The 67004-nt window shown below is 56.9% G+C and overlaps 5 protein-coding genes, 1 long non-coding RNA gene and 1 gene segment (V, D, J or C); 4 read left to right on the top strand and 3 right to left on the bottom strand.

Moving 5' to 3' along the window:
* The first annotated feature begins 10145 nt into the window (after positions 1 to 10145).
* LOC144274183 (Ig kappa chain V region S211-like) lies at positions 10146 to 11509 on the top strand. The segment is given in 3 exon segments: positions 10146 to 10509; positions 10984 to 11021; positions 11399 to 11509. Coding segments are annotated over 3 exon segments (513 nt in total).
* Positions 11510 to 26597: 15088 nt separating this feature from the next.
* On the bottom strand, positions 26598 to 30655 carry LOC144274182 (uncharacterized). The gene is made up of 6 exons (XM_077832815.1): positions 30544 to 30655; positions 28838 to 29167; positions 28479 to 28550; positions 27754 to 28101; positions 27535 to 27657; positions 26598 to 27216 (listed from the first exon to the last, which is right to left on the bottom strand). The coding sequence occupies exons 1-5, from the start codon at positions 30653 to 30655 to the stop codon at positions 27539 to 27541; spliced, it is 981 nt and encodes a 326-aa protein (XP_077688941.1). The 3' UTR covers positions 26598 to 27216; positions 27535 to 27538.
* Positions 30656 to 31674: 1019 nt separating this feature from the next.
* Positions 31675 to 37401, top strand: LOC144274684 (uncharacterized). Of its 3 annotated transcripts, XM_077833699.1 has the most exons (6): positions 31675 to 32116; positions 32845 to 32907; positions 33376 to 33723; positions 35000 to 35122; positions 35313 to 35338; positions 36291 to 37401. In XM_077833699.1, the coding sequence occupies exons 1-6, from the start codon at positions 32050 to 32052 to the stop codon at positions 36399 to 36401; spliced, it is 738 nt and encodes a 245-aa protein (XP_077689825.1). In that variant the 5' UTR covers positions 31675 to 32049; the 3' UTR covers positions 36402 to 37401. The 3 variants fall into 3 exon arrangements, with proteins under 3 accessions (XP_077689825.1, XP_077689824.1, XP_077689822.1); XM_077833698.1 differs by having other exon boundaries at positions 35000 to 35338; positions 36291 to 36407; XM_077833696.1 differs by lacking the exon at positions 36291 to 37401 and having other exon boundaries at positions 35000 to 35390.
* A 199-nt stretch (positions 37402 to 37600) lies between these two features.
* GPANK1 (G-patch domain and ankyrin repeats 1) lies at positions 37601 to 40858 on the bottom strand. Of its 2 annotated transcripts, none has more exons than XM_077833694.1 (3): positions 40561 to 40858; positions 39233 to 39809; positions 37601 to 38973 (listed from the first exon to the last, which is right to left on the bottom strand). In XM_077833694.1, the coding sequence occupies exons 1-3, from the start codon at positions 40739 to 40741 to the stop codon at positions 38514 to 38516; spliced, it is 1218 nt and encodes a 405-aa protein (XP_077689820.1). In that variant the 5' UTR covers positions 40742 to 40858; the 3' UTR covers positions 37601 to 38513. The 2 variants fall into 2 exon arrangements, with proteins under 2 accessions (XP_077689820.1, XP_077689821.1); XM_077833695.1 differs by having other exon boundaries at positions 39233 to 39857; positions 40561 to 40699.
* Positions 40859 to 42558: 1700 nt separating this feature from the next.
* On the top strand, positions 42559 to 49881 carry CSNK2B (casein kinase 2 beta). The gene is made up of 7 exons (XM_077833903.1): positions 42559 to 42712; positions 44116 to 44198; positions 44675 to 44777; positions 47529 to 47644; positions 47949 to 48024; positions 48613 to 48802; positions 49554 to 49881. The coding sequence occupies exons 2-7, from the start codon at positions 44127 to 44129 to the stop codon at positions 49642 to 49644; spliced, it is 648 nt and encodes a 215-aa protein (XP_077690029.1). The 5' UTR covers positions 42559 to 42712; positions 44116 to 44126; the 3' UTR covers positions 49645 to 49881.
* Positions 49882 to 51798: 1917 nt separating this feature from the next.
* On the bottom strand, positions 51799 to 54836 carry LOC144274681 (uncharacterized). Its single transcript, XR_013347912.1, has 2 exons — positions 54724 to 54836; positions 51799 to 52958 (listed from the first exon to the last, which is right to left on the bottom strand). It is a non-coding gene; the product is annotated as an uncharacterized LOC144274681 (long non-coding RNA).
* A 272-nt stretch (positions 54837 to 55108) lies between these two features.
* LOC144274512 (16 kDa beta-galactoside-binding lectin-like) lies at positions 55109 to 57794 on the top strand. Its single transcript, XM_077833373.1, has 4 exons — positions 55109 to 55242; positions 55884 to 55963; positions 56892 to 57063; positions 57573 to 57794. Exons 1-4 carry the CDS (start codon positions 55165 to 55167, stop codon positions 57717 to 57719), a joined length of 477 nt encoding a protein of 158 aa, XP_077689499.1. The 5' UTR covers positions 55109 to 55164; the 3' UTR covers positions 57720 to 57794.
* Positions 57795 to 67004: the final 9210 nt, after the last annotated feature.

Below are 67004 nucleotides of genomic sequence, written 5' to 3'. Positions count from 1 at the left end.
AGCCGAAGGTGAGACAATGCAGGCTGGGCCCTGTCCCATACAGTGCTTGGGTCTGGTCTCCGGGTGCCAATAAGGACTGGTACAATACAGTGAGGGGAGAGAACCCAGGAGTCCTTGCTCCCATCTCCCCTGCTCTAACCCCACAGTCCCCTCCCAGAGCTGGGGATAGAACCCAGGAGTCCTGGCTCCCAACCCCTCCAATCTGGGGTAACACTGTGGAATTTGCTCCCTGGGAGCTGCCTAAATTGGCCAGAATTAAGAGACCAGATCTGGGGTGACGGCGTCCTCACAGTGTGTCTGTCCAACACAGGGCCACGGCAGCCGGGGGGCCGAGGAGAGCGAGAGCGTGCAGTACGCAGAGATTAAATTCCAGACGCCAGGATGCAGGGAACACACCTCCAACCACGCCCAGCGGCGCTGAGTCCCTCCGCACCCAGCACCACCTGAGTCCCTCACACTCACAGCCACGCTGCCAGCAGGGAATTCCCCACAGGAGGAGACCCTCACAGGGTTTGAGGGAGAGCAGAAGAAAATTATGGGTGTGAAGGTCCCTGTGAACCCCAACAAAACCCAACTAGCCCTGTCTACGGCAGGGAATAATCTTCTAGGGCATGGATCTACCCTCAGGAAATGCCTTCTCCAGGGCCTCCTGGATATAACTATATCACTTCCCTGTGTGTTATTTCCCTGTCCTCTCTGGAGTGAATGCAACGCCTCCCTGTGGAGCGTGACCAGCTGGGGGTAATTAACACAGCGTCTGGTCCCTCTTCCTAACTGAGCACGAAGAGAAACGCTCGCCCAGCTCAGCATGGTGTGGGCGGTGGAACTGGTGTGAGTGACCAGCATGACTGCTCCAGCCAGTGGACTTGCTCAAAGAAAGTGATTTTTTTTGGTCTAAAAATAAAATAATTTCTTTGTGTGAAAAATTGTTTGTTTTCAGAGTTTTTTGAAAAAATGTGTTTGGGTAAAAACTTTTGCTTTTTCTCCCTCACTTCCCTCTTCTCTTCAGTCCCCTTGTCGTGGTCCAAAATCTTACAATCATTTCCGAAAATTTGCTTTTCAGAAAATCAACCTTTTTCCGTATAAAAAAAATGATATTTTCCTGAAAATATGATATTTTGTTCTGGAACATCATCCCCCCCCAGTGAAAATGTTTCATTTTATCCCTGAAAATTGGGACATTTCCCTCCCCCCCCACCAAAACAATACTTTTTTTCATGAAAAACTTTTCTCCCCTGTAAATTGGAATTTTGCCCCCCCTACAAATGTTATTTTTTTAAATGATGAGTGGGGGAAGAAGGAAAAAAGAGAGAAAAAGAAGGAACTTAATACAAATCACTGGGGAAAATTAACCAACAATGTTGAGAAGTAATTGCAAAAAGAAAAGGAGGAGTTGTGGCTCCTTAGAGACTAACCAATTTATTTGAGCATACGCTTTTAGGAGCTATGCATCCGAGATGCATCCGATGAAGTGAGCTGTAGCTCACGAAAAGCTTATGCTCAAATAAATTGGTTAATCTCTAAGGTGCCACAAGTCCTCCTGTTCTTTTTGCGAACACAGACTTACACGGCTGCTACTCTGAAACCTGAGAAGTAATTGAAACACCAGGGGGGAAATTGGTCTCTGATTTTTTTCCCCTTTGGGTATTTACCATTTTTGTGGGATTTTTGTCCCTCAACCACTTTTCTCTCCTCCCCACCTATCACCTCCCCATTGTCCCTGACCTGGGGAAGGGGACTCACTCCCTTTCTGATACCCCGCCCCAAATACATCCCGGAACCTTCCAACGCGGCTCCTGTTTCCCACCCGGACCCCATGAGGAACTATGGGCAAGTCCTTCGTTGAGGTTAGAGGGGTCGATGCCACTTCCGTTTTTTTTTCCGCCCTCACTGAGATCCACTTCCACTGTCTTCCCCTCCCTTTGAAGCATTAATACCAGTTTCACCCGCCCCCCCCGCTTTAAATCCTGGGGGATCCACCACACCGCGGAACCCTCCCCCTCATCTTTCCCACCCGGATCATTGAGAGCGTGGCACCCAACTGTGGGCAAGTCGTCTATGGCTATAGTCCTGATGCCACATCCGGTCCACTCCCGCACTGTCTTGGGCCCACTTCTTGGACCGTCTTCTGTCCCCCTCCCCCACCACCTGCTCTCCTTGGGGCCATTTAACCGCTGCAGAACCAAACACACCAAGAAACTTTCCCTTGAGGCCTCCTGTTTCCCACCCGGACCCTGTCGGGCTTTGCAACAAGGCTGTGGGCAAACGCCCCATCGTGGCAGGCGGCGTGACACCGCTTCCGCGTCACTTCCGCCCTCGTTGTGGCTTCCTGGCCTCCTGGCCTCCCCTCCACTTCTCCTCTCCTGGAACATCAGGTTGTTACGGACACAGTTGAAGTGTTCGCAACTCAGTCAGTTCCTCTCTAGTTATGAAACAAACACACGTCCCCTTTGAAAAATATGGATACGAAACTCACTTGAGTAACGCACCAGAAACTGATGAACTCTTGACCCCGAATTTTGAGATTTCTTTATGCTACCCCCTGAGCTGCTTCCCTTTTTGCCTAAACATGAGAAACAAGGTGCAATAACTTGCAGGTCGAACACCTGCGTGGAGGATGCTGATGTCAGAGAAATTCCCCGGGCTCCATGGTGTATCCCTGGCTTTCATTGTAAACGAGCAAGAGTCAGGCCCACACGCGGAGCGGCAGATCCCACAGCGCTAACAGGTAGAATTGGCGGGAAAAGCGAAGTGGGGCAAAGGTCAGCCGATCCGAACGCTGAGGGAAACAACGGCTGCGGGCTAAAAACAGAACAGACCGTCTGGAACGCGGGCAGTTGGGCAGCAGAGGTGCCAACCGCGGCAGGCGGGTGCTCGACCCCCGTCTGCCCCCGGTCCCGCCCCGACTCCGCCCTTGCCCCGCCCCCATTCCAACCCCTTTCCCAAAGGCCCCGCCCCAACTCCGCCCCCTCCCTGCCCACATTCCAACCTCCTTCCCCAAATCCCCGCCCCTGCCCTGCCTCTTCTCTGCCTCCTCTCCTGAGTGCGCTGAGTCCCCGCTCCTCCCCCCTCCCTCTCGGAGCTTGTTCCGCCACGAAACAGCGGTTTTGCGGCAGCAAGTGCCGGGAGGTAGGCAGAGAAGGAGGGACGCGGCACGCTCAGGGGATGAGGCGGAGGTTCGGTGACGTGAGGTGAGGTGGGGTGGGGAGGGGAACTTGGTTGCTGCTGTGTGCAGAGCACCCACTAATTTTCCCCCATGGGTGCTACAGCCCCACAGCACCCACGGAACGGCGCCTGTGCCTGACAGGGCGGTATAAAAGTCAGTGAGTCAGCAGACAGCCAAGGAGTAGGTGGAGAGCGAGTGGACGGTGAGGAGAAGGAGAGAAAAGCAGAGAGAAGCTTGCTGAGCCGTCCATCTGTCCGACAGCCGAATGGAGAGCTGACGGAGCAGCAGGACATTGACCCGTCCTGTCCAGCAGCAGAGGGAGGAGACGCAGAAACCCAAAAACTGTGTGTGTGCATTTGTGTATATCTCTGTGTGTGTTTACATCTATATATAATAGCTGACACAATATTCTCCACCCCACTGCAAGCTGCATTTATTGAACATATTTGCTTCTTCTTACGTAAATATCAACGTTATTGAAACAAACACGTTTGCACTCGGAAATATATATGTCTTGGGAATGGACGACACACCTTGCTGAGAGGAAAGTTCTAGCAGAACGAACGGAGTGAGTTTCTGACTTTTCCCCAGTGCAAATGTTTGTTTTGAAAACACCATACGTCCCGACTCGGTGTAGGAGGAGAGATTGAAACAGAGAAGAGGAGGTGATAGAAGGCTCGAAAATAAGGCTGTTCACCCCGTCTCAGACTACATGAGGAAGGGGTGTTGGGTGGGATTTCAAGCGCTCCCAGGTCAGATGTTCAGAAAACAGATTTTCCATCTATATTTTAATGCTTGTTTTTCTCCTGAATAGGGACAAAAAGGTGAGATATTGGAAATTTGGGTGGAAAGTAAAATTCTAGCAGGAGAGACCCACCCTGAGCCAGCCCACTCCCATCACTGCCTGGATCACATTTGGGGCAGCTCCCCCCATTCAGAGCGATCGGCTCAGGCTCTCTGCAGACTCAGGCATGGGTCCCCCCCGCCCCTGGTTAGAGAGATTTCTTTGCACCTGTGAGGGCTGGAAGCATTTTTGGCTCTGCAAGCTGAGCGCCTGGAGATTGACTCCAGCTCACGGGACGGAAACCGTGGTCAGTTATTTGTGCTTCGCACCCGTCCCTGACTCCGACACTTCTGTAGCTGATTGTAACTCACCCCTGGTCCCCCCTTCCCCCAGCCCCCCGCCAGCTGCCACCTTTGCAGAAGCTGCAGCCGTGCAAGAGGCTGCAAATCCTGTTTCTCACCGCGATGTGCAGGTGTGAAAGTGAAGACAGAGCCCCGAGCAACTCGGTACGTTTCAGCCCACCACAGAAACTGCAGAAAGTACCAGTAGCAAATGGACCCTCCCTCATGGTGCTGAGTGCTGCACAGACCCCTTCCCCTCTGAGAAAGATCGGGACCACTGTCATGCCAGGCTCTGCACAGACCTGAACTGAAGGATGACAAAGGGTCTGGACTCCTGGGTTCTCTCCCAGCTCTGTGGTGGGAGTGGGGACTAGTGGGTTAGAGTCAGGGGGGCATGGGAGTCTTTTTCTGCTAGACCACACTGAACCAGAACTTAGGATAGAACCCAGGAGTCCTGACTCCCAGCCCTCCCCCTGGCTCCACCTCTCCTCACTCTCTCCCCACAGCTGCAGTGTGAGGATGGTGCCCGCGGGAGCCAGCTGAGGTCACTCAATCAGGGTGAACGGCAAACAGAAGCGGGAACACAAACCCCAACAGCTGGTGGATATTCCAATATTTAGATTTACCCAGCCAGCCCCAAACAGCCTCTGTACGACCTCCTTGGTTACTCAGAAGTCCAAAGAACACAGTTCCCTTAAACTGCCCGGTCTCGTTGCATTTCAAAGCTCTATTCATTTACAGATCTTTCTAACCAGCCTCTAAAGTTTGGCCTTGGATCAGGTCAGTCTGGGAGTTCATTGACTCTTTCTGCCCCTGTCACCTTTCAATGAGATATATTACAGTCATAACGTCACACCCCCAACGCAAAATTGATGCAGGAAGGGATGACAAAACATCGCTGAGTGCATCCCAAGAGCTCCCCACCCTTGGTTCTGATTTACTACAGCAAGTATAGGGTTAGAGGCCGTACCAGTGTAGAACAGAAATGGTTTATCCAAGTCATGGTCCATGACGTGATTGAATCTCTTTATAAACTCAAGGTAAAACTTGGTTCGAACAATAGTGGATTGGAACTGCTGTTGCAGCAGGATTCCCGAATGTCTCACGTGAGAAAAGAAAAGAGCTACTGGATCCATACAGGAAAGAATTTTCTGTAGTATCTGGCTGGTGAATCTTGCCCATATGCTCAGGGTTCAGCTGATTGCCATATTTGGAGTCGGGAAGGAATTTTCCCCCAGGCCAGATTGGAAGAGGCCCTGGGGGTTTTTCGCCTTCCTCTGCAGCATGGGGCACGGGTCACTTGCTGGAGGATTCTCTGCTCCCTGAAGTCTTTAAACCAGGATTTGAGGACTTCAATAGCTCAGACTCAGGTGAGAGGTTTATCGCAGGAGTGGGTGGGTGAAATTCTGTGGCCTGCGTTGTGCAGGAGGTCAGACTAGATGATCATAATGGTCCCTTCCGACCTAAATATCTGTCAGCTCCGGCAAATGTTTGGAACCCAATTAACATCAACTTAAGGTAGATATTACTGTTGTTTATAGTACAGGAATCTTGGCATTTAGCCATGAAAGCAATATGGTCGTGTGCCTGTTTCCCTTCTCATACAAGAAGAACAGGAGGACTTGTGGCATCTGAGAGACTAACCAATTTATTTGAGCATAAGCTTTCGTGAGCTACAGGTCACTTCATCAGAAAACATTTCTGTACTAAACATTTCTGTATAACGCAGATAAAGACTGTCCGGAGCATGTTTGGTTTTTTAGAAGGAATACGCCGATGGCAAGAGATATGTGTTGCAAAAAATAAACATACCTCAGGATGTGAAAATAAAAGATTTTAAGCAAAAATTCCTTTCTGTAAAACAATGTTATTCCTCATGACAAAATATCCCAGAGAGGGTAAGGAGCATGACCCAAAGATGAGAGAAAGAACTGAGGACTGAACCCAGGAGTCCTGGCTCTCAGCCCCCCAACTCCGCTTGCTCTAAGCACTAGATCCCACTCCCCTCCCAGCAGGGGCCAGAGGAATGCACAGCTGCCCCCCGTCCAGCCCTCGTCCCCAGCCTCTTGCTGCAGCCATCTCAGAAGCTCAGGCCACAAAACTTTCCACCGGCCCCCCCCCCCCGAGGTGACATTTCCGGAGGATGCTGGGGCTGAGCTGAGCTGGGCTGCGGAGCTCCCCAGAGAGCAGGGACCATGGAGCAGCTGCCAGCCCTGAGCACCGTCCTCTGCGCCGTCCTCCTCATCCCCAACTGGGGAGCAGGTACTAATTTCACGTGTCCATCCATCCACCTACCGTACCCCTAGATCCATCTCTGTGTGTCCATCCATCCACCTACCCCACCCCTAGATCCATCTCTGTGTGTCCATCCATCGACCTACCCTATCCCTAGATCCATCTCTGTCTGTCCATCCATCCACCTACCCGAACCCTAGATCCATATCTGTCTGTCCATCCATCCATCCACCTACCCCATCCCTAGATCCATCTCTGTGTGTCCATTCATCCACCTACCCAATCCCAAGATCCATCTCTGTCTGTCCATCTGTCCTTCTACCCCACTCCACTATATTCAGCACCATCTGTCCATATACCCTATCCCTAGATCCATCTCTGTCTGTCCATCCATCCACCTACCCCATCCTTAGATCCATCTCTGTCTTTCCTTCTGTCCATCTGCCCGACCCCAGATCCATCTCTGTGTGTCCATCCATCGACGTACCCCTCCCTAAATCTACCTCTGTCTGTCCATCTGTCCTTCCACCCCACTCCACTATATTCAGTACCATCTGTCCATATACCCTATCCCTAGATCCATCTCTGCCTACCCATTCACCCTACCCCTACATCTCATCTATCTTTTTATCTATGTACCCATTCATCCCACCCCAAAAAGAATATCTATATCTATCTATGTATCTATCTATCTAGATCTAGGGGTGCAGGATGTGTGCATGGATGCATAGATAGATATGGATATGTCCCATCAGGTCAATGAGAAGTATTCTGTTTCCATAAAACAAATATTTCATTTCAGTATTGACTCCTCTTCATAATATCAAATCAAACCAGTCTGGAAATGCAAAATCAAATCATTCCCTCTTGACCCTATCCAAAACGCTTTCTCTGCCCCAGTTTTAAACCACTTGTCACCCTGTCGATGAGATGGCATTTCCCAAGAGGAAAACGTTCTGTCAGGATGAATTCTGACCCCCTCTGGTTTGAAGCACAAATTGTATAACGTGGAGGCATGTGTTTGTGGTGTATTTAATAGGGTTAAAATGACAAGCTGCCAATTTAATTTGTAAGGGGGTTTCCTGGTCCTTGTAAGGGGGAAACCGTTCCATACCCCTCATGGTTTTGGTTGCCCTTCTCTGTACCTTTTGCAATTCTAATGTATCTTTTTTTGATTTGAGGCGACCAAAACTGCACGCAGTGTCCAAGGTGCAGGCGTACCATGGATTTATATAGAGGCGATAGGATATTTTCTGTCTTTTTAAATCTCCCCTTCCTAATGGATGCTCACAGTCGGGTGACTTTTTTAACTGCCGCTGCACATTGAGTGGATGTTTGCAGAGAACTATCCACAACGACTCCAAGATCTCTCTTGAGCGGTAACAGCTAATTGAGACCCCATCAGTTTGTATGTACAGTTGGGATTCTGTTTTCCTATGTGCATGACTTTGCATTTTCCACCCTTGAGTTTCATCGGCCATTTTGTTGCCCCGTCACCCAGTTTAGTGAGATCCCTTTGTAATTCCTCGCAGTCTGCTTTGGATTTAGCTGTCCTGAGTGATTTGACGCCTAACGTCTCTGTGAGCATCTGCCGTGCACAGAGCAGTGTTGATGTCGGGTCTCTGTTGGGGTGGAAGTGAAAGCCCTGTGCAGTGTGTTATCGAGAGTGTTGTGAGCAATGGCAAGGTGGACAGGAATGAACAATTCTTTCCACTTAGCTTCTTCTCTCCGTGCTGCTAAGGTTTCGGGCGGCTGGGGAGTGTCTTGATACCACTCGTCGTCGTTTTCCTTTGCTGCTATAATGTTTTTTGCTGGTTCACGAAGGTCTCACAGTGCGTCAGAGCCCCATTGTCCGAGCGTACGTTGGCGAGACCGCGACACTCATCTGCTCCTTCGAGTATAGATGGGGCAGCGCAGTCAATGTGAAGTGGACTAGAGCACCCGGGGTTGCGCTGGAATCTCACCATCCCTTCTACAGCGGACGGCTCAATGTGTCCTTCCAGGATCTGCTCCGGAAAGGGGAGGCCACGCTGACCCTGTCAGAGCTGCAGAAGAGGGACTCTGGTCTCTATCAGTGCCACGTCAGCATCCATCACGAAGACAGCGGGACAGGAGCGGGCACTGAGCTGCGGGTGATGGAGAGAAACCAGAGTGACACAGGTGAGGTGGGGAATGGGGCATGGGGTCTTCCCCCTCAATGGGGTGCCAGCACCGATCCGGCCCCAGGGTGGGGGACTGACTGGCTCAGGAGGTGGGAATGGGTTACGGGGCTGTCCCCTCTATGGGGCGTTGGTCCAGGAATCTCCTAACCCCTCATTTCTATTATCTAGGGTTTCCAGGGGGACGTCCACATACCCCACCCCTAGATCCATCTCTGTGTGTCCATCCATCCACCTACCCCATCCCTAGATCCATCTCTGTCTGTTCATCTGCCCCACCCCTAGATCCATCTCTGTCTGTCCATCTGTCCTTCTACCCCAGTCCACTACATTCAGCCCTATCTGTCCATATACCCTATCCCTAGATCCATCTCTGTCTGTCCATCCATCGACGTAGCCCACTCCTAGATCCATCTCTGTGTGTCCATCCATCGACCTACCCCGTCCCTAGATCCATCTCTGTCTACTCATTCAGCCCTAAACCCTACATCTCATCTATCTGTTTATCTATGTACCCATCTATCCCATCCCAAAAAGAATATCATCTATCTATCTATCTATCAACATAGATCTAGGGGTGGAGGATGCATGCATGGATGCATAGATAGATGTGGATATGGCACATCAGGTCAATGAGAAGTATTCTATTTCCATAAAACAAACATTTCATTTCAGTATTGACTCCTCTTCATAATATCAAATCAAACCAGTCTGGAAATGCAAAATCAAATCATTCCCTTTTGACCCTATCAAAAACGCTTTCTCTGCCCCAGTTTTAAACCAATTGTCACCCTTTCGATGAGAAGACAATTCCCAAGAGGAAAACGTTCCATCAGGATGAATTCTGACCCCCTCTAGTTTGAAGCACAAATTGTATAACGTGGAGGCATGTGTTTGAGGTGTATTTAAAAGGGTTAAAATGACGAGCTGCCATTTTAATTTGTAAGGGGGTTTCCTGGTCCTTGTAAGGGGGAAGCCGTTCCATACCCCTCATGGTTTTGGTTGCCCTTCTCTGTACCTTTTGCAATTCTAATGTATCTTTTTTTGATTTGAGGCGACCGAAACTGCACGACTCCAAGATCTCTCTTGAGCGGTAACAGCTAATTGAGACCCCATCAGTTTGTATGTACAGTTGGGATTCTGTTTTCCAATGTGCCTGACTTTGTATTTTCCACCCTTGAGTTTCATCGGCCATTTTGTTGCCCAGTCACCAAGTCTAGTGAGATGCCTTTGTAATTTCTTGCAGTCTGCTTTGGACATAGCAGTGTTGATGTTGGGTCTCTGTTGGGGTAGAAGTGAAAGCCCTGTGCAGTGTATTATCGGGAGTGTTGTGAGCAATAGCAAGGTGGACAGGAATGCACAATTCTTTCCCCTTTGCTTCTTATCTCTGTGCTGCTAAGGTTTCGGGCAGCTGGGGCGTGTCTTGATATCAGTCGTTGTCGTTTTTCTTTGCTGCTATAATGTTTATTGCCCTGGTTCACGAAGGTCTCACAGTGCTTCAGAGCCCCGTTATCCTCCGAGCGTCACCCGGCGAGACGGTGAACCTCAGCTGCTCCTTCGAGAACAGACAGGGCAGCGTGGTCAAAGCGACGTGGACCATAGCACCCGGGGTTGTGCTGGAATCTCACCATCCCTTCTACAGCGGACGGCTCAATGTGTCCGACCTGGATCTGCTCCGGAAAGGGGAGGCCACGCTGACCCTGTCGGAGTTGGAGAAGAGGGACTCTGGTCTCTATCAGTGTCAGATCAGCATCCACCAGGGAGAGAGCGGGACAGGAGCGGGCACCGAGCTGCGGGTGATGGGGAGAAACCAGAGTGACACAGGTGAGGTGGGGAATGGGGGCATGGGGTCTTCCCCCTCTCCATCCCCAGGGCAGGGGACTGGCTGGCTCAAGGGGCTGAGAATCCCCTAAATCTCCTCTCCATCGCCCAGGTAAAGAACCTGCCCCCATAGGGTGCTGTGCCCGGGAGCTCCTGTACCAGGTCGCCATCGCCTTGGGGCTCCTTCTCATCCTTGGCCTGGTGGCCACCCTCCTCCTGAAGAGACGCCGAGGTACCAAACCGGAGCCTTCCCCCCGGTAACCTCCTGTCTCCCATGGGCCAGGGCCTCTGCTAGTGAATGCAGCCTAGCGGCCGTCTGTCCTCTGGGTCCATGCTGGGCTGTCTGTCCATATATCTAACCCCCCCACGTCCTTCCTTCTCCTCCCATCCCTAGATCTCTGCAGCTTCCCTCTTCACCCCAGACTCTCTCTCACACTCCTCCGTTTTAATGTTCCTTTCTTCTCCCTTCTTCCGCAGCGCCGCCCCCCTCGCAGCCCCGCCAGCGGCAGCCGAAGGTGAGACAATGCAGGCTGGGCCCTGTTCCGTACAGTGCTCGGGTCTGGTCTCTGGGTGCCAATAAGGACTGGTACAATACAGTGAGAGGAGAGAACCCAGGAGTCCTTGCTCCCATCCCCCCTGCTCTAAGCTCCCAGTCCCCTCCCAGAGCTGGGGATAGAATCCAGGAGCCCTGGCCCCCAGCTCCCCTGCTGTACCCAACTCGACCCCACTCCTCTCCCAGAGGTGGGGAGAGAACCCAGGAGTCCTGACTCCAAAGCCCTCCGATCTGGGGTAACACTGTGGGATTTGCTCCCTGGGAGCTGCCTAAATTGACCAGAATTAAGAGACCAGATCTGGGGTGACGGCGTCCTCACAGTGTGTCTGTCCAACACAGGGCCATGGCAGCCGGGGGGCCGAGGAGAGCGAGAGCGTGCAGTACGCAGAGATTAAATTCCAGACTCCAGGACGCAGGGAACACACCTCCAACCACGCCCAGCGGCGCTGAGTCCCTCCGCACCCAGCACCACCTGAGTGCCTCACACTCACAGCCACGCCGCCAGCAGGGAATTCCCCACAGGAGGAGACCCTCACAGGGTTTGAGGGAGAGCAGAAGAAAATTATGGGCGTGAAAGTCCATGTGAACCCCAACAAAACCCAACTAGCCCTCTCTATGGCAAGGAATAATCTACTAGGGCATGGTCTGACCCTCAGGAAATGCCTTCCCCGGGGCCTCCTGGATATAACTATATCACGTCCCTGTGTGTTATTTCCCTGTCCTCTCTGGAGTGAATGCAACACCTCCCTGTGGAGCGTGACCAGCTGGGGGTAATTAACGCAGCGTCTGGTCCCTCTTGCTAACTGAGCACGAAGAGAAACGCTCGCCCAGCTCAGCATCATGTGGGCGGTGGAACTGGTCTGAGCGACCAGCGTGACTGCTCCAGCCAGCTGGAATTGCTCAAAGAAAGTGATTTTTTTTTGGTCTAAAAATTAAATAATTTCTTTGTATGAAAAATTGTCTGTTTTCAGAGTTTTTTGAAAAAATGTGTTTGGGTATAAACTTTTGATTTTTCTCCCTCACTTCCCTCTTCTCTTCAGTCTCCTTGTCGTGGTCCAAAATCTTACCATCATTTCTGAAAATTTGCTTTTCAGCAAGTCAACTTTTTTCTCCTTATGAAAAAAAATGATACTTTCCTGAAAATTTGATATTTTGTTCTGGAACATCATTCCCTCCCCTCCCCCCCCCCCCCCCCCCCCCCCCCCGTGAAAATGTTTCATTTTATTCCTGAAAATGGGGACACTTCCCTCACCCCTCCCCCACAAAACAATATTTTTTTTTCATGAAAATCTTTTCTCCCCTGTAAATTGGAATTTTGCCCCCCCTGCAAATGTTGTTTTTTAAAATGATGAGTGAGGGAAGAAGGAAAAAAGAGAGAAAAAGAAGGAACTGAATATAAATCACTGGGGAAAATCAACCAGCAATGTCGAGAAGTAATTGAAACACCAGGGGGGAATTTGTGTCTGATTTTTTCCCTTTTGGGTATTTACCATTTTTGTGGGACTTTTGTCCCCCGTGCACTTTTCTCCCCTCCCCACCTATCACCTCCCCATTGTCCCTGACCTGGGGAAGGGGACTCACTCCCTTTCTGATACCCCCCAAATACATCCCGGAACCTTCCAACGCAGCTCCTGTTTCCCACCTGGACCCCATAAAGATCTACGGGCAAGTTGTTTGTTTATGTTAGAAGGGTCGATGCCACTTCCAGTTTCTTTCTGCCCTCACTGAGATCCACTTCCACTGTCTTCCCCTCTCTTTGAAGCGTTAATCCCAGTTTCACCCGCCCTCCTTTAAATCCTGCGGGACATGAAACAAATACACTTCCCCTAGCGTCCATTTTAAGTAAGCAAGAATCTCTCCTCAATTTGAAGCTGCAGGTCACAGAGCTCTAAAAACAGAATTGGCAGGAAAACCGAAGTAGGGGAAAGGTCAGCAGATCATAACTCTGAGGTACACAACGTCTGCAGGGTAAAAACAGAACGGACCGTTTGGAATGTGGGCAGTTGTCATGCGCAAGACAGTCCTGACAAGGCCGTATAAAAGTCAGTGAGTCAGCAGACAGCCAAGGGGTAGGTGGAGAGCGAGCGGACGGTGAGGAGAAGGAAAGAAAAGCAGAGAGAAGCTTCCCTGAGTGGTCCATCTGTCCGACAGCCGAATGGAGAGCTGATGGAGCTGCAGGACACTATCCTGTCCTGTCCAGCAGCAGAGGGAGAAGATGCAGAAACCCAAGGAGAACACAGCAGCGGAGGGAGGCAGAGAGAGAGCGCAGGAGAAACAGTCAGCAAGCGGGGTCAATCGGTTCTAGCTCCATCTAAGTCAATGGGGCCAGATCCCAGCTGGGGTCAGCTGGCCAGTGCTCCACTGGAAGCAATGGGACCAGAGCCCCAGTTTGTATCAATCAGCTGTAGCTCCATCGGAGTCCAAGGGGCCAGACCCCCAGTTGGTGTCAATCGTCTTTAGCTTTTCTGACTTCAATGGAACTGATTTACAGAGGCTTAGTACCTGGCCCCACTGAGGTCAGTGCACGTGTGGCTGCTTGACACCAGCTGGGATCTGGCCCCAACTTTTTGCCCCGATTCACCCTGTCAGGATACATGCAGTTGCTGAAATTAATGACTCTGTCTCCTTAACGCTCCCAGGCTACAGGGTCTCCCTGCTGCCCCTAACCCGCCTCCCTCTCCTCCTACACCCCCAGGAAGGGTCACTAGCCCAGCGTGGTGCTACCCAGGGCCATCCTTAGGATTTATGGGGCCCTACGCAGTATTATTAAACTAGTGCCCCTAGGCCTGACAGCAGCCCTGCGGGGGGAGGGACGAGGCAGCAAAGGACACCGAGGCGCCTGGCCTGCCTCACGGTGGCGGAGCGTCACGGTTCCCCGCAGAGACCCCCGGACCCTCTGCCTCATGCAGAATGCGCGGTGCCGGTTCATTCGGCTCTGTGAATACGGCCCCTGCCTAAGACACTGCAGCGCATACTGGGTGTGCGGGAGCCAACGCACTCTTACCTGCTGTCGTGGGTGGGGGTGAAGCTGCCACTTGGGGAGGCTCGTTCCCCAGCCCACCTGTGGCCCCGCCCATACTCCACGCCTGCTCTGCCCCAGGCCCCGCCCCCACTCTGCCCAGGCCCCGCCCTCTCCCCACTGTTTCCCTCCGCTCTTCCCTGCTCATCCCCTTCCAGCCAAACCCCTGAACTCAAATGAAGCAAATGACATTTGAAAAGACCACTCTTCTGCCATTTCTTTCTAAAGAAAATGGAGCATGTTTCCCACTGCAGGCCCGATGGTGAAGACTGGACATGCAGAAGGTACCTAATTAAAAGCACTACATTTGGGAATAAAAAATGTCAGTCACAGGGATTTTGATATACCCTGAAGTTTGTCAGAGATTTATTTGCAAAAGCTTTGTAGTAAGGGTGAGTCAGCTGCCCTGCTGAACACAGCGTTAAATATTATGGGATACATGAGGCAGCTCTTCTCTGTTTTACATTTTCTTATTCAGTATTTCTAAGCTGATTTTATATTCTAAATGTACTCTTAAGCCTTCAGAAAGTAATCATTCCAGATTACTACATATTTAACTCACTGACACAAAGACATTATTTTAAATTAATTAATCACAGAGGTTTCGTGTGTTCATAACAACGTTCACTCCTTTTAGAAAAAGGGAACACTAATTTACTTTGTGTGATCTCCATAACAATAGACGTGTTTATGAAATTTCACCAACTTTAAAAAACATGTTTCCAAAGATTTTAGGCATAACAAAGGATTTTATACCTTACTAAGGTACTGATTTTGCTGGAGCGTTCTCTTAAAACTAGTTCATCAGATAGTCAGAAGAAAGGGAAACTCGTTTGTCCAGCTATCTGGAAGGAAAGGGGTGTTAAGGGCGCTCTTCACCGGGGGGGGTGAAGGGAGAATGGGATGGACAGAAAGGACAGGAAGACTTTGGAAGCAAGTTTTTTGTCCTATAGTCATTAAAATGTGTATTTTAGAGAAGGGTGGTCTTTTGAAGGATTTATTTAAAAAACTATATGTCTGAAGATCCAAGCATTTAAGGCTAAAGATGAATACTCAGATGGTGCATCTATAAATCTATGCAAGGATTTTTTAGAGATGTGATTTTACAATCTTCAGCAACACACTAATTAAATATTTTTAAAGTAAATTTTAAAGTAAGGTCCTGTAGACTAACAAGTTCTGAGTAAATATTACAGTAATGCACAACTGTTTTGGTCAGTAAATTCAGAAACTAACCGTATATACCTGCGGATTGGCAAATGCCTGTCACATGGCTTCATTATCCCATGAATGGCTCTTTAACAGTTTCAATGTTGTGCTAATAGGTCTGGCAGGCTGGAGGCTTTTTCACTTTTATGTATTTGATCCCCTCTGGAGGAAGACTCACCAGGCTGCAGCAGCAGCCAGCTGTGGTGGGAGCCTACAGGAAGGGTCAAAAAGGGATAGGAAGAGGCAGGAGGGAGGACATTAAGACCCAGGGGTGCCCCAAATTTTTGGGTGCATATGCTGCATATGCCTAAGGATGGCCCTGGGAGGGATAGATCCTGTGGGGGGAAGGATGGAGGGACATATTGTCGAGGGAAGGCTGGATGGATAGATAGAGGGAAGGATGGGTGGATGGATACTGCACAGGGATGGATAGATAACCGAGGGGAGGGTGGATGGATTAGTTTAGATAGATGGGGATGTATGGGGATGGCTCAATATGGCTGTGGGGATGCGGAGGGATGGACAGATGGATCTGGGGGAGTAGACAGACCGACCCCCAGGCTAGCTAGCCAGGATTTGCCGACATACCTGCTGCCCAGGTGGGGATGAAGAGGAGGACGCAGAGGATGGGGCTCAGGGCTGCAGTTGCTCCATGGTCCCCGCTGTCTTGGGTGGCTTTGCAGAGGGCTTTCCCCTTCACCCCCTCCCCTGGTTCTTGTCATGCAGACAGGAAGCAGAAGACCAGAAGTCCTAAGCGCAGACAATGCAACGTTTATTGGGGTTCATTTCCAAGCAAGAATATTCCAAAGCCCTTTGCACCAGTCGGGCTTATCTCTGTATGTGATAATCTGTTCCCCAGTGTTCCCTTCCCGGCTCCAACGCCGCAGAGCGTTTACCCCGCGTCCCCCCTCCCCGGCTCCGACGCCGCAGAGCCTTTACCCCACGTGCCCCCTGCCCGGCTCCGACGCCGCAGAGCCTTTACCCCGCGTCCCCCCTGCCCGGCTCCGACGCCGCAGAGCCTTTACCCCGCACCCCCCCTCCCGGCTCTGACGCTGCAGAGCCTTTACCCCATGTGCCCCCTGCCCGGCTCTGACGCCGCAGAGCCTTTACCCGCACCCCCCCTCCCGGCTCCGACGCCGCAGAGCCTTTACCCCACGTGCCCCCCCTCCTGGCTCCGACGCCGCAGAGCCTTTACCCCGCACCCCCCCTCCCCGGCTCCGACGCCGCAGAGCCTTTACCCCGCGCCCCCCCTCCCGGCTCCGACGCCGCAGAGCCTTTACCCCGCGTCCCCCCTGCCCGGCTCCAACGCCGCAGAGCCTTTACCCCGCGTCCCCCCCACCCGGCTCCGACGCCGCAGAGCCTTTACCCCGCACCCCCCCCCCCGGCTCCGATGCCGCAGAGCCTTTACCCTGCGCATGAAGGGCCCTGAGTGGTGATCCTCACGGGGGGGGGTCACTAGCGTCCTGGGGGGGGCAGGGGCAGGTCTGGCTCTTGGGGGTGCAGAATTGGGGCCCTGGGGGGCTGGGGCCCAGGGGAGGGTTGGAGCAGGACTGTGTCTCTGGGGGGCAGGCAGCCCGGGGGGGGGGAGCTGGGGCCATGGCGGGGAGCTGAGCTGGGATCCCGGGGGGCAGGAGGCCCTAGGGGGTGGGGTTAAGTGTCCCAGGGGTGGGGGCGGGGCTATGTCCCTGGGAGGGCGGGGCTATGTCCCTGGGGACCGTTAAAAGGAGCCGGGCGCTGGAAGCGCATGCGCGTTAGACCCGCCGCAGCAGTGGCGCGAGAGGGCGGCCGCCGCTCGGAGAGCAGTGCGCAGCCGCGGGGTTCTGCTCCAGACATGCGCATTGGGGGCCGGGAAGCCGCGCGGGATTTGGATGCGCATGCTCAATCGGGAAGGAGGCTCGGAGGCGGCTTCCCGCGGGCTCGTTACTCTGGGCAAGGAAGAGCGGTCAGCGCGCACGCGTATTGAGCGCCCCCGGAATGGCGACTGCCCATGCGAATCTTGTGCAGTCAAGGGGCGGGAAAGCTGGTTTCACGCATGCGCACTCAGGAATAATCCCCGTGAGAGGGAGGGCTAGACGCATGCGCACTGGAACGCAGTGAAACCAAACGAGTCGGCGCACGTGCCGCCGACTCTGGAGGGAACCGAAACTGAAATCAGGCGCATGCGCACCCCGGTGGCCCACCGAGGGGTTAGCACAGCGCATGCGTACGTGTCCTGCCCCCAACTACCCTTCCCACGCCCCCTAACGGCCGCTGCCTGGCAGCGCGAGGCGCCTGTCCCCACAGCCTTCTGTCGTTGCGGCCGTTTAACTAATTTGCATATTTCCCAGCGTGCCGTTTCCCTCAAACCCCGTCCAATAGCGTCTTTTTTACCCATTTCAAGGAGAAAATTAAGAAAAAAAAATTAAAAATATTAACTGCTAAGAACTATGTGATGTTACCCAAATTTCACTTCATTAACTAACAATATTTTATCTCAGCCTAAGCTCGTTATGTAGTCGAAATACACCTAGGAATTAAGGTCTAATTAAAATATTCATAATGACTCTTTAGGGGACTAGTTAATTTACTAACCCGACCGGCTTGGTGCTAATTCACATTCCGGTGAGGGATGAGCAAAACGGGCCCCATGGCGCACAGCGGAGCCAGCAACCGGGGCTGCCCCCCCAGTGCAAAGGAGGGAGGAGGGAGTTGATCTTCCAGTGCAAATGCGGGGAAGGGGGCACAGGCCCTCCAGCGACGAATGATCTGCCCCTGTGCAAAGAGGGGAGGGGGCGGGGGGTGGTGGTGTCCTCACGGCTCTGTGGGTCGCAGCCCCCTCTCGCGGCCCTGGAACGATCCCCCGGTGGACCCCAGAGGAGGGCAGGTGTCCCAGGGGCAGCTGGCAGCGAGCTGGGAGCGGCAGGACCATCCAGGGCGAGCTGGAGATGATGGGGGTCAAAGGGAAAGCGGGGTGAAGACAGAGAGCGCGTAGTACGGGGGGGGGCGGGAGGGAGCTATAGGCTACACAGGCCCCTAGCGCCGCCCTGGGGCAATGGGGCCAGTCCTGCCTGGCAGGGGACAGCGCCCCCCGCTCAGGGCCAGATTCACCCGCAGACAAACCAGCCACGCACCTAGACCTCGAATTGGTGGGGGGTGGCCCCGAAAATTACAGGCCGGCGTCCTCCTCCTCACCCCACCCAGGGGCTCTGCCTCCCCACAGCTGCACCCTCCGACCGGGCACCGCACCCCGAACCTGGCCTGCCGCGGGGTGGGGGGGAGACGTGGGGTGGTGGTGGTGGAAAGCAACCCCGCCCCCACTCACCCCGCAGTGGGGGTCCGTCCCGTGGGGCTGGGCCTGGCTCCCCCCACAGGGGCTGCACCTGAGTGACGGGGGGAGATGGGGTGGGGGAAGGGGGGAAGAGACAGAACAGAATCGAGGGCAGAGCCCCCCCACAACTGTCCCCTCATCCCTGCACCCCAATGGCCCCGACCTGCCCCTTACTCTCCATTGGCCCTCCCCTCCCCCTCCAAATAGCCCCTCCCCCTCCATCCCAATGGCCCCTCCCTCTCCCAATGGCCCCTCCCCTCCCTGCCTGTCCATCGCAGTGGCTCCTCCCCTCCCTCTTCCCACGGCCCCTCCCCCTCCCTCCCGATAGCCCCGCCCCCTCCCTGCCTGCCCCTCCCTCTCCCATTAGTCCCTCCCCCACTGAATAGCTCCTCCCTACCCCTCCCCGCAAATAGCCCCTCCCCCTCCCTGCCCGCATTCCTATTAGCCCCACTCCCTGCCCCTCCCTCCTGCCGGCTCATTAGCCCCTCCCACTCAGTGGCCCCGCCTCCTTAGTCTCCTCCCCACCCAGAGCCATGCTGCTCCCGGGCTCCTCCCTTTCCCTCGCTCACTCAGGTGGGACAGCCAATCACAAGACGCTGCCGAGTGGGTCTTGTCACTAGTTGCCGGGGGGTGAGTGGGGCTGAAGCGGCAGAAAATGGGCGGGGGAGCAGCGCGAGGTGACAACGGCCGCTGAGAGCGTGAAGGGGGAGGGGCCAACTGTCCCTGAGGGAGCCGGGGGAGGGGCCAACTGTCCCTGAGGGAGCAGGGGGCGGGGCCAACTGTCCCTGAGGGAGCCGGGGGAGGGGCCAACTGTCACCTGAGGGAGCCGGGGGGAGGGGCCAACTGTCACCTGAGGGAGCTGGGGGAGGGGCCGACTGTCCCTGAGGGAGCAGGGGGCGGGGTCAGCTGTCCCCTGAGGGAGCGGGGGGCGGGGCCAGGTGTCAGGGTCGATTCACCCCCGGCCCCCAGCCCTGGGTTCCTGCTGCCGCCCGGCTCACCTGGGCTGTGGGTCTGAGCAGGGGCGGCAGGTGAGTGTGGGGTGGCTGCCGGCCCCCGGCTCCATCCTCCTTACCCCCCGCCTGACTGTGCCGGCTGCTGGGGCTGAGCTTATTCCTCTGGGTGACTCCCCTCAGGCCGGAGAACCCAGGAGTCCGGGCTCCCAGCCCCCCGGCTCTAACCACCAGTCCCCACACCCCTCCCAGAGCCAGGGAGAGAACCCAGGAGTCCTGGCTCCCAACCCCCCCCCCCGGCTCTAACCACCAGTCCCCACTCCTCTCCCAGAGCCAGGGAGAGAACCCAGGAGTCCTGGCTCTCAGCCCCCCCCCGGCTCTAACCCACCAGCCCCCACTCCCCTCCCAGAGCCAGGGAGAGAACCCAGGAGTCCTGGCTCCCAGCCCCCCTGCTCTAACCCACCAGCCCCCACTCCTCTCCTAGATTTGGGAGTCCAGAACCTTTTGTCATGATTCAGTTCAGGACTGTGCAGAGCCCGGCATGAAAGGGGCCCCGATTTTGGTTGTGGGGCGGCATCTGTGCAGCACCTGGCGCAACAGGGTCCCTGATCTTGGTCAGAGGGGCCTGTGCCGTGCCTGGTTCCGTGGGGCTGGGAGTGGGGCTCCATTTGCTACTGTGGTACTCGCTGCCGTTTCTGTGGCAGGCCGGAGCGCGCCGAGTGGCTCGGGGCTCTGTCTGCACTTGAGCTCCTGGGGGTCGTGGTGACAAACAGGAAATTCAGCATCGGGCGAGGCCGCCGCTTGTGCAAAGGCAGCTGCAGGCGGGGCGGGGGGTGATTTACAATCAGCGACAGATGTGTCGGAGCCAGGGCCGTGTGCGATGCACAAATAACTGACCACGGTTTCCGTCCTGCGAGACGACCTCCAGGCGCTCAGCTTGCAGAGCCAAAAATGCTTCTAGCAGGGCTGGGCGCTTGGGGGGAAGGAAGCTCCGGCCTTAGGTGGGAAGATGCTTGCTGCAGATTTCATCGTGATCTTCCCTCACCTTCCCACGTCGACCTGTTACAACGGCAGGAGCCAGCCCCTTGTGACACCGGCAGACACAGGGCTGCTCAGGCGGGGGCTGCTGCCCCCGGCACATTTCGGGGACCATTAGCCCCACAAACAGCCCAGCTTTGGAAGCTTCAGCCTGCAAGAGCAGCGCGGCAGAATGACCCCCTGAGATCATTCCCTGCTGTCAAGAAACAAGCGTGAGCTGCCTCCACCACAAATTGTGTTCAAATGACACTGACAACGTCCCCATTTCCCCCACTCTCTAATTCTGCAGTGAATGGCCGTGCCCCAGCGTGGTCATCTATCCATTTAGTCCCACGTCTCTGGGGGAGTCTTTCCTTTGCCCACAATGGGCTTTGGGTCAGGTCCACGGGCCGTGGCACAGAAACACCGATTCCTCTGTGAATGCCGGGATTTGACCAAATCTCCCCAGAGTGGGGCTGCAGTTTTCTAGGACCTTTTCTCAGATACCTTTTGAGGCGCTGCTGCCCTTGACTGCTGCCCTCAAGGAGACATTTTGCAGTTGTCTTCTACATCTCCTTCTCATCCGGCTGGTAAATATTCGTAGCTCCTGTGTGCTTTAATATTTCTGAGGGCACAGGAGAGTCTCACAGACTTGAGTAGCAACAGTGGATTTCATTGCGGTGCTCTTAACACACTGGAAACCTCCTTCCTACTGAGTCCTTTGTATTTATCATCACTATTTGTATAAACCTTCCGTGCACAGAAACCTGAGCCAATCTGAACAGTTTGTAAGATTTGGCTGCCAAAACTTGTTCGTTATAGGTCAATGCTGCTAACATCCAGCCTTTATTAATACCCTAGATAGTGATTCTTTCTAAAGGTACAGACCAATACGTTCATAAAAAAAAACTTTGTTTCAATGAACAGATTGGGCTACTGTGGCGCTAGCTTTTAAGTGACTTTGGGCTATTCATGCAGTAGAAATCCGGCAACCCAATTCTGCCCAGTCTGTTCCTACGAATCCCGTAACCCGCCACCTCATGGTGCTCTTCACTTTAGCAGGATATTCATTCGCTCGGGGTGCCAGTTTCCTGAGTTGAAAAGGGCCCGGGTGTGATACCCACACTGCTGCAGTTTGGAAGAATTTCAGACGTGGTTTCCTGTTCTGAAATTACACGTCATCTGAACATTACTTGGTGTTTCTTTTTTTTATATAGAAACTAGCTGACAGGAGCACTGTGTCTAATTTCTAAGTTATTATCTGCAAAAAACCCCTAGATTTTTCAGGTACGGGATCCATGGGCACACTTGGAAAACAGAACGAGAGCGTCACTGAACCTACTGGGGGGGGAAATGCTACGGGGAGCCCTATAAATACCAGAGAGAGAGAGAGAGAGGGAGAGAGATTCTGATTCCCCCAGGGAACGGGTCAAAAATGAATGACCCAACCACCGAGCAGCCCCGGGTTCGATGTTCCAATGTTCAGTCCAGTCTAGCTGATGCTGGCTCCACATTTCCTGTTTGTGATGCGTTAGAGGTGCATGAGGGGATCTTGAGGCGGGAGGGATGGACGGACAGACACTGTGGGTGGGAGGGATGGGTCGAGACCGCAGAGAAATGGGGAGATCCTGCAGAAGGAGGTGGGTTAGAGTGGATAGATGGGTGTACATGGGGCTAGGTAGACAGACACGGAGCTAGAGGTGGGGTCAGATGAAAGGATGGGTACAGATCTAGGGATGGAGCTGGCGGACAGATGTATAGATAGATCGGTATGGATGCTGTAGGGATGGAGGATGGACAGATGAACACATAAATGAAGTGGTGGGGTGAGATGAGTAGATAGATAAGGATCTAGACTTAGAGAACAGATGCAGCTGGATGTAGGGGTGGGGTAGATGGACGGATGGACAGAGATGGATCTAGGGATGGGGCAGGTGGACAGATTAAATTAGCCAGGATTTGCTGACATACCTGCTCCCAGGTGGGAGTGAGGAGGACAATCCAGAGGACAGGGCTCAGGGCTGGCAGCAGCTCCATGGTCCCTGCCCTTTGGGCGACTCGGTGGGGCTAGCTCATCTCAGCCTCAGCATCCTCCGGAAATGTCACCTCTGGGGGGTGGGGGGCGGTGGAAGGGTTTGTTTTGAGCACCTCTGAGACGGCTGCAGCGAGAGGCCGGGGACAAGGGATGGATGTGGGGTGGCGGGGGGTGCTATGCACAGTGTGAGGGGCTGGCTGGTGAGTGTGCATAGCTGCACCCCACTGGGAGGGAAGTGGGGTCTAATGGTTAGAGCACGGAGGGCACAGTCTGGGAGCCAGGACTCCTCGGTTCTCTCCCCGGCTCTGAGACAGGAGTGGGGCCTAGTGGGTATAGTGGTGCTGGGAGCCAGGACTCCTGGGTTCTGTCCTCAGTTCAGTGTCTTATCTTGGGCCATGTTCCTTCCCCTGAGGGAGCGGGGGGCAGGGCCAGCTGTCAGGGTTGACTCACCCCCGGCCCCCAGCCCTGGGTTCCTGCTGGCGCCCGGCTCACCTTGGCTGTGGGTCTGAGCAGGGGTGGCAGGTGAGCATGGGGTGGCTGCTGGCCCCCAGCTCCATCCTCCTTACCCCCCCGCCTGACTGTGCCCGCTGCTGGGGCTGAGCTTATTCCTCTGGGTGACTCCCCTCCGGCCGGAGGAGAACCCAGGAGTCCTGGCTCCCAGCCCCCCCCCACTCTAACCACTAGACCCCACTCCTCTCCCAGAGCCAGGAAGAGAACCCAGGAGTCCTGGCTCCCAGCCCCCCTGCTCTAACCTACCAGCCCCCACTCCCCTCCCAGAGCCAGGGAGAGAACCCAGGAGTCCTGGCTCCCAGGCCCCCCTGCTCTAACCCACCAGCCCCCACTCCTCTCCTAGATTTGGGAGTCCAGAACCTTTTGTCATGATTCAGTTCAGGTCTGTGCAGAGCCCGGCATGAAAGGGACCCCGATTTTGGTTGTGGGGCGGCATCTGTGCAGCACCTGGCGCAACAGGGTCCCTGATCTTGGTCAGAGGGGCCTGTGCCGTGCCTGGTTCCGTGGGGCTGGGAGTGGGGCTCCATTTGCTACTGTGGTACTCGCTGCCGTTTCTGTGGCAGGCCGGAGCGCGCCGAGTGGCTCGGGGCTCTGTCTGCACTTGAGCTCCTGGGGGTCGTGGTGACAAACAGGAAATTCAGCATCGGGCGAGGCCGCCGCTTGTGCAAAGGCAGCTGCAGGCGGGGCGGGGGGTGATTTACAATCAGCGACAGAAGTGTCAGAGCCAGGGCCGTGTGCGACGCACAAATAACTGACCACGGTTTCCGTCCCACGAGCTGGAGTCGACCTCCAGGCGCTCAGCTTGCAGAGCCAAAAATGCTTCTAGCCCTCATGGGTGTAAGAAATCTCTCCAGCCAGGGGCGAGTGGGACCCATGCCTGAGTCTGCAGAGACCCTGAGCTGGTCGCTCTGGGAAGGGAGAGCTGCCCCAAGTGTGATCGGAGTGGGCTGGCTCAGGGGGGCTCTAACTCACTGGACCCCTCTCCTCTCCCAGAGCTGGGGAGAGAACCCAGGAGTCCTGGCTCCCAACCCCCTGCTCTGACCCCACAAGACCCCACTCGCCTCCCCGTGTACGTCACCCTCTGGCGAGCATAAAGGGCCGATTCAGGTTTGATTTTCTAGGGTTCCTTCCGAAAATGTAACTCTGCCCAGCTCGAGCCCCACCCCGAGACCAGGTCACAAAAATTTATGCTGTCAAAGCCTCTGGGCCGGATCCCAGCTGGTGTCAAGCGGCCGCGCGGCCACTGACCTCAATGGGGCCAGATCCTGAGCTTCTGGGAACCCGTTCCACTGAAGTCAGATGCGCTACAGACGATTGACACCACCTGGGGCCTGGCCCTAGAGATCTCTGAAGAAGGATCACACCAGCAGTCCTGCAGGGGCCACAGTCCCCTCCCCAGACCCACCCACACCCCGTGGCGGATTTAGAGTTAGTGGGGCCCTCTGCTCAGCTTCATTTTTTGGGCCCCCCCCTCAGGACCCAGCCAAGAAAAAACATTCTCTCTTCTCTCCCCCATCCCTGTTTTTCGTTCTTTTTTTTCTTCCTCCTCCTCCTCTAGTATAAGGAATAGGAAGTAAATGAAAATCAAGTGAGGGACCTCGATGGCTTTTGTCGTCGAACTCTTTTTTCACAGACCACTTGAAAATTGCTAAGGGTCTCGGTGGACACTTAATGATCTTTCCAAATATTGTTTGTACCGTTAGCCAACTAGTGTAAAGTGCTTTGGATAAGAGCGCTTTATAAAAAAAACCATTGCGGTGCGTGGTCGGGCCAGGAGTTTGGGTGTGGGAGGGGGCTCAGGGTTGGGGTGCAGGGTCTGGGAGGGAGTTAGGGTGCAGGAGCGGGGTGGGGGTTGGGGTGCAGGGTCTGGAGTTACGGTGTGGGAGGGGGCTCAGGGTTGGGGTGTGGGGTCTGAGAGTTAGGGTGCAGGAGCAGGCTGGGGGTTGGGGTGCAGCGTCTGGGAGGGAGTTAGGATGCGGGAGGGGGCTCAGGGCTGGGGTAGAGGGTTGGGGGGCAGAGCACTTACCTGGGGCAGCTTCTGTTTGGTGCGCGAGGTGCAGGTGGAGATGGGGGGGGTGCAGGAGTCAGGGAGGTCAGGGGGCTGGGGGTGTGTGAGGGGGGTGCAGGAGTCAGGGCTGGGGTTGTGGGGAGGTCAGGAGCGAGGGCAGGGGGCTGGGTGTGTGGGGGCCTCACCTGGCCGCCAGCACCAGCCAGCAGCAGGAGCCCCGGGAGCCAGCAGGAGCCCGGCTCACCAGCTGGGCGAGCGCCCCGCACGCCACGCCTCCAGCACGGCCCTTAAATGGCTCCCTCCCTGCTCTCCCCCGCAGCTTCTGCCCCCGCAAGGGTCCCCCTGCAGGGGGTCGTGGACGGTGCTGGGCTGCCCGGCCCGGGGTCCCCCTGTAGTTGGGGGGCCCCATGCCAGAGCACTGTGTGTTTGATTGTAAATCCGCCTCTGCCCACACCCAGGAGCCCGACGCCCGGAGCCACAGGCCGTTTCCTGTACCAAGGAGAACGATAACGGCAGCGGCCACTAGGGGGTGACAAAGCTCCCAGGTACCCATTGCTCCTGCACAGCCCCTTCTGCTCGCTCCCCGGGGCCACTCGACAGGGGCGCCATTGTTGGGGGGGCAGGGGGCCTCCTGCCCCACTGCCCGCGAGTTTTTGCTCAGCCAATAAGAACGCGGAGGTGTATCTGGGCAACAGAGTGAAAGCGTCACTGAACCTCTTGGGGGGGGAAATGCTACGGGGATGGAGCTCTATAAATTCCAGCGAGAAAGAGAGAGATACGATTCCACCAGGGAATGGGTCAAAAATGAACGACCCAACCACCGAGCAGCCCCGGGTTCGATGTTCTGATGTTCAGTCCAGTCTAGTTTATGCTGGCTCCACATTTCCCGTTTGCAGTGGGCTAAAGATGCATGAGGTGGGGGATTTGCCGACATACCTGCTCCCAGGTGGGGGTGAGGAGGACAATCCAGAGGACAGGGCTCAGGCCCGCCCTCTGGGCGACTCCATGGGGCCAGCTCAGCTCAGCCTCAGCATCCTCCGGAAATGTCACCTCCGGGGGAGGCCGGTGCAAGGGTTTGTTTTGAGCACCTCTGAGACGGCTGCAGCGAGAGGCCGGGGACAAGGGATGGATGTGGGGTGGCGGGGGGTGCTATGCACAGTGTGAGGGGCTGGCTGGTGAGTGTGCGTAGCTGCACCCCACTGGGAGGGAAGTGGGGTCTAATGGTTAGAGCACGGAGGGCACAGTCTGGGAGCCAGGACTCCTCGGTTCTCTCCCCGGCTCTGAGACAGGAGTGGGGTCTAGTGGGTACAGTGGTGCTGGGAGCCAGGACTCCTGGGTTCTGTCCTCAGTTCAGTGTCTCATCTTGGGCCATGTTCCTTCCCCGCCCTGTCATTTATTTTCTACGAGGAATAACATGATTGTGAATAAAGGAATTTTCACGTAATGGATTTTATTTCCACACATTGAAATATATCTATTTTTGCAACACGTGTCTCTTTGAATCGGCGAATTCCTTCTGACAAATCAAGCCTGCTCCAGACCGGTTTTTCCTGTATAAACCAGGTACCTGTATAAACCAGGTACCTTTCCTGTATAAACCAGGTACCTTTTCTCTAGAATTCAGTTTTCTGAAAGCCCTGGCTGGGATGATTTAACTGGGAATTGGTCCTGCTTCGAGCAGGGGGTTGGACTAGATGACCTTCAGGGGTCCCTTCCAACCCTGATATTCTATGATTCTATGATTCTATGATTTTCTCTGGCAGCTGACTCCATTACACCATGTAATTTACATTCGTAAAAGGAAAAATATTGTCCAACACGGAATGAATCTGGAGAAATATTTCCTTTTCTTTACTGTTCTTCTCACACCCATGATGTGGAGGTCAGACCCACAGACAGAAGCAGAGGAGAGTGGAGAAGCCCCGCCCACGCAGAAGCCCCCGGCAGGTGGCTCAGAGTCCAGCGAAGTCTGACTGCTTCTGAACCTGGAGCTGGGAAAATCCGGCCGGTGACTGGCCCCCTGAGGGGCTAAATAAGAGACACCTGTCCCGGTGCCGGGGGCGGCTTGGAGCCAGCACCCAGTGCGGGATCCACGGGGACAGCTGGGAAACAGAACAAGAGCGTCACTGAACAGACTGGGGGGAAACGCTACGGGGATGGAGCCCAATAAATACCAGAAAGAGACTGATTCCACCTCTGGGGTAGAACGCAGGGGCTGTTTATACAGGGACCCCTCACGCGGCGCTGGGACACGGCCCCTCTGGAGTGGGTTATGGGGCCTGGTAACATGGGGATCCCTCGCACAGTGCTGAGAAGCAGCTGCTCTGGGGTGGGGCAGGGGCTGGTTACCAGCCCGCGCAATGATGCCATGTAACTGTTTGGGACAGGAAGTGAAGGCAGAACCCGCGTGGAGGCGGTACCGTTCTAAGGCCGCAGGCTGAGGATGATTCCCAGGGAGAAGAGAACGACGAATGACAGGGAGATGACGGCTCGGTAAAAGAGGGGCCCAAAGACCCGACAGAGCTCACGTTCCCCTGCAGCCCCTAGACAATAGAAATGAGGGGTTAGGAGATTCCTGGGATGACGCCCCCTGGAGGGGACAGGCCCCGTGCCCCTTTCCCTGCCCCCCTCACTCTCACCAGTCTCACTCTGGTTTCTCCGCATCACTCTCAGCTCGGTGCCTCCTCCCATCCCTGTCTCCCCACGGTCGAGTTCGATGCAGCACTGATAGAGGCCGGAGTCCCGCTCCTGCAGCTCAGCCAGGGTCAGCGTCGCCTTCCCCTGTCTGTGCTCGTCCATCCTGGACACACGGAGCCGCCCCCGGTAGAAGGGGTGGTTAGAATCCAGCTCCAGATCCTCTCCGGATCCCCTGAGCCAAATTATCTTGGCTCTGCTGCCATGTCTGTTTTGGAAGGTGCAGCTCAGGGTCATGTTCTCCCCGGCTGTCATGTGGAGGGACCTGGGCTCCTGGGAAACTCCCAGACCAGCTAGGGAAGAGAGAGAACCCGCATCACACACCGGGCAGCCCCGTGCGGCAGGATAGACCCGTCCTGGCCTTTAGAGAGAGCATCAGCCGCTGCATTCCTGTGTGTAGAGCTAATCTTCCATCTCTCTCTAGTTCCGTAGCCGTGTCTGTCTCTCTGTTCCCGGACTCTCCTTGGTGCGTCCATCCATTCTCCAGTCCTGGAGCCATCCATCCATCCTGCTACCTATCCACCCTTCCTTTCTACATCCATCCTCCCTTTCTATCCCTCCCGCCCTCCATCCACACTGCTCTGTCTACCCCCAGAGAAGAGCGGCAATGCTGGAGACAGGATAAATCCAGTCATTTGAGCAGTTACCCTGAACTTTGGGGCAAACTCACCTGGTTTCTGGGCAGATGCTCCGACATATGGGACCAGCGCTCTCTTGCAGCTGGCTGGAATTTCTGTTACAGCTTCGTTTGAATTAAAAATAAGAGAAGAATTTAGCGCAGTCAATGCAAAGTGAATGACCCGGCCACCCAGCAGCCCCGGGTTGGCTGTTCTGGGAACAGAGCTCCCGTCCCCCTGGGACTCTAGACAACGGAAGTGAGGGGTTAGGAGATTCATCGGCTGGCACCCCCTAGAGGGGAAATGCCCCATTCCCCACCCTCCTGAGCCAGCCAGTCCCTGCCCTGGGCCCAGATCAGAGCCGGCACTCCCCGAGAAGGAAAGACCCCATGTCCCAAGGTCCCCAAATCACCTCTGCCCGTCACAGTCAGGGTGGTCCCCGTGCCCTTCGCCTGCTCGCCCTGCGGGTGGGTGATGTAGCAGTGGTAGAGATCTGCGTCCCTCTCCATCAGCTCTGACAGGGTCACCGTGGCCTCTGCCCGGCCCTGCTGGTTCCGCTGGCTCTTGGCCAACCGCCCCTGGTAGAAGGGGTGGTCGGGGTCCAGCACGATGGCCTCCTGGGAGCCCCTGGCCCAGGTGACTTGTGTCCCGGTCTGGTTGTGGCTGTGGAAGGTGCAGCTCAGGGTGATGCTGCCCCCGGCCAGGACGCTCGCCGTGGGGGGCAGCTGCTGAACCCCGAGACCTGCAGGGAGAACGAGCCATGTGATGGACACAGGGCAGGGACTGTGCTGCTGTCACGGGGCGCTGGCCGCGTCCGTCTGTCTGTCCCCCTGGCCTTCCCGCAGCAGAGTCTGTCTGTCTATCATCTATCACTCGACTGCTCTACCCAGCCCAAGACCCGTCTGTCCTCAGCACTTTCCGTCCATCCACCATCGGCTCTGTCCATCCGTTCGTCCTCAGCTCTGTCCATCTGTCTGGCCACCCACCCATTTGTCCACAGCCTCATTCATCCGTCCTCAGCTCTGTCCATCTGTCCATCCATCCACTTGTTTATCCCCTGCGCTATCCAGCCACCCCCAGATCCATCTGTCCATCCACCCACCCATCCTCAGCCCTGTCTGTCCGTCCATTCATCCTCAGCTCTCTCATCCATCCACCCGTCTGTCTGACCTTATCTCCATCCATCCACCTGTCTGTCCATCCATCCACCCGTCTGTCCGTCCTCAGCTCCACCTATCCATCCATCCACCCTCAGCTCCATCCATCCGTCCGTCTGTCTTCAGCTCCATCCATCCATCCATCCATCCATCTCTCCCTCCATCCATCCACCCTCAGCTTTGTCCATCCCTCTGTCCTCAGTTATTTGGCCTTCCCTCCATCCATGCTCAGTTCTGTCCGCCTAGCCATGCATCCACCGCTAACCTGAACCACCCACTCCCCTCCACACCCCGCTACCCACGAACCCCAGCCTGCAGCCCCGGGAAGCACATCGCATTTCAAGGCAATGCAAGTAACCATGCGGACTTTAGGGCACTTAGGAGAGTCAAGCTTTAAAGACAAAGCTGGTCTAAACCTTAACGATGGTAGGCCAGACAACCCTCTAGAATAAACCTATCCATCCCGGTACAACCCATGCACGTATTCCCCTATCTATCCATCCATCCACCCCAAACAACCCCTCCCTCTCTCCCTTTCCATCCATCCACCCCCCTCCATCTCTCTCCCTTTTCATCCATCCACCCCCAAACACCCACTCCATCTCTCTTTATCCATCTATTCCCCTAAACACCCCTCCCCTCTCTCCCTTTCCATCCATCTGTCCTCAGCTGTCTATGTATTCTGAAACCATCTCTCCATACCACTATGGGAGGGGAGTGGGGGTGGGTTAGAGCAGGGGAGGGGGGCTGGGAGCCAGGACTCCTGGGTTCTGTCCTGGGCTCTAGGAGGGGAGTGCAGGTCTAGTGGGTTAGAGCAGGGAGGGCTGGGAGCCAGGACTCCTGGGTTTTCTCCCGGGCTGTAGGCGGGAAGTGGGGGTCTAGTGGGTTAGAGCAAGGGGCCTGGAAGCCACGACTCCTGGATTCTATCTCCAGTCCCCGCATAACTCTGAGCTTGTCTCACCAGCTGCTATCGAGGGGACGAGGAAGACGAAGCAGATGATGCTAGGGGCCGGCAGCCGCCCCATGCTCTTCGCAGGCTGGGAGCCGCCCCAGGAGTCGCAGACCGGGATCATCGAGCAGACGGGACCCAGGGACGACAAGAAACGGCTGCTCTGGAGCGAGCAGCCCAGGCGCGAGATGGAAACTCTTGTGGCTGGCGAGGGGGGAGGCACCTGCTGAGATACCAGGCAGCCAGGAGGTCACTGGGCCTGTGCACAGGTGGGTGTGAAAGCGAAACTGACCGGGGGGGGTTGGGTTCAGCAGGAGGACGGGCTCACTTCTGCATCCCCGGGGCCCTCGGCCTCTCTGACGCAGCCGCTGGCCTTAGGGCTGTGGCCCCCCAGTGGTGATGGTTTCCTTATCGCTCCGTGGGTCCCAGCCCCCTCTCACTGACCCGAAATGATCCCCCAGTGGATCCCGGAGGGAGCTGCTGACTCCAGGGACCGCTGGAGGAGATCAGCTATCCCAGGGACAGCTGGGAGCTACGTGTCGGTGACAGGATCACTGAGGGGTTTCCACTGTCGGGGGGAGCTGGAGGTGACGGGGGTGGATTGGGAAAATGGGATGTGTGGGATGAAAAGAGAGAGCATATTACAGAGGGGAGGGGGACAGCACTATAGACAAATAGAGAGTGTATTACAGATGGATGGATGGATGGATGGATGGACAGAGGGCCCTACCACAGACAGATGGATGGAGCCATGGATGGAGACAGGGCCCTACCAAAGACAGATGGACAGAGCGATGGATGGATGGACACAGCAATGGGTGGACAGATGCAGACAGGGCCCTACCACAGACAGATGGATGGAGTGGTGGATGGATGGAGAGATGGGTGGATGCAGACAGGGCCTTCTCCACAGACAGATGGATGGAGTGGTGGTTGGACGGAGAGATGGGTGGATGCAGACAGGGCCTTCTCCACAGACAGATGGACAGGATGAATTGCTGACAGACAGACCGAAGGTGCTGAGGACGGATCGATCCATCCATCCTGCCCCGTTCCACCCTCTTCCATCCACCTCCCCCCCAATAAAACACACGGTGCCAAACCCGCCTACCTTACAGACAGGCCAGCTGTCCCTCTGCTACATCCCAAGGCTGACGGGGAGCTACAAGGAGGTGTGGGAACGGGGACCCCACTCCCCCTGCTCCCGATTCACAGGCCACCCCAGCTCTGAGTAGAGGGGAATCCCCCATAGCTGTGGGTGGTCTGGGGTCCAGGACACACAGAGGAGCGGGGCTGATCCATACCAGCAGGGGTCGCACATGGTCACAGACACGTACACAGGCCCCTGTCACGTTTAATAGCACAGACGCACACGTAACTCTCCTCCCCACCTTATCTGGCCCATCTCAGAGGTGCTGACCACAAATGCTTCCACCGGCCCTCGTAGGCTGACGCTTCCGGAGGATGCTGAGGCGGAGCTGAGCGGGCCCCGCGGAGCTGCCCAAGACAGCGGGGACCATGGAGCAGCTGCTAGCTCTGAGCCCCGTCCTCTGCATTGTCCTCCTCATCCCCACCTGGGCAGCAGGTACGTCAGCAAATTTTTGGCTAGCTTGCCTGGGGGTCGGTCTTTCTAGTCCCCCAGCTCCATCTGTCCATCCCTCCCTATCCCCACAGCTGTATCTAGCCATCCCCATACATCCCCATCTATCTAAACTAATCCATCCACCCTCCCCTCTGTTTTCTATCCACCCCTGTGCAGTATCCATCCACCCATCCTTCCCTCCATCAATCCTTCCCTCGACAATACTTGTCCCTCCATCCTTCTCCCCATAGGATCTATCCCTCCCTTCCTGAGATGTCCCTAATCTCTCGCTCCCCACACAAATCTTTAGCATGCTGCAAACAGAACACGTGGAGCCCGTGTCAACTAGACTGGATTTAACATTGGATTAGCCAACCCGGGGCTGCTGTGCAGACTGGATCATTCATTTCCGTACTGAATGTGTCACTCACTGGAGAGTGAGAGTTAAGAGATCACATTCCCTGCTGATCTATCCAAAATACAAATGGCTACTTCCCCCAGCTCTTCTAGCTCAAGCTGTAGCAACTTGTGCTTTTAGATTTTGAGGTCCCCAGTTCAATCCGCAGGGTGTTGGCCAAGATGGTGGCCATCAGAAATGCACTAAAATATTCTCATAGACATTAAGGCCAGAAGGGACCATCATGATCATCTGGTCTGAACTCCTACACCTTGCAGGCCACAGATCCTCACCCACCCACTCCTGTTTTTTCATTCAAACGAAACTGTCGCAGAAATTCCAGCCGGTTGCAAGAGAGTGCAGATCCCAAATGTTGGAGCGTCTGCCCAGAAACCAGGTGAGTCTGCCACAGAGCTCAGGGATACGGCTCTTGATAAGGTGAGCAAATTACTGGATTTATCCAGCATCTGGGATTGCAGATCTTCCCTAGGGATAGACAGATGGATGTGGATCTAGGGAGCGAGGGACGAGAATGGATGAATGGATTGACAGACATGGATCTAGGAATGAAAGTTCGGATGGACGGATCTAGGACTGGAGATGGGTCTATGATCAGCTGGGTCTACAGATGGATGGAGCTAGGATAGGAGAATAGATGGATGGATCTAGAGTCAGAGGATGGGTGGAGGGATGAAGGAGAATCAGGGAACAGAGAGACAGAAACTGCTACTAAACTAGAGAGAGATGGAAGATTAGCTCTACACACAGGAATACAGTGGCTGATGCTCTCTCTAAAGGCCAGGACGGGTCTATCCAGCCGCACGGTGCTGTCTGGTGTATGATGCAGATTCTCTTTCTTCCCTAGCTGGTCTGGGAGTTTCCCAGGAGCCCAGGTCCCTCAACATGACAGCCGGGGAGAACATGACCCTGAGCTGCACCTTTCAGACCAGAGACAGCAAGAGAACCAAGGTGCTTTGGCTCAGGGGATCCGGAGAGGATCTGGAGCTGAATTTTAACCACCCCTTCTACCGGGGGCGGCTCCGTGTGTCCAGTCTGGACGAGCACAGACAAGGGAAGGCGACGCTGACCCTGGCTGAGCTGCAGGAGCGGGACTCCGGCCTCTATCAGTGTTGCATCGAACTCGACCGTGGGGAGACAGGGATGGGAGGAGGCACCGAGCTGAGAGTGATGCGGAGAAACCAGAGTGCGACTGGTGAGAGTCAGGGGGGCAGGGAATGGGACACGGGGCCTGTCCCCTCTAGGGGGTACTGGCTCCACTCTGGCCCCAAGGCAGGGGACGGGCTGGCTCAGGGAGCGAGGAATGGGACATGGGGCTGGCTCCAAGCTGGAGTGGAGATCAGGAATATCTGAGCGATGATCATGCGGGGAGTGGGGGTGGGGGGATCAGGTTTATATGGAACGATCTCCCTGCGATTTGAGGCAGTTTGTCTGCTGAGTTGTTCTAGCTGCAGCTCTGGTGTGTCTCACATCCTGTCAGTGCCTCGGGGTGAGAGAGGTGGCTAGAAACCCGGACCCCCACTTCTCCCGTGCGCTCAGAGACGTCTCTCTCTCTGTTCTCTCGCTATTGGCCCGGGTTGGCTCTGAGCTCTTTGGCCTGCTGCAGGTGAGGTATGACCCGGCCCTGCTGACTCACTGCGGGAAGATCTGACTCATACTGGCAGCTGCGAAGGGCCTTTTAATAAGCGCTGGTGGAGACTGGGGGAGTTTTCTTGCAGTGTTTGTTGAACAGGAAATTGGTTGCTGAATGCAGGGGTGAGTGAAGGGCACACACGACCCCAGATCCAGAGACACAGAGAGGCGCACACAGCCCCAGAAATCAGACACCCACAACCCCATAGACACGCAGCCACTGACCCAGAGAGAGACCAGAATGGCCCTGTGACCCACACGGCCCCACCACGCTCTCTGGTGTGCCAGTCTCTTGAGATTCGCTCCCGGTGGTCCCATGTATGAATGAAGGTTGCTGGCTATTAGCCCAGACCCCAGGAGGGCAGCTGGCCACTAACACGCTGCACCAACCGAACCGGACCCTCCTCTGTGGCCTCCATTTGGGAGCAACTCCACAGACATCACCGGGGTCACTGCAGATTCGCTGAGATCAGAATCAGGACTGACTCCATTGGTGTCAGTGGGCTCACTCTGGGGTCACCCCAGAATCACTGAGATCAGTCTATGGCCCCAATTCCCTTGGCATCAGTGGGGTCACTCTGGATTCACACTGGGGTCACGGAGACCAGAATCCAGACTGGACTCCATTCACTGCAATGGAGTTACTCCAGATTCACTTTGGGAGCTCAGAGATCAGAATCCAGCCCTGACTCCATTAGGATCAGCGGAGTCACTCTGCATTCACACCGGTACGGTACCAGTGAGATCAGAATCCAGTGCAACAAAAACCACCAGAAATGGCTTCCTAGGGCTCTTCCCAGGAGAGAACTGGGAACATTAACATCCTTCCTTTTATTTAGACGACAGAAAGGAATCGAAGCGGGATACCAGCACAGAACTCACCATCTACAGAGCCACGATTGCTCTGGCAGGCGTCAGCATCATCCTCTTAGTTACCAACCTCCTGCTGCGCGGACGCAAAGGTATTTACTCCTCCTCCCGTGCTCACTCCATCTGCCCATTCTTTCTGCATTCAAAATGTACTTCTCTTCCGTCCCACTGGTGCAAGGGGGAATGGGAGCCTCCGATCTACATTCTCCAGTCCTCTGTTCAGTTCGTACACCTCCATTCATCTCCTCGAACAACAACCCATGCCTCCTTTTTCCTCCCCAGACACCCAACGCCAGCAGCCGGCAAAGGTGAGACCATGAAAATTGGAGCCTGAGTTCAACTGGGTGGCAGTGTTGGTTTCAAGACAGTGCTGAGGCGTGGTCCCTGTGACTCTGGTAGAAACCTGACCAACGGAACACAGGAGAGGGTTCGGGGTGCTTTAGCCCTTAAATATTACAGTCACAGAAGCTGCAAAAGAGTACCAGATTATCTATCATCTAGACCAGTGGTTTTCAACACCGAGGGCTTCAGTGGGTGCATCAATTCATCTCGATATTTGCACCGGTTTACAACAGGCTACATAAAAAGCACCAGCAAAGTCACTAGAAACTAAAATATCATACAAACAGTGACTTGTTTATACTGCTCTGTACACTCTACGCTGAAATGTAACTATAATATTTATATTCCAATTGAGCTTTTCTAATGATATGGTAAAAATGAGAAAGGCAGAAATTTTTCAGTAATCGTGTAGCTGTGACACTTTTGTATTTTGATGTCTGATTTTTTAAGCCAGTAGTTTTTGAGTGAGGTGAAACTTGGGGAATGCGAGACAAATCAGACTCCTGAAAGGGGTACGGTAGTCTGGAGAGGCTGAGAACCACTGATCTAGACAGACAGACGTGCACATGGGGATAGGCAGACATGTACGTATGTACAGATCAGGGTGCAGAAAGACAGGTGGACTGAAAAAATCTCAACTCACAGCCCCTCTGCTGTTCCAGCCCTGGGCTCCCTTCTCCGCACGCAGCTCTGCCGGTGCCTCTCAATCCCAACCTGTAGCCAATTGGGGGGGGTCCCTCTGGGGGCTGAGTCACACCGGCCTGAGGCTATGTGTGCTGGGGACAACAGCACACACGAATCCCCCACCACAAAGCCAGGGTCCCCATTTTACCCACTTCCCCCTTAAATGCACTAAAGGGGCTGGAAAGAGGGCAGCGGGAGATGGAGCCCTGGTGACTTGATTTGTGTCTTCAACAGGGGGACAGCAGAGCTGGTGGTAACACGAGCGAGGATCTGCACTACGCCAAGGTCACTTTCAAGGCTCCGGCTCACACAGAATATGCCTCCATCCGGACCCAGCAGCTCTGAAGAGTCAGATCTGACTGTGCAGCAAAGGGAGAGGCAGGGAACAGCAGGAGATCCCTTCATCATACAACCTTGGAGGCATCTCCCAGGGTTAGTGCTCGCTTAGTCAACGCGCTGAGCCTTTTGCTTCTGGACAGTTACTTACAGATGACCGTAGGGATAGATGTGTGAGGCTGTGGGCCAGATCCCCAGCTGGGGTCAATCATCTGTTGCTCCATGGGTGTTGATGGGGCTAGATCCCCAGCTGGTGTGAACTGGTGTCACTCCTCTCACCAGGAGGGGAGGCAGAGTTCAGCCCGGGAGCCTGGCCCACAGGAAAGAAGGCATCCAAACTTCCAAGTGGTGCCCCACAGGAGTTCAGGTGCCTCATTCTCTACGAGGCAGGCTCCTTGGAAGAACTACATCTGCCATGATGCACCATGTTCTCTCTCGATGAGGGGACGGTGTTATGGGAGTCCCTAGCAGGGATGCATCATAGAATATACACTCTGGCCCAAAGAGAACGAGGCCTGGAATGACAACTCCTACACAGCCCTGCTTTGAATCAAAACAGTTCGGGTTTTGAGATTTTTGCCACAAAGTTGAAATTCTCTGCCGAAAATAATTAATGAGTGTAAAATTTATTTGTCGAAATTTTCTGTGAAAAAAAAAAAAAAATCCTTTTCTCTCCATCAACTCTAAAGCTGAGATTCCATTTTATTTTTTTTTGGTGCTGCCTCTTTCTTGAAAGAATAAAACTGACCAGTGAAAAGACGTTTCTCGGTCACGACCAACTTGATGGCTTCCGCTGGGTGTTATATATAGCCACGCAGTGGGCTGTGAGTGAATGAGTTTCTGTGTCTTTATCAAACACAAAATCAAACAGACCGAGAGCGTGAGGTCAGGGTTTCTGAACGAAGCAGGGAAAGCAGCAGCAGCAAGAAAAAGCATCTGGACGCAAGGACATAAAAGGCCCGTTTTGCAGACTTTACACAAAAATAAAAAAGAAAGGGCTAGATGCTGATCTCAGTGACCCTGAGCTAAATCCAGAGTGTCCCCACTGATGTCAATGCAGCCAGGGCCAGGTTCTGCCCTCATTGAATCTAGAGTGACACACGGGGTAAATTTGGAACATAATGGAGTCAGGGCTGGTGTCTGATCTTAGATAAATTAGGAAATCCAGATTGCTTTGACAGGGGTAATTATTAGAGCCATAAAACAACCAGTGAGGGACCATATTTATTCTCTCTCAAAGATTTCAGATCAAACCGAATCCTAACAAGTGAGGAGATTCGTTTTTCCCCAGATCAGTCAATGCAGCAAAATCCCCAGAGATCCAAAAGTCCTCCTGGTGTCTTTTCCCACCCAAATATCTCAGGGCTTTCTAAGCGGAAGGGAGACCAGAACACAGGCCACATTCCCATCATTGGATTGTCTCCTCTTGGGTTACAGGAAGGAGAGCTTCTGCATGTTGCTCTGGTCAGGAGATCTGGCGTTCTAAGACCCTCAGGGATGCAGAGATGTGTCTCTTCGCTGATCACAACTGGCCCTTTAAGAAAAGTGATGTCATATCATCCTGCCAATCCAGGAATCCAACAGGCCAAATGCTTTAAAGGGCTGTAGGCTCACTGGTTAAAGGTACAGAGATGCCACTGAGATGCCCCCGGTTAATAGTCAATGTTGCGTTAGGGGTTTGCGTCCAACCAGTCAAGGAAATCAATTGGCTGACAACTTTCAAGGACCGTGCATTTATTGGTTAATGGTGCACCACAGAGATGACATCACAGGTTAAAGGTCAACGCTCGTGTAGACATGAGGGATCTGATTGGCTAAACATTTTCAGGGGCTGTAAGTGTGTTGGTTAATGGTGCAGGTGTCAGAAGTACCACAAGTCAAAGTTCCTGGAAGGTACCCCATCTAGTTAATCCAACTGGTGACACCGTTTTAGAGTTATTGATTAGCCACTGGGGGGTTAAAGGTCAGAGTTGATGTAGACACACCATCCCGGCAATCCAAATAGCTGAATGGTTATAGGGGCTACTGATCATGAACGGTTAAAGATCAAAGTTCATGTAGGTGCACCATCCAAGCAACCCCAGTAGCTAAACGACTATAGAGACTCTTGATCCCAAGAGTTCAAAGGTCAAGGTTCATGTAGGTTCGGAGGTCACGCTCCCAGGCCTTTGCTTTGGCCTCTCTGCGACGGGCCTCTCTCTTCCCCACTGTAGCTGCCCGTTCCGTCCTAGGCTGCTGCTCCTTGGGCCGCGCCACGGCACTGGCGTCATTGGCGTTGAAGTGGGTGACCTTGGGCCGGAGGTCGCTATGGAAGCCCAAGCCCTTCTGGTCCCTCTTGAGGATGGTCTGGACGGGGAACTTACGGCCGGTGCCCTCAGGCCCCAGCCCGGCCTCGCAGTCCCAGCCCCCCTTGACCATGAGCTGGAAGCCGACGTTGCTCTCGGGGATGTGGTAGCGGGTTGGAGGGAGCGGGTCACGCCGGTTGAAGAGGTGGGCAGTGGAGCGTTCATGGAGCTCCATGCTATCCTCGCTGTAATGTGTCTGACACACGGCGCAGTATTTCCTCTCCGCTGGAGTCCTCCTGATGGGGAGACAATGGGGTCAGGGGCTTCCAGGATGAGCATATTCGTTGGCTTAGGAAGGTGGGGAATGGGACATGGGGCTTTTCCCCTTTAGGGGCCGCTGGTTCCCATCCAGCCCCAAGTTGGGGGAACTGGCTGGTTCAAGCATGAGGGGAATGAGACATGGGGCCTTTCCTCTCTAGAGGGTGCTGGCTCCGATCCAGCCCCAGGGTGGGGTGGGGACTGGCTGGGTCCAGGGCAGGGGAACAGAAAACTCACCTGGCCATCCTCTCCTCTGGCTGAGCAGTTTCACGCTCCTGTAGGATCCTCACCACGTCCTGGTGCCCGGCTTCCTTGGCTAGGTCCACCGCGTCCCGCCCCTGCGACTCGCACACTCCCACCCACGCGGCTCCCCGGGTCAGCAGGTACCTCACGGCCTCCCCCTGGCCTGCGTAAGCAGCACACATCACTGCCGTCCAGTAGTAACCATCCCGGTAGTTCACATCGCACCCCTCCTTCTCCAGCAGCCGCTGCAGGGTCCCCATGTCGCCCTCCTGGGCCGATCTCAGCAGGAGGTTCCCCCTTCGAGGGTCCGTCTGACCTGGCCGGATGATGGATGGCTCAGGCACCCCCAGGGGCCTCAGTGGGGCCTTGCGTTTCCGTGGGAGGCTTGAGCTGTCGCCCGAGGCCAGGAGACTCTCATAAAAGCTCCGGGCTTCCTCACCCTCTACGTCCCCCTCCTTTTCCCGGCGGTTGGCAGGGGAACCGACCCGTTTCCGGAGCTGCCCATCCTTCCAGCAGTCCGATTCCTCCCGGGCACGGGTGAAGGTGATGAGCTGGGGGCCGTGGTTCATGGCTGGCGGTGGAGACAGGGGATGGAGGTGGGTCACTGGGTGGGATCAGCCTGTTTGGGGGCAGGAACAAAGTCAGCAAATGAAGGACACTGAGTGGTGATCCTCATAGGGGGCACTAGTGTCCCTGGGGGAACAGAGGACAGGGCCATGGGGTGGGGCAGGTCTGGCTCTTGGGGGTGCAGGGCTTGAGGAGGGTGGGAGATGGGGCCAGGTCCCTGGGGGAAAGGTGGGGGAAGGCAGGTGTCTCTGGGGGCCAGGGCTACGTCCCTACAGGGGTGGGGCAGGGGCCCTGGGGGGCAGGGCAAGTTCCATGGGATGGGGACAGGGCTAGGTCCCTGGGTGGCGGGGCCGGGACCCTGGGGGGGCAGGGGGAGGGGTGGGACTAGGTCCCTGGGTGGTGGGGCCAGAGCCATGGGGGGGCAGGGGAAGAGAGGGGGCGGGGCTAGGTCTCTGAGGGTGGGGCCGGGGATATGGGGGGGCAGGGGAAGGGAGGGGGCGGGGCTAGGTCTCTGGGGGTGGGGAAAAAGAGGGGGCAGGGCTAGGTCTCGGGGGGCGGGGCTAGATCTCGGGGGGCGGGGCCAGGGCCATGGGGGCGGGGTTAAGTGTCTGGGGGGCGGGGGGAACGGCTGGGACCCAGAGGGGCGGGGCTAGATCCCTGGGGCGGTGGGGGGCGGGGCTGGAACCCGGCCCCGGCCTTGACCAAACTTCCGCTCCCCTTGGCCTTCACCCAGAAGCCTCCGCGGCCCGACTCACCATAGAGACGCCGGAGGCCGGAGCAGCCCGCCGCCGCCCCCAGACGAAGGGGCGACGCATGCGTATTAGAAGGAGCTGGAGGCGCACGCGCGTTAGACCCCGTCGCGGCAGTGGCGCGTGAGGGCGGACGCCGGTCGGAGAGGAGTACGCAACCGCAGGGTTCTGCTCCAGACATGCGCATTGGGGTCCGGGAAGCCTCGCGGGATTTGGATGCGCATGCTCAATAGGGAAGGAGGCTCGGACGTTCTCCTATGGGCTGGTTACTCTGGGCAACGAATAGCGATCACCGCGCAAGCGTATTAAGCGCTCCCGAAGTGGCCAGTGCACATGCGCATAGTGTGCCAGGGGAGAGAGCAGCTTTTACGCATGCGCACTCGGGGATAATCCATGTGAGAGGGAGGGGTAGACGCATGCGCACTGGAACGCAATGAAACCAAACGAGTGGGCGCACGTGCCGCTGGCTGTGGAGGGAACCGAAACTGAAATCAGGCGCATGCGCACCCCGGTGGGCTACCTGGGGGTTAGCACAGCGCATGCGTACGTATCCAGCCACCAACTACCCCTCTCACGCCCCCTAACGGCCGCTGCCGGGCAGCGCGAGGCGCCTGTCCCCGCCGCCTTCTCCTGTCGTTGCGGCCGTTTAACTAATTTGCATATTTCCCAGCCTGCCGTTCCTCCTCAAACGCCGCCAAATAGCGCCTTTTTTTAACCCCATTTCAGTGAGAAAATTAACAAAAAATATGAACTAAAAACATTAGCTGCCAGTAACTATGCGATGTTGCCCAAACCTCGCTTCAGGAACTGACCCTATTTTATCTCACCCTACCCTGGCTGTGGAGTCGAAATATGCCTAGGGATCGAGGTCTAATTAACATATTCATAATGGATCCGGAGGGGACTAGGCAGTTTACTAAGAGGAGATGCTTGGTGCTGATTCACAGCCTGGCGAGGGATGAGCAAAACGGGCGCCATGGAGTACAGCAGAGCCAGCAACCGGCGGAGCAGCGCCAGCCTCAGAGACGGTAAAAGAAGGCGGAGGGGCTCAGGAGGCCACGCCCCTTCAGGGAGGCCACACCCACTGAGTGGGCTAGGCCACGCCCATTCATTGAGCAGGCCACGCCCCTTTGGGCAGGCCCCACCCATCACAGTAGAGGCCACACCCTCATCGAGCTTAGGCCACGCCCCCTTATGCTCAGGCCTTTAAGAGAGGCCACGCCCCTCTTGGATTAGGCCACGCCTCCTTATGTGCAGTCCTTTAAGAGAGGCCACGCCCTTCTTGGACTAGGCCACGCCTATTTCTGATGGCTCCCAGTCCCACCCTGCTCTGACCTGCCAGACCCCACCCCCTTCCCAGGGCCAGGACAGAACCCAGGAGTCCGGGCCCCCTGCCCCCCAACATGCGTCTGTCTTGTCGTTCTCTGGTCTCCTGTTCCTATGAGCCTCCGTGGGGCCCCTCCCATGATGCTCCGCGCCCCTGCCCCAGGGTCCCTCCCTTCCCTGCCCCCTCCCTCTGAGCTTTGTAGTTTCACAGTGTCCCTCTCCCCATTCACTCCAGCCTGGCCCAGGCAGCTACAGGACTACAATTCCCATGGTGCCTTGCGGTTACATCCCCTGCTTGTGCCCCCCCCTCCCCGGACACTTTCTATCACCCTGGTTGTAGTTTGATGGAGTCCAAAGCCCCAGTCATCCCCATGGAGCTCAAGGAATGCAGGCACTACAAGTCCCATGATGCCATGCGGCACACCCCCGCGTCGCTCAGGCCCCCTTCCTGCCTTGGTGAATAGTAAAAAGAGAAGGAGGACTCCCCCTTTGCCCCCACGCCCGGGAATGTAGTTCCGAGGGGCCCCGCTGCCCAGTCATCCCAAGGAACCTGGGGTCGCTGGAGAACTACATCTCCCGCCATGCCCTGCGGCCTCCCATCATTCCCCGCCCCTCGCCCCCATGCGTCTCCCCGATTTGCATTGTGGGAGCGGCAGTTCCCGAGCGGCCTCGCTCCCGTCTGCTCCTATGGGGCGCCTCCGACTGTAAAACTACATTCCCCGTGATGCCCCGCGCGCCTCCGCGTCTGCGCGCTGGGGGGGACAAGCGGGGCGGCCCGGGCCTGAGCGCGTTGGGCACCTCTTGCAGCTGAACGCGAGCTGAGACCCCGGCGGTGAGTGGGACGTGCAAAGCGGGCAGGGGCCGGGGGAGCTGCCCCCTAGTGCAAAGGGGGCGGGGAGAGAGAGGAGGGAGCTGATCCCCCCCGTGCAAAGGGGGCAGGGGGCGGGGGAGGAGGGAGCAAAGGGGGCAGGGAGCGGGGGAGCTGCCCTAGTGCAAAGTGGACAGGGGGCGGGGGAGGAGGGAGCTGATCCCCCCGTGCAAAGGGGGCAGGGGGCGGGGGAGGAGGGAGCTGATCCTCCCCGTGCAAAGGGGCCGAGGAGGGGGGAGCTGCCCGAGTGCAAAGGGGGCGAGGGAGGAGGGAGCTGATCCCCCCCGTGCAAAGGGGCCGAGGAGGGGGGAGCTGCCCGAGTGCAAAGGGGGCGGGAGAGGAGGGAGCTGATCCCCCCGTGCAAAGGGGGCAGGGAGTGGGGGAGCTGCCCTAGTGCAAAGGGGACAGGGGGCGGGGGAGCTGCCGTAGTGCAAAGGGGGCGGGGAGGGAGGAGCTGTCCCCTAGTGCGGGGGGGGGGGGGGGAGAGGACGGAGTTGATCCTCCTGTGTAAAAGGGGGCAGGGGGCACCGACGCACAGTGCAAAGGTGGGGGAGGCGGGAGTTGACCCTCCAGTGCGAAGGGGGCAGGGGGATTTGCACCCCAGTGCAATGCAGGGCAGGATTTACCCCTCACCTCCACCTGTGCACCTGGGGGCGGCTAATGGGGGGAAGGGCCATTCACCTCCCCCCCTCTGGAGGGGCAGGGTGATTTACCCTCCAGTGCTCCGTGGGGGAACCACAGGCGGGTGATCCCGCCTCCCCCCCATCGCACTGCAGAAGGTGGGGAGGGTCGTTGAGGGGGCAGGAGTTCCCTCTACTGCACAGCCCGGGGGGACCCCCTTGTCCAGGGGTGGATGGTTCAGGGAGCACCCCCCCTCGTGTGGCTGGTAATGGGGAGTCCCCAGCCTGAGGGTGAAAGAGGTAGGGGTGCCCCGTCATTCCTGAGCCAGTGGTAATACCCTGTGTTGGTTCAGGGGGGTCAGCCCCACCCCAAAGCCAGCTCATCTCAGTGCCGGGCAAGGGGTCCCTGTATAACTGACCCCTTCCCTTCCCCAGAGCCAGCCGCATCTCTACAACAGGTGAGGGGTCCCTGTATAATGGGCCCACCCCAGAACCAGCAGTGTCTCGGCGCCAGGGAAGGGATCCCCGTATAACTGCAGCTCAGCGCTGGGTGTGGGGTCCCTGTGTAACTAGCCCCCTGCCCAGAGCGGGGCGCATCTCAGCACTGGCTGGGAGACCTTGTACTGTCTGTGCTGGGAGCTTGCGTGAGTGTCGGCTTGTGGGGCTGCAGGCTGAGCCCCTCCACGCTCATCACACAAGTGAGCAGGGCTTTGGTGTGGGCTGGGCTGATGCCGCGTCTCTCTGCAGAGGACGGGAAGATGAGCAGCTCTGAGGAAGTGTCCTGGATTTCCTGGTTCTGTGGCCTGCGTGGAAATGAATTCTTCTGTGAGGTGAGTGGCGGGTCTGGGAGACAGGACTCCTGGGTTCTGTCCCCGGCTCAGGGAATGGTGGGGGCTGGGCGCCAGGACTCCTGGGTTCTGTCCCCGGGTCTGGGAGGGGAGTGGGCTGGGAGCTGGGACTCCTGGGTTCTGTCCCTGGGTCTGGGAGGGGAGGGGGCTGGGAGCTGGGACTCCTGGGTTCTGTCCCTGGGTCTGGGAGGGGAGGGGGCTGGGAGCTGGGACTCCTGGGTTCTGTCCCTGGGTCGGGGAGGGGAGGGGGCTGGGCGCCAGGACTCCTGGGTTCTGTCCCTGGGTCTGGGAGGGGAGTGGGCTGGGAGCTGGGACTCCTGGGTTCTGTCCCTGGGTCTGGGAGGGGAGGGGGCTGGGAGCTGGGACTCCTGGGTTCTGTCCCTGGGTCGGGGAGGGGAGGGGGCTGGGGGAGCGGTGCACCCGGACTCCTGGGTTCTCAGCCTGTCTCTCTCCCCCAGGTGGACGAGGATTACATCCAGGACAAGTTTAACCTGACGGGGCTGAATGAGCAGGTCCCCCATTATCGCCAGGCGCTCGACATGATCCTCGACTTGGAGCCAGGTGCCGGGGGGGTCCCAGGGCTGGCATGGAGAGGGGTCCCCGTCTGAGCCCCCGGCCCCAATCAGCTCCCCCCCCGCTTTGCGCGTGGCCTTTGTCTCCTTCCTTGCGGGCAGGCCCTGCCACTGCCCCCGCCCCACCGAATGAGCCAGCCCCGAGCCTGGCACGCCTGGCACCTGCCCTTCGCACGACTGACAGGCCAGGCTGCGTGTGGCACGGTTGTGTGTGTGGCAGGGTGTGTGTGTGTGTCTTGTACAAGCATGGAGGACAGGTGTGTGTTCATTACATGGTCTTGTGTGTCTTGCACCAGCGTGGAGGACAGGTGTGTGTGTGTTCATTACATGGTTGTGTGTGTCTTGCACCAGCGTGGAGGACAGGTGTGTGTTTGTTCATTACATGGTTGTGTGTGTCTTGCACCAGTGTGGAGGACAGGTGTGTGTTCATTACATGGTTGTGTGTGTCTCGCACCAGCGTGGAGGACAGGTGTGTGTCCCCCCATTGCATGATTTTGTGTGTTGCCCAGCATGCGTGTGTGTCGCACAAGCCTGGAGAACAGGGTTGTGTGTTGATCGCAGAGTTGTGTGTCTTGCAGACGCGCGGAGGTGGGTGCGTGTGTTGCACAGCGAGTGTCTCTTTCCCAAGTGTGGAGGAGGGGTGTGTGCGGGTCCATCGCATGGTTCTTTGTGGACAACAGATGCATGCGGCACCCCTGGCTCTGAGCTCCTTGTCCCCTCTTGCACAACTGTGAGGGCCTGAATTGTACGTGCCTGCCCTTTGCACAACACGAGGGTCTGACGTGTGTGTAGATGCCCCTTCGCTCGTGCGCAAGGAGCCCCAGCTTGTGCGTATCACACTGGGGGGTGGGGGGCAGTGGCCGCACTCTCACCCGTCCAGTTGTGCGAAAGCGGCGTGGGGGTCTCGGCCATGCCACGGGCTGAGCTCTCTCCCGCCTCCTCCTTCCATTTTAATATGGCCAAATATGAGCCCGTGCGACCAGGAAGAAAGACCGCCGGCCAACGGGGATCCCGGGGGAGAATCAGCTGAACGGGAACTCCCTGCGCAACGCGGGTGGATGCGAGGCTGGGATGGAGATTGAGATTTCAAGGCCAGGGGAGTCGTTGATTCAGCAACTCCTGGGTTCAAAGGGACCACGGTGCTCAGCTCACCTGCCCTCCCGGATCACGCAGGCCGGAGCCCAATGATTCTTAGCGCGGATCTGTTAGAAAAACATCCCGTCTTGACTGCAGAATGGCTGGTGATGGAGAATCCCCCATGACCCTCGAATTTGTGCCAATGGTTCATTGCGCTCCCTGGTACACATTTATGCCGGATATAAACGGGGGAATCGCGAGGTTCTTTTCCCTCTGGTGCGACCGCTGCTCAGATCCTGCGTCCGGTTCTGGTGGCCGCGATTCCGGAAGGAGGGTGGTCGATTGGTGAGGGGCCGGAGAAGAGCCACGGGAACGAATAAAGGATTGGAAAACGGAGATTCCAGGCGCTCGCTCGGTTGAGCTTTAGAGCCCTGTGCGGGAGTACTCTTTTAATCCGACTCCCGCCTGCTTCCGCATTGGTTCTTGCCTTTTTATCCCGCTTCTACCTGCAAAAACCTTAGATCCCGCAAATCCTGCGAGCGAGACAGTTTTCCCCCACGCTACCAAAACCAAAAGACCCCATGGTCTTTTTTATATATATAAATATACACACACACATGGAATTCAGACACAATTTTGACCTCTAAAAGAATAAAACAAATCATGCTTAAGCCATGTTAAAAAAACCCCAAAAAACTCCTGTTATAACAGACCTCAAATCTTTCTATCAGTCCCTACAATTTAAATGTTAAAACCTTTATTTAAAAACACACAACACTTGCTTTACGCTGCTGAAATTCGATGTATGACAAACTCTTGCGGTGTGTAGCTCGCCCAGCACGTCAAACCAAATTATGCCACTCTTTTGCCGTAAGTGCAGTTTTTTTAATGCTTATGAATAATAAGTTTTAAAAAAAGCTGGGAGTTTTTTAAACCACTCTTGCACCGGTTTTAGACCGTGGAAACATAGTGTTCAAGTTATTTATATGTCGGAATTATTGTGGCTTCTTGAAAAACATTTACCAGGAAACCTGCCCCCAGCGCTAGGGTTTTGGGTCGAAATAAATCTGAAAAAGCGTCTCAAGCTAAGTAGCTAAACGTGCGTTTTTGTTTTCCCGCAAATTCCCACGGTCTGGTATCTTTGCCCATCCAATCCTGCCCGCAACGAAGTCCGTTTGCCCCACTCCTGCTATTATGGCAGTGGATCCCAGCCCCGCTGCTGAGCTCTGCTTCACAGCAGGAAGGCGAAGGGGTGATTTGATCCTGGTTGGATGTGCCCCTGCGGAGGAGAGATTTGGCAGTGGGCTCTCCGATCTAGCAGACGGGAACCCCATGGGCGGAGGTGGACAGATGCTAGATGAATTCAGAGGGGAAGTAAAACGCATTGTTAGCACTGAGGAGGGTGATTTGCGAAGGGTCGGGGTGGATGTACGGTCGCTGGCGATGTTTAAATCCAGAAGGGCTGGTTTTTCTCTCCGATCGGCCGTAGGAATTAATTCCGGGCAGTCGTTATGGTCTGTGGTAGGAGCTCAGACTGTACAGTCGCCGTGGCCCTGGCGGTCCCTTCCGGCGGGGGTGACCCCGAGCACCCGGTGTTCCCTGCCGCCTGGCTCTGTGGGTTCCACCGCCTCCCGTCTCTCTCATGCAGCCCATTTCCTTGCAGATGAGGAGCTGGAGGACAACCCCAACCAGAGCGACCTGATCGAACAGGCGGCGGAGATGCTGTACGGGCTGATCCACGCCCGGTACATCCTCACCAACCGCGGCATCGCTCAGATGGTGAGTGCCGGCCCCCTGCCCCCCTGAGCTAGCCAGTCCCTTGCCCTGGGGTCGGATGGGAGTCGGCGCCCACTAGAGGGGATTGGCCCTGTGCCCCATTCCCCACCCCTGGAGCCAACCAGTCCCCAGCATGGGGCCAGATGTAAGCCAGCGCCCCACAGAGGAGACAGGCTCTGTGCCCCATTCTCCACCCCCCTGAGCCAGCCAGTCCCTGTCCTGGGGCCGGAGGGGAGCTGGCACCCCCTAGAGGAGAGAAGTCTCATTCCCAGCCGGGTGTCTCATTCTCTCTCTCTCTCCTTCCCAGCTTGAGAAGTACCAGCAGGGGGACTTCGGCTACTGCCCTCGTGTCTATTGTGAAAACCAGCCCATGCTGCCCATTGGTAAGCGCAGGAGGGCAGTGGGGTCTAGTGGTAGAGCAGGGAGGTGGGGGGCTGGGAGCAGGACTCCTGGGTTCTCTCCCTGGCTCTGGGAGGGGACTGGGGCTCAGTGGTTAGAGCTGGGGGGGCGGGGTGGGTGGGAGGGACGCTGGGAGGCAGGACTCCTGGGTTCTCTCCCTGGCTCTGGGAGGGGAGTGGAGACTGGTGGTTAGACTGGGGGGGCTGGAGCCAGGACTCCTGGGTTCTCTCCCTGGCTCTTGGAGGGGAGTGGGGACCGGTGGTTAGAGCTGGGGGGGGGGGGGGGAGGGATGCCAGGAGGCAGGACTCCTGGGTTCTCTCCCTGGCTCTGGGAGGGGAGTGGGGACCAGTGGTTAGAGCCGGGGGGGGGGGGGGGATGCTGGGAGGCAGGACTCCTGGGTTCTCTCCCTGGCTCTGGGAGGCAAGTGGAGACTGGTGGTTAGACCAGGGGGGCCGGGAGCCAGGACTCCTGGGTTCTCTCCCTGGCTCTGGGAGGGGAGTGGGGGCTAGTGGGGGAAGGAAGCTGGGATCCAGGACTCCTGGGTTCTCCCTGACCCCTCCCCCGCCCCCCAGGCCTGTCCGACATCCCCGGCGAGGCCATGGTGAAGCTCTATTGCCCCAAGTGTATGGACGTCTACACCCCCAAGTCCTCCCGCCACCACCACACGGACGGCGCCTACTTCGGGACCGGCTTCCCCCACATGCTCTTCATGGTGCACCCCGAGTACAGGCCCAAGCGGCCAGCCAATCAGTTCGTCCCCAGGTGAGCTGCCGCCCGCGGCCATTGGCTGGGGCAGAGTCCGGTCCCGGCGGGTTGGGGGATCCAGCTCCGGGTTTTCACCCTTTCCTGATGGGCTGGAGCCCAAGTCCGTGCTGCGGGGGGCCAGACTCCAGTTCTTCCCGCCCCCCCCACCCCGCAGGCTGCGGCCAGAGTCCATTCCAGTGGATTCTGGATCTGCCTCCAGCTCTTCCATCTCCTCTGGAGAGCTGTATCTGGCAGCCCATTCCAGTGGATCCAGACATCTAGGTCTTCCATCGATCCCCCTGGGGACCTGGCCCCTCTCTCCTGCCCCACATGGGGCAGTGTCCAGAGTCCATTCCAGCTGGGAACACGGATCTGGCTCCAGGTTTTCTCCTCCCTCCCCCATTGTGGCTTCAGCCAGACTCCATTCCAGGGGGAATCCGGCTCCTGTACTTCCCCTTGCTGCTGATTGCAGCTGGGCTCCATTCCAGAGGGCATATGGAAATCTGGTTCCGTTTCTTCCTTCTCCCATGCACTAACTGGGGCTGCAGCCAGAGTCCATGCCAGTGGGCACGACTACTTCAGTTCCGGCTCTTCCTTCTCCTAGAGATGTGTTCACTCTGGAACCTACTGATGTCACCACGAACATCAGCTTGGCAGAAATTCCTAGCATCAGTGGGGGCTGTGGTGGGCGGCTTCTGGGCATGGCCAGGGCTTGGGTAACCCCCACCGCTTCCTCCCAAATATTAACTTCTTTCTCTCCTTTTGGTAGGCTCTACGGCTTTAAGATCCACCCCATGGCTTATCAGCTGCAATTGCAGGCTGCCAGCAACTTCAAGAGCCCTGTTAAAACCATCCGCTGATCCTCTTCCGGGACGCCTGGGTCCCCATCTCCTAAGCCAGCCCCTTTCCCTCCACCATTTCCCCCTGGGACGGAGCCACTTTGGTTTGATTTTTTTTGGGGTCCCCTTGGACTGGTCTGAGTCCCCCCCATCCCCGCTTTCCTCTGTCGATTCTGATTTTAGTTGTCTCCGGTGCGTTGTTTAAATTAATATTTCGTTCTCAGAAAAACACACATAAAACTCAGAAAAAGTTCAGAAGTATTTTCGTCTCCTTTTTCAAAAATACATCGAGGAGGAGGATTTGGCTCTCAGCTCTGAAAGTGAGGTCCAGGGGGTTCGAGCCTGAACTCCTGGGTTCTATTCCAGCTCTGGGAGGGGAGTGGGGGCTTGTGGTTAGAGCAGGAGAGGCTGGGAGCCAGGGCTTCTGCCCCCAACCCCTCTCAGGACCTGGCCGAGCCTGGATCCTGTGCCCAGCAGCTGTTTCCTGGCCCCAGCCTGCTCGCTCTGGCTGCCGGGGTCGCTGGCTCTAGTGTTCTTCCCTGGGGCTCGGGGCCAGCTGTTCTCACCCTCGGGCCTGGCCCTCATGGGGGAGTCGGGGGGCTGCTGGCTCCAGCAACAATGTGAAAGCCCTGGGGTGTTGGGGGGGCCCCCCAGTACAGGCCTCAGCCCAGGCTTCAGCTGAACAGTGGGACAAGGGAAGAGAGAACAGAACGGGGAGGAAGGTCGGGGCTCATAAGGGCTCCAGAGGAGGACAGGGACCAGAGACCCCCATGCTCTGCCCTGAGGCATGACAGTGCCAGGGACTGGAAATAGACCCCCACCCTCACAGATCTCCCCAACATCCCAAGGGGGGGGCATCTTGGCTGGCACCCAGCGGAGGCTGGTGGGGTGATCCTCTGGCTTTGCAGGGGGTCCTGGTTGGGTTGTGCCAGGTTGCAGATTGATGGAGAGGGGGGCCAGGCTCTCCCTCTTGCCACGAAAGGGGCTAAGGCCTGGGGGACGCACCTGTGCCCATGGCTCTGCAGAGGAGCCACCAGCTGCTAGCCCCATGGCACCAGCAGGGAGCCCAGGCTGGCCCACCCGGGTCCCTTGCCCACCTTGGATGGCAGCAGGTCCCACTGCTCTGTGTCAGGGCAGGACACGAGGACGGGGTGAGGCTCACATGGGTAGAGCAGTTTGGGGGCAGCTGCTGGGCCTAGGTCAGGAGAGGGGCAGGCCCTGCCCTCCCCACTGCTGGGTGAGTGGTCTCTACACAGGGCCCTGTGCTAAGGGGCTGCTGGGGAGGCCTGGGGGCAGGTCTGACCCCCTGGCTGTCTGATGCCCTCTTCATGGGCAAGGGAGGGGACCCTGTTTCTATGGGGCTCCCTGCATTTCAGCTCCTGCCCTATCCCTCCCCCAGCAGCTGGGTGAGTCCTGCTGTTTCCTCTGCAAACAGACCCCCCCGCCCCCGTCCCAGGCTCCCCCTGGCCCCTCATGCCTGTACCCAGCCAAACAGCCCTCAAGGAAAGTGGGGGGCCTCTCTCTGTATTAACCCCTAGACCCCATTCTGACGAATGTAGCCTGGCTCCCCACCTCTCCCCCTGCTCTAACCATTAACCCCACTTCCCTCCCAGAGCCAGGGAGAGAACCCAGGAGTCCTGGCTCCCAGCCCTACACCCACTGCCCTAATCCCCTGCTGAACAGCGGGTCCTGGGACACTTGTCCCTTATCACAGTAGTTTTGTTCCCTGGACGGTCTGAGCTGGGGCTGGAAGTAGGGGGGCTGGGACCGCTGCTGCCTGGACGCCCTGTAAGGCTAGGGAAGAGAGGGGAGATGGGGTAAGTGGGGGAGGGAGGACCAGAGAGGGGGATGGGTCTAATTTGGAGGATCCCCCCCATCTGCAGAAATGCAGGGATCCCTCCATGCTGCTGCACTGAGCCCCCTAAGCCCACCCAGCAGGGACTCTTGGGCCACTTATTAAGGGACATCCAGGAGCCATCTCAGAGAAGAAAAACGTGGCTCTCCAGGGGCAAAGTTTCAACTCACAGGGTAGCTCCCTCTTGGGACGGTGGAGATCTCTAATACTAGGAGTCACACCAGCAGAGCCACGGCTCATTCACACCAGCTGCGGACCCTGTCTGAGCCCAGCCATGGGGCTGTCGGGAAGACCCCACCCATGGAAAGACAGACACCAAATCCACATCCAAACAACAGATGTTCAAGCTTTATTTGAGGGCGCCTGAATGATGCCCAGGTCGCCTGGAAATGCTAAAACCAAAAAGGAAGTTTACATGGGGTTAAGATCTGTTGCAGCAGAAGTAGATGCCCATTTGGGGTCCAATGTCCACCCTGGGAAGCAATTACAGCTACGAGACTCCATTCCAAAGGAAGTGAAGATAGCGGCGAGGACAGAGGTCGCTGGAGAGGGCTACAGTGATGAATATGCCGGTGTAAATCAGGATTAAACCTGTTTTGAGTGGAAACGAGGTCAGAATCCAGTCCTGAAAAGGCACCAGTTGCGGTTAGACAGGGCTGAATCCGGACCTAGAACCCCAGGATGAATCCAGAGCGAGTCCACCAACGTCAGTGGAGGCAATCCTTAAATCACGTCAACTTGAGTCACTCTGGTTGCCCCTTCACTGAGAGAGGGTCAAACTCCACCAACCCCAGCAAAGCACAGAGCAGAATCCGGGTCATGGCCTGTATCCCCCCCAAGACCCATTAGAATTATACTCAATATATCTCACCCATGAATGTCTTCCACAATGGAGCAACAATGGTTTCTACTATCTGGGGGATGGGGAATCTGGCCCATTTTGCTTGTGAGCCTCTTCAACAATTAACCCGTTTTGTTCATTGTGCTGGGCTTGTTGAAGAGCTAACGCCCCCCGCCCCAGTAGCTAATACATCTTCTTCACCACCTCCAAGAGCGGTCCAGCCGGGATGTAATTGACCATCTCCGCCACGGTCTTCACGATGTTCCTGCTGAAGACTCTTGCCACACAAGTGTCCCACCGGGGCATTTTGATGTTGTACTGGACTTGCCCTTCCACATGGAAGATGGATATTTCATTCTCCTGCGTGCCGGACACGAAGACCAGCACCGTGGTCTCGCTTTGGATGGTCATCCTGGCATTTTGCTGGACGCAAAGCGGCTCCTGGGAGAACTCGCTCAGCGCTAGATTGAAACAGGCCTTGAGCTCCTTGGTCAGCCGCCTCCGGGACTCCAGACGCGTCCGGACCTGGAGGAGCCGCTCGATGCTCAGGGGTTCTGGGAGGCTGGATTTAATCACACACCCACCCATGGGTCATCCCCTGACCTTTGTATTAGTCTCCGGCGATCAAGTCCCAGCAATCTACAAAGGAAAGAAATTGGGGCTAGTTCCCTGGAGACCTGGGTTCACACCCATCCCCCTGTCACAAGTGAGATGAGTTTTCATTTGGTCTCAGCCTAGTTTGGTTAGTAGACCTAGATCAAATAAACTGGAAACTCAGTAGACCCCCTTGTGACATGAATGCTGTCGAGTTAATCATCATTTTTGGTCTCCACTTAGAGGAGTCTAGTGGGTTGTGGGGGGCGCAGCTGTGAGCCAGGACTCCTGGGTTCTATCTCTGGGCCTTCCACTGACTGTATAAATGTCCCATTTTACATATGGAGAAATGGGGGCACAGAGTGGGGAAGATACTTGACAAAGGTGGCTGGTGTTTTAAGATCTCCCAAGGGAATGCACCATTGCGTGGTCTTTCAGTCACCACCCTTGAGACTTCCAAGGGGGTCAGAAGCTGGTGACTAGGGGTGGGCCCGAAATGTTTTTCCCATCCCAGAAACATTTGAGATTTCAAGAAAAATTTGCTGTTCTACACCTGAACTGAAGTGAGCCCTTTCCGAGTCCTCTGTGCAAAACCAGAGAGAGGCACCCGGTACGGACCCACCCCCTTATTTTGACCAAAAATTCCATCGTGGACCCCAGCAATCTTCCCAACGAAGCTATCTTTGACCCTGCCCCCTTCTGGCAGAAAGTTTCAGTTTCCACTAACTTTTGGGGGTCAAAATTCCCAGCCCGGTCTGCTCGCTGCCCCTGCACCTTCCCAGCTGCTGGGGTAGGAGGGTTAAAGTCCTACTCCAGCTACATGGAAGAAAGCTACTGGCTCTTCTCCTCGGTAGAGTTTCTCCAGGGTCACTAAGGGTTACGTCTACACTGCAGTGCCAACTTGCTGCACTGAATTGGAGGCCCAGGCTTGGGCTCGGAGCGACATGTGCAGACATTAGGCTTGGGCTCAACCACGCCGCAGGGTTGAGCCCAAGTCTAGCCCGAGCCGGAACATCTACCCTGCAATTTTATAGCCCCCAGCCAAGCCCCAGTCAGCTAACCCAGGCCAGCCAGGGGTCTTTCATTGCCATGAAGACGTGGTCAGATACTTTTCCTCCACTCCAGGCTGTTCATGCCCAATGAGAACCCCAGAATTTTCTCCCTTATTCCCACTCACTCTTGTTTGCTACTTAGCATGAAGCCAGGGGTCAGATCCTCCCCCACACCCTAGGGATCAGCCCCCATTTAACTAGCTGATATACTTGGATTAACAGCAACTCAGGGCATGGACGGTCTCTGCACAGTATGGCAGGTCCTGCAAGCTCAGATGGGACTAGAACCCAGGAGTCCTGACCCCAACATGTGCTCTCCTCTCACCCACTAGCCCCCATTCCCCTCCCAGAGCTGGAGAGAGAACCCAGGAGTCCTGGCTCCCTGCTCTAACCCACCAGACCCCTCCCTGAGCCAGGGAGAGAACCCAGGAGACCTGGCTCCCAAGCCCCCTACTCTAACCACAAGACACCCCCCTCCCAGAGTCAAGGAGGGAACCCAGGAATCCTAACCTTAAGCCCTACTGGAATACACTTGTATGCAGCCGTCCCTCAGTGAAAGTACCCCCCAGACAGGGCTATCCTACAGCAGTAGGTTCCACAGGTTATTAAAAACACTCATCAAGACGCATTGGAAAGTTAAAGCAGTCCTAGGAAAGAGAACACAATACTAAAAGTTGCAAGGGTTAAATAACAGCAACAAGGTTATCAGAACCCCCTCTAAAAACCCCCCAAATCCTAGCCCCCGTTTAACCCCTTACCAGGGCAGGAGACTCTCCTGTGTCTTCCAGACAAAAGAAAGACCAGACAGCACATACCCCTGTAACCACACACAGCAATATCATAGAAACAGCCCCTCTTGTGTCCTTTTTATAAGCAAGTAGCTCCCAAGGGAGGCTGGGAGTTGGGAGCTAGGAATGCTGGGAATTGTAGTTTCTTAGCCCATTTGCAAAAGGCTCCATTTCTGATTGGCCTGGGAACGAAAGGGGGCCGGGCCCTAGACCACCATCTACCTACTCCATTGGTCTTTTCTGCTCTTCCCTAGCCAGGGTATGAGCTGGGCTGTGATTGGCCCAGCCCACCCAGACAGCTGGGTCTCAAGTTTCCACTGGCCACACCCCTCTCCTCTCTGATTGGTCAGTTTTTTCGGGCTTGGGGTGCCTGATTGGTCCCAAGGGGGGTGTCCCAGCTATTTAAAGCTCATGGGTGGGTTCAGCCCCTATGGCGGTTGGAGTTGGGTGTTGTCTTGTTTTGTTTCTGGAGTAGCTGCCATGGAGTGTGTAAGTTGTGGGGGGCAGAGGGGTATTAAGGCTAGTTCTCTGGGGGGTGGGATGATAGCGGTGGGAAGAGATTGGTAGATATGTGGGGCAGGAGGCCTGGTGGTAGGGGGTTGTTGTGTTCTTGGGGTGTCTTTAATTTCTTTCCCTGGGCTGGATGATCCCCAGTCCTGCCGCTTATTTGTATGGGGTGAGTTGTGTCTGTCTCTTGGTAGCCAACCCCCACCCCCTTGCCCCATGATTGGGAAGCTGTGAGATACCCAAGGTTGGGGGTGGGTGATGGGATCCTCTAGGGCTGAGAGGGTCATGTTGGAGGGAGGGGGGGCCCAGGTGTAGTGGGCTTGGGGGGTCATAGCTTTGTCACCTGCACCTGTGGGAAATTCATATTCCTTGTCTGCTTCCCCATCTAGTGCCCCCCTAGAGGGGATGTGCCCCATTCCTAGCCCCCCTGAGCCAGCCAGTCCCTGCCCTGGGGCTAGGTGGGAGCTGGCTCCTCCTATGTCCCATTTCCTGCCCCCCCGAGCTGGCCAGTCCCATGCCTGAGGGCTGGATGGGGGCCTGTGCCCCATTCCCTGTCCCCTCTGGAGAGGGGTGGTGGGGGAGTCACTGGGGGGTGCTCACCTCTCCCCTTCCCCCACCACCAGGGGATGGTTCTGACCCACTTGAAGGTCCAGCCTGGGGAGAGCATCGCCGTGAAGGGGACGGTGCTGCCGGATGCTAAGAGGTGAGTCTGGGCTGATGGGTACGGGGAGGGAAGGGTTAACCTGATCCCAGGGGGGGCAATGCTGGGGTCCTCCTGCTGCCAAACAGCACAGTGGGGGAGTCTCTAGGACCCATGGATGGGGCTTAGCCCCTGCAAGGGGTCAGCATCTCCCTGCAGGCCCCTCACTCCCTGGATCTGCATCGTCTCAGCCCCCCTGAATCCTCCAGGGATCCATGTCTCAGCCCTGACCCCCATCCCCACAGCTCCCCCTCAAGGGGGTATGTGCTAGTGGGCTTCCCCATGGGATGTGGGAACTGGTCTCCCCAGGATTGACACCTGGGGGGCTGGCTCTCAGCCCCCTGCATGGGGTGAGCTCAGTGGGTCAGATCCCCGTGGGGCTGCAGGGGGCCCGGGGCTGGTGTTTTCCCCCCAGTGCTCCCCTCCACCCTGGGAAGGGGCTGGAGGGCAGCAGAGAGGATGCTGGGAAAGCTGGGCCATAGGCTGGTGCATTGTGGGAAGCTCCCAGGTGATGCCCAGCAGGTGACCCTGCTGCCGAGGATGCTGGGAAACTTTTCTGCAGGGCGCAGCTTTAGCCCAGGGGATTCTGGGAGACTTGCCCATGACCCAGAGCCTGTGGGGGGTCACAGCAGGGGATGCTGGGGGAATTCCCATGATGCAAAGCGTGTCATTGCAGGGGGCTCCATGATGTGGTGCTGTCCCAGAGGATGCTGGGAAGCTTCCCCAATGCACCAGTTCAGAGCAGAGGGGATTCTGGGAGATTCTCCAATGGTGAAGGGGAATTTCCCATGATGCTCTGCATGGCAGAGGGCTGGCTGGAGGCTTCCCACAATGCAAAGCAATTGGCTGCCCCTGGGGCAGGATCCCTGCTGGCCCCTGGGGAAGCTGCCTGGCCCAGTGGGGTCTCAGCCTGTGTCTCTCTCCCCTCCAGCTTTGCCCTGAACATGGGCCGGGCCGGCTCGGACCTGGCCCTTCACTTCAACCCCCGCTTCGAGAGCCACGGGGACACCCGCATCATCATCTGCAACTCGCTGCAGGGCGGGGAGTGGGGGGAGGAGCAGCGGGAGCCGGACTTCCCCTTCCAGCCGGGGCAGGACGCCAAGGTGAGGGGGGGCACTGCCTAGGGGAAGATCCCAGCTCTCCCTCTGTGGGGTGGGAGATGAATTGTGAGCTCCTCTCTGGGGGAGAGCACAGCCCCCTTCTCACCTAGCTAGGGTGGGGTGCAGGGCACTGTCCAGGGGAAGATCCCAGCTCCCATTCCTGGTGTGAATTGGGAGGGGGTGGGGGGAAGGGCACTGTGAGGTGGGGTAGATCCCATGTTTTGGGGGCAGGACTCACTCTCTCTGAAGGCAGCCTTCTCCAATCTCTGGGAGACTGAGGAAGATCCCAGCTTCCCTTTGCTGGGGTCAGCTGGGTGGAGGGGGAAAGGGGGCAGGGCACTGTGTGGGGAAGACCGCAGCCACCCCATCTCGAGCAGATGAGTCTCTTGCTGGTGGGGATGTCTCCTGTCCTGGTTGGGATGGGAGTGTGTGTGTAAGGCTGGGATGATATTTAACCCTGTAGGGGGCAGGTGTCTCTGGCTCCGCCCCTCACCCTCTGGCTCCTCCCCCAGATCCACGTCTCCTTCGATGCCCAGGAGCTGACGGTGGTCCTGCCGGGCGAGCAGCAGCTCAAGTTCCCCAACAGGCTGGGGCTGGAGGCCATCGAATTCTTCTCAGTGGAGGGAGACTTCAGGGTCAAGTCCATCAAGTTCAAGTAGCTCCGCCCCTTCCCTGCTGGCTCCACCCCCTCCATGGGGGGTTGAAATCTACCAATAAACATAATCTGCTGGTCACCCTGCACGGTCCCTGGGCTCCTTATTCACCCCAGTGCAGCCTGGGAGCTGGGACTGGGGACCTGGCCCAGGGGAGCTGGTTGGGTGGAGGCCGGGCAGGGAGAGGCTGCTAGACCCGGATGTATGGGGGAGATTCTCCTTTGGAGACATGGATCTGTCTGGGACCCATACAAGGGATGGGGGAATCTAGGGGTGAAATAGTGGAACATGGTCTAGTGATTGGGAGCCAGGACTCCTGGGCTCCATCCCTGGCTCTGGGAGGGGAGTGGGGTCTGGGGATTACAGGATGGAGTGGGGTGCTGGGATCCAGGACTCCTGGGTTCTTGCCTGGCCATGGTACAGGAAGCCTCTTGCTGTACGGGGGGGAGGACAGGGGGTGTCTCACCCTCTTTACCTTCTCCTCTCCCACTTTGAGATATTTTTATCTTGACCTTCTCAATGTCTAGTAGCCACTTCAGGGTAGGGGGGACCTTTCTCCTCAAGCCAGCCAGTGTCCCCACCCTGGGGCCAGACTAGAGCCCCATGTCCCACTACCTAAACCAGCTGTTCTCACACTGTGGCCCCAGGGCTCCATGGCCGTTGCACAGGGCCTCTGCAAAATGCTATGGGGAGAAAAACCTCCCTGCTCACCCCCATTCAGGGCGGGTGGGTGGGTGTGTCACATACCCCCCCCCCCATTTGTGCCTTCCATTGGGCCCTGGTGCTGATGTAGCGTCTCCTTGGCTAGCTGCTGTCTGCTCATGGAGTCATGGCTGTGAGCCCTCCCGAAAGGCAGGGGTGGGGTGGCAGATAATCTCTCTTCGGCCGTGCCCCTGCGATTTTGGCAGACTGGGGTGGGGAGGGGCTAGAGGTGGGGCTCCTTCCCCACTGAGCCCTCAAATGTTTTGGGGGTGCAGAGGAACATTTGAGGTGGGGGGAGCGGTGAGCCTGACCAGTTCAGAATGAAAGAGTCTCCGGGGGAACTAGTGCTGTCCACACCGGCCTTTGTGGGGGCGAGGGGTGGCTTTTTCCCCACACCTCTGGCCATTTACTGATGAATGGGCTAGTGTGGACATAGCTTCAGTAAACGCTGATTAACTTTTCTGGCTGGCCCCCTGCAGACAAACCCCCGAGTTAAATGCACTCAGGCCTCCTCGTGGGTGGATTGTAAATAGTTTTTATAATGCAACAAGCCTCCAGAAAAGTCCTTTAACTGAAGGAGAAATAATTCACGGCGTTTTACGAAAGCACCGAGAGAATGGTCCACTTCCCCCGCCCATGCACCGTACCCCAGCGCTTGCAAGGCCCCAGTCCCTACACCCCTCTCCACGGCCTCACCACCGCCCATGTACAGGCATGGGGCTCAAACTATTAACAACAGGCATCCCTGCCTCTACTCCCCCGGGTGTCGGTGTTTTCTACGACTGGCTACTCTGCCTCCCAGCCGTTGTTAAGGCTGTCCCTTTGCTCTCACAGCTATTGTGCAGAACACAACACGCGGTTACGGTGTTCTGAATTTTTCCTGCTGCTTCCAGCCTGTCCCTTAAACAGTGTCATCTGCCCGTCAGGCGGCCCAATGCACACTCCCCCGCCATTCTGCAGCTACCAGGGCCAGAGTGAAATGTTCCTTCTTTCTGTCCACATGGCCTGCATGTGGCCCCATTAACCAGGGTATCAGAGGGGAAGCCGGCTCTCCCAGAATAATGGGATCAACCTCCACCCCATTAATGTCCATCGTGTTCCTAGGGGCAAACAGCCCTTCCTCCATTAATTTAAACAGCATTGAGTGTTGAAAGATCCTACCAGCACGGACTCTCCCAAACCACCCTGCCTGTCCGTCTTTGGCACGCAATGGAGAAATACCACTTTGTGTTTATAAATTCTGTGCCCTGGTTAGGGGGGCAAATGACAGGCACATGGGTCCCATCGGCTGTCCCGACACAGTTTGGGAACCCCATGCGTGCAAAGCCACCAGTGATTTCCTGAGCGTTACCCAGCGTCGTGACCTGGCTGGCCAGCACCTTGTCAATGGCACAGCCGACCTGCCCCAGCGTGGCCCCAACAGTTGATCTCCCCGAGCCGGCTGGGTTGGCTACAGGCCAGTAACGTCGTGGGGTGGCCAACGTCCAGAGGGCAGTGGTGAGCCGCTTCCCCAGGGGTCTGGGCACCGCGTGTCGCTACGCGCCGCTGAAGGCCCCGGAGTCGGTTCTGCACCGAGCCCAGAAGAGGTAACCGTCCCCAGCCGGACACCGCCTCACCGCTGCTGGGTCGCCCCAGCCCTGCAGAACCGTCCTCTCCCACCGACCCACGCTGGCTTCCCGGGCCCAGCAACGGCGCTGAACGCTGTGTAGCTGGTCCAGGAGCCGGCCCTCTAGTGCCGACAGCTCAGTGTCGTCCTCTGCCTCCTGCTGCCGCCAACGCAGCGCGGTCTCTGCCAGAGAATAATCTCCTGCTCCCCGCCATCTGCGCGGTGGAGCAATGGGCGAAGTCCAAGGCCAAATTCGTCTGGCTTTGGCTGCTGTAATACAGACCAAGCAACCTCTGTGCACTGGCGGTTGCCACCATGGTGGAGGGGAGCAGGTTGACAATGGCACAAGCCCAGGGCAAAAGGAACCACGGGGGTGCAGACAGCGGAAACATGGGACTTCTTGAAAAAAACATTTGAACCCAGCTGGCTTCCCACAATGCACAGAAAAAACAATCCCAGGATGCTCGCTGCTCAGGAGTGAAGCAAAGGACCATGGGATGTCCCCGGAGGAAGTTACACCCTCAGTTTGCAGCAAACGGCTGCCGTGCGTTCCCATGATGGGATCTGAAAACAGAACGGGCCGTGCGTGGGCACGCCATTGCATCCTGCAAGTTACCCGATGCATCAAAGAGCTTCGGATTCAAGCCCCCGTGTAGACGCATATTTAGTCTCTTCCCAACACTTTGCAGCTTATGAGAAGTCTAGCAATCCATGGCCACCATCCTGACACCCGAACCATGTATTGGATTCTCCCCTCTTCACCTTTACACACGGTGATTAAATTCTCCCCCCGCCCAGAGACAAACTCCAGCTTCTCCCCACCCCACTGGATCAGCAGCTTGGCGTTGGCCTGCACACACCAAGGCTCCTGGCAGAAACGCTCCCAGGCGTGGTGAAAACAGGCTCTAAGATTGCCTCTGTTCCCCTTACAAGACCCCAGTTTGTCCCGCACTCTCCGTAGGGTGTTGGCGCTCAGTGGTTCTGGGAGGGCGCGTAACCGAGCCAGGTACATGGGCATGGGAAGCTTCCCGACCTTGTATTGGGGTCTCCCGTCTCTGCAGCACACGGAGATCTCACACTGCCCCTTCCCCGACAGGAACTGTAGGCTCCCCCCGTCCCACTGGATCAGCAGCCTGGCGTTCTCCTGCACGCACGGGGGCTCCCGGCTGAACCGGAAATTGGCCTCCCGAAAGCAGCTGCTCAGCTCCTTGCCCAGCCCCCCCCAGCGCCCCAGTCTGTCCCGCACCCTCTCCAGGTCTGCAACGCTCAGCGGCTCAGGGCTGGCGTGTGACCAAGTCACTGGCCTGTCCCTTCCCAGCTCTGTGATGTGATACTGGGGTCTCCCATTGGCAAGGCGCACCGAGATCTCACACTGCCCCTGGCCGGAGACAAACTGCAGCTTCCTCCTACCCCACCGGATCAGCAGCCTGGCGTTGTCCTGCACGGCCCGGGGCTCCTGGCAGAACCTCTCCCAAGCTCGGTGAAAACAGGCCCTCAGGGCACCGGTGTCTCCATGACAGGCCCCCAGTTCACTCCACACTCTCCGCAGGGTGTCAGCACTCAGTGATGGCCGGTGGGCGCGTAGCTGAGCCACGTACACGTGCTCTGGGATCTTCCCAACACGGTACTGGGGTTTCCCGTCCTCATAGCTCACTGCGATCTTACATTCCCCCTTCCCCGAGGTGAACCTGACCTGCCACTTCCTGCACTGGATCAGCAGCCTGGCGTTGTCCTGCACACTCCGGGGCTCCCATCTGAACCCCTCCCAGGCGCAGTGAAAACAGGCTCTAAGATCATCAGTGTCCCCCGTACAGGACCCCAGTTTGTCCCGCACTCTCCGTAGGGTGTCAACGCTCAGTGGTTCTGGGCGGGCGCGTAACCGATCTAGGTACATGTGTACGGGGAGCTCCCCAATATCGTACAGGGGTCTCCCGTCCCTGTAGCACACGGAGATCTCATACTCTCCATCCCCCGACAGGAACTCCAGCTTCCCCCTTTCCCACCGGATCCCCATCCTGGCGTTCTCCTGCACGCACCGGGGCTCCCGGCTGAACTCGGCAATGGCCTCTCCAAAGCAGATTCTCAGCTCCTCACCCAGCGCCCCCCAGCGCCCCAGTCTGTCCCGCACCCTCGCCAGGTCTGCGACGCTCAGCGGCTCTGGCCTGGCGTGTGACCAGGTCACTGGCCTGTCCCCTCCCAGCTCGGTGACGTGATACTGGGGTTCCCCATCGGCGAGGAGCACGGAGATCTCACACTGCCCCTGGCCGGAGACGAACACGAGCTCCCCCCCGTCCCACAGGATCAGCAGCCTGGCGTTCTCCTGCACGCACCGGGGCTCCTGGCGGAAACCCTGCCAGGCTCGGTGAAAACAGGCCCTCAGGGCACCAGTGTCTCCATGACCGGACCCCAGTTCACTCCACACTCTCCGCAGGGTGTCTACGCTCAGTGACAGGCGGCGGCCGCGTAGCTGAGCCACGTACACGTGCTCTGGGATCTTCCCAACACGGTACTGGGGTTTCCCGTCCTCATAGCTCACTGTGATCTCACATTCCCCCTTCCCCGAGGTGAACGTGACCTGCCTCCTGCCCCACCGGATCAGCAGCCTGGCGTTGTCCTGCACAGACGGGGGCTCCCGGTTGAACCCCTCCCAGGCGTGATGAAAACAGGCTCTAAGATTGTCTCTGTCCCCCTTACAGGACCCCAGTTTGTCCCACACACTCCGTAGGGTGTTGGTGCTCAGTGGTTCTGGGTGGGCGCGTAACCGAGCCAGGTACATGTGCACGGGAAGCCCCACAACCTCGTAATGGGGTCTCCCATCCCTACTGCACACGGAGATCTCACACTGCCCCTCCCCAGACAGGAACTGCAGGCTCCCCCCATCCCAACTTATCCCCATCCTGGCGTTCCCCTGCACGGACCGGGGCTCCCGGCTGAACTGGGAAATGGCCTCCCCAAAGCAGCCACTCGCCTCCTTGCCTAGCACCCCCCAGTGCCCCAGTCTGTCCTGCACTCTCACTAAGTTTTGGGTGCTCAGAGGCTCCGGGCTGCACTGGACCCAAGTCACTGGCCTGTCCCCTCCCAGCTCTGTGATGTGATACTGGGGTTCCCCATCGGCGAGGAGCACGGAGATCTCACACTGCCCCTGGCCGGAGACAAACTCCAGCTCCCCCCTGCCCCACCGGATCAGCAGCCTGGTGTTGCCCTGTATGCTAAGCGGCTCCCGGCTGAACCGGGCAATGGCCTCACCAAAGGAGCTGCTCAGCTCCTCACTCAGCCCCTGCCACCACCCCAGTCTGTCCCGCACCCTCGCCAGGTCTGCGACGCTCAGCGGCTCTGGGCTGGCGTGTGACCAAGTCACTGGCCTGTCGCCTCCCAGCTCTGTGATGTGATACTGGGGCCTCCCATCGGCGAGGAGCACTGAGATCTCACACTGCCCCTGGCCGGAGACAAACTCCAGCTTCTCCCTGCCCCACTGGACCAGCAGCCTGGCGTTCTCCTGCACGCACCGGGGCTCCCGTCTGAAGCCCTCCCAGGCTTTGAGCAAGCAGGCCCTCAGCGCAGCAGTGTCCCCCCAACAGAGACCCAGCTCAGTGTGAAATTTGAACAGGCTGTCAGCACTGAGCGGGTCCTTGCGGGAACGTAACCGGGCCACGTACAAGTGCCCTGGGAGATCATCAACATGAAAATGATAATGGGGATTTCCTTCCTCATAGGATACAGAGAAAACGTACTGCCCCTCCCCTGACAGGAACTCCAGGCTCCCCCTGTCCGAACACAACCTCATCCTGGCGTTCTCCTGCACGCACGGGGGCTCCCGGCTGAACTGGGCAATGGCCTCCCCAAAGCAGCCGCTCAGCTCCTCGCTCAGCGCCCCCCAGGACTCCAGTGTGTTTCGAACCCTCTCCAGGTTACTGATGCTCAGCGGCTCTGGCTGCGAGTGTGTCCAAGCCACAAACACGTCCCAGGTTTTCTCTGTGATGTGGTACTGGGGCTCCCCGGCGCTGCAGGACACGCTGATCTCACACTGCCCCTGCCCAGAGACGAACTCCAGCTCCCCCCCATCCCAGCGGACCAGCAGCCTGGCGTTCTCCTGTACGCACTGGGGCTCCCGGCAGAACCTCTCCAGGGCGAGGTCCAGGCAGCTGCCCAGCTCCTCGCCCAGCTCCCCGCATCGCTCCAGTCCGTCCCACGCTCTCTGCAGGGTCTCCATGCTCAGCACCTGGGGGCAGGCGCATAACCTGGCCAGACACACGTCCCCCGTGGGCTCAGCGACGTGGCCCCGGGGCTCCCCATCGGTGTCACACACGCGCATCTCACACTCCTCCTCCCCTGAGGTGAGCGTCAGCTCTGCCCCCTCGCTGCGGTCGGCCATCCTGGGGCTGCCCCCACACACGAGGGCTCCCTGCTGGACTCAGTGGAAGCAGTTTCTCCGGGATTTGGATGCTTCCTGCTGGAGAGTCACTCTCTGCACTGTGATGTGCAACTTATCCCACTCACAGACTTTGGGTCGGACCCGGCTGAAGGCCGATCCACGGCCCCATCGGTGAGTTGCCCGTTCCTCCCGTCTTCTCCCCTCTCTGTCCATGGAGACGCACCCGCACCACGGGCCCGAGCTCCGGGTCACAGTTTGGTTTTGTGTTGCCCTGAGTGGGGCTCTAGGTCGGACTCCTGCAGAGCGGGGCTGAAACGGGCTCTCAGCTCATCTGTCTCTCCCCACTGGTATTGCAGCTTCCACCAGGTTCCCAGGGTGGAGCAGAGGCAGGTCGCATGGATTCAGTTCGGTCCTTCTGGGGCGTTCTCCTCCCAAGGGCTCCGCTCAGCTTCTCTCCTGCCCTGCTCCAGCAGGTCCTGAGAAGGAAACGAGAGACGCCCATTTCAACTGGAGAACATTAGGGCTGGTCAGGGGCACAGACGCCGACTCTGTGGGTGCTCTGGGGCTGGAGCACCCTCGGGGGGAAAATGTGGGTGCACTGAGCACCCACCGGCAGCCCCCCATCAGCTTCCCCCCAACTCCCCCAATGCCTTCTGCCCGCAGATCAGCGCCTCCCCCTCCCTCCCTGCACCTCCCGCCCGCCACCATCAGCTGTTTTGCAGTGTGCTGGGGGCTCTGGGGGGGAAGGAGGAGGAACGAGGACAGGGTGCGCTTGGGGGAGAGGCAGGGCAGGAGTGGAAAGAAGCGGGTAGGGGTGGGGCTCTGGAGGAGGGGGTGGTCTGAGAGCAGGGGAGGGCCTGGGGCAGAGCCAGGGGTTGAGAACCCCCCAGCACATTGTACAGTCAGCACCTGTGGTCAAGGGGGTGAGTCTGGAGTCTCCCCGAGCTGTAGATTTCAGGTCACAGCCCCAGGCAATGGCTCATGGAGCAGGCACAGGAGAGAAGTATTTCTCTCTTTAATGGCACCAGGCAGGGTGTCCAACATGCAGCCCGGGGCTGGATCCAGCCTTCCTCTGCGTGTAGGTGGCTGCAGGACACGTTCAGCTTGTGCAGGGTTTGGGAGCGGAGGCACCAAAGGAACGAAGCGCGGTGACGCTGCGTGTCACCACGCCCGACTTTCCGGTGTCTGGCAGATCCCTGCCATTCACCGCACCTGAGTTCAGTGCCTGGGCTCCTACACGACGCCTGGGGAGAGCCGGGCACAGCGACAGCGATTCACAAAAACCAGTAGGTTGGGCAGGGGGCCACCTAAGCCAGCCAATGGGAGGGGTGCACGGTGGATAAATAACTGAAAAGTCATTGGCGCAGGGGGACTGGATCCTGGGTCTCCCACCGCTGAGCACAGCTACCGGATTGCGTCCCGCAGGTGAGTGAGGCCGATGAAGGCCTGTCTTCCCCCCGGTTTGTGAATCGCTCTGGGGTCAGATGGGAACTAGGCAGCCCGGCACTAGAGGTAGACACATAGGTGTGGAGGGAACTTTTATGGCAAATACCTAGGTGCTGAGGGAGTTTAGGTGCTTACAGGGCTCAGCAGGAGTTGTGTGCATCTCCGTGGAGCCTAAAACTGGGATTTAACTGCCTGGCTCCGTTTGTGCATCCAGGCCAGGGCTTTCATTTACAAATAAAGAGTGAGGCCCAGCTCCACAAAGGTGTTTTGCTACCTAACTTCAGGGCCTACATTTCTAGCCCTGATGGCAGCAGAAATAGCCTTCCAAAAAGGAACAGCATATAACTGGCCCAGCGATGTCTGCCGGAGTCTGCAGAGAGCCTGAAACCATTCCCAAGTGAATGCTTCTGCCCTGGATTCACTTCTAAAGCCCGGGGCTGATAACAGTTCAGTGTCAAACGTAACGATTTCACTGCTGATCATTTCAACAGATTGCACTGGGAAAGGGGTGGGAGTGGAAGCCCATAGCAAGGGAAATGGAGAATTCCCTCAGAGAAGGAAAGGCAGAGCTGAGAACAGAGACTTGCACAGAAAAGACAACGAGGAAGGAAGAGAAACGAAGGGCAAACATAGAGGGAGGTTGTAAGGGAAGCAGATTTTCTCTTTGAGCAGTGAATGTGGCCCTAAGACCAGATTTTGAAATGTATTTCGGTGCTGAACTTCCATCTCTGCTTTATTTCCTTCCCTGCCACAATTCACAATTTCTGACCTCTGGGCTTCACCCCCACGGTTGGGAAACTGATTTCAATGGAAGTTAGGTGCCTAAATACCTGTCAAAATCTGGGCATTTATTGTTACCTAAAGGCCACATCCTGCCATTGACCTGAGCGGGAGCCCCGCTGTGCATTGTGGGGAGGGCGTGGTCCAGAATTTACACCCCAGTGCAAGGATCACAGCCCGAGAGGGAACCCGGCCCTGTGCTCTGAAGGAGTCTGACACCCCTGCCACAAGCGTGGTCATTTGTTTGAGAACATCACATCCCACTGTGTCTCCTTCTGTTCTTCATCTCCTGTCCCTTCCCATGTGGTCTGAAACTTTCTATATCCCCGTACGTGCGTCTCTGCTGCCTGAACCCCTCTCCGCCCCACCACCTACACGCGTTTCC

Source organism: Eretmochelys imbricata, chromosome 14 (genome assembly GCF_965152235.1).
Source record: "Eretmochelys imbricata isolate rEreImb1 chromosome 14, rEreImb1.hap1, whole genome shotgun sequence".
NCBI lineage: Eukaryota > Metazoa > Chordata > Testudines > Cheloniidae > Eretmochelys > Eretmochelys imbricata.
This window is presented reverse-complemented; position numbering and strand designations above follow the sequence as displayed.

Bases quoted from the DNA above. Each gene is read 5' to 3' on its own strand.
- LOC144274182 (XM_077832815.1), bottom strand. From the start codon at position 30,655: ATGATCCCGGTCTGCGACTCCTGGGGCGGCTCCCAGCCTGCGAAGAGC. The intron at 29,168-30,543 runs GTGAGACAAGCT...TTCTCCCTGCAG, and splicing joins CGTCCCCTCGATAGCAGCTG to GTCTCGGGGTTCAGCAGCTG. The intron at 27,658-27,753 runs GTGAGAGTGAGG...TCTATTGTCTAG, and splicing joins GAGAAACCAGAGTGAGACTG to GGGCTGCAGGGGAACGTGAG.
- GPANK1 (XM_077833694.1), bottom strand. From the start codon at position 40,741: ATGCGCATGTCTGGAGCAGAACCCTGCGGTTGCGTACTCCTCTCCGAC. The intron at 39,810-40,560 runs GTGAGTCGGGCC...CTCCACCGCCAG, and splicing joins CGGCCTCCGGCGTCTCTATG to CCATGAACCACGGCCCCCAG. The intron at 38,974-39,232 runs GTGAGTTTTCTG...TCTCCCCATCAG, and splicing joins CCAGAGGAGAGGATGGCCAG to GAGGACTCCAGCGGAGAGGA.
- LOC144274684 (XM_077833696.1), top strand. From the start codon at position 32,050: ATGGAGCAGCTGCTAGCTCTGAGCCCCGTCCTCTGCATTGTCCTCCTC. The intron at 32,117-32,844 runs GTACGTCAGCAA...AAACTGTCGCAG, and splicing joins CATCCCCACCTGGGCAGCAG to AAATTCCAGCCGGTTGCAAG. The intron at 33,724-34,999 runs GTGAGAGTCAGG...CCTTTTATTTAG, and splicing joins GAGAAACCAGAGTGCGACTG to ACGACAGAAAGGAATCGAAG.
- LOC144274512 (XM_077833373.1), top strand. From the start codon at position 55,165: ATGGGTGGGTTCAGCCCCTATGGCGGTTGGAGTTGGGTGTTGTCTTGT. The intron at 55,243-55,883 runs GTAAGTTGTGGG...CCCCACCACCAG, and splicing joins GAGTAGCTGCCATGGAGTGT to GGGATGGTTCTGACCCACTT. The intron at 57,064-57,572 runs GTGAGGGGGGGC...CTCCTCCCCCAG, and splicing joins AGCCGGGGCAGGACGCCAAG to ATCCACGTCTCCTTCGATGC.
- CSNK2B (XM_077833903.1), top strand. From the start codon at position 44,127: ATGAGCAGCTCTGAGGAAGTGTCCTGGATTTCCTGGTTCTGTGGCCTG. The intron at 44,778-47,528 runs GTGCCGGGGGGG...ATTTCCTTGCAG, and splicing joins GATCCTCGACTTGGAGCCAG to ATGAGGAGCTGGAGGACAAC. The intron at 47,645-47,948 runs GTGAGTGCCGGC...TCTCCTTCCCAG, and splicing joins ACCGCGGCATCGCTCAGATG to CTTGAGAAGTACCAGCAGGG.